Source organism: Lithobates pipiens, unplaced genomic scaffold (assembly GCF_037356315.1).
Source record: "Lithobates pipiens isolate NorthernLeopardFrog02 unplaced genomic scaffold, aLitPip1_a1.2 Scaffold_56, whole genome shotgun sequence".
Taxonomy (NCBI): Eukaryota; Metazoa; Chordata; class Amphibia; order Anura; family Ranidae; genus Lithobates; species Lithobates pipiens.
The window spans coordinates 1,916,946-1,989,034 of NW_027507878.1; the positions used below are offsets into that span (position 1 = coordinate 1,916,946).

General features: G+C 46.8%; 2 protein-coding genes across 2 annotated transcripts; one reads left to right on the plus strand and one right to left on the minus strand.

The window, feature by feature from the left end:
* The first annotated feature begins 9,805 nt into the window (after positions 1–9,805).
* LOC143958027 (troponin C, slow skeletal and cardiac muscles) lies at positions 9,806–32,860 on the plus strand. The gene is made up of 6 exons (XM_077467473.1): positions 9,806–10,006; positions 21,760–21,790; positions 23,652–23,798; positions 24,630–24,744; positions 30,957–31,093; positions 32,470–32,860. Exons 1-6 carry the CDS (start codon positions 9,983–9,985, stop codon positions 32,499–32,501), a joined length of 486 nt encoding a protein of 161 aa, XP_077323599.1. The 5' UTR covers positions 9,806–9,982; the 3' UTR covers positions 32,502–32,860.
* A 12,931-nt stretch (positions 32,861–45,791) lies between these two features.
* Positions 45,792–46,843, minus strand: LOC143958070 (olfactory receptor 1G1-like). Its single transcript, XM_077467522.1, has one exon. The coding sequence runs from the start codon at positions 46,736–46,738 to the stop codon at positions 45,803–45,805; it is 936 nt and encodes a 311-aa protein (XP_077323648.1). The 5' UTR covers positions 46,739–46,843; the 3' UTR covers positions 45,792–45,802.
* Positions 46,844–72,089: the final 25,246 nt, after the last annotated feature.

A 72,089-nucleotide genomic window follows, 5' to 3' on the forward strand; every position in this document is an offset into this window, starting at 1 on the left:
CCGGGTCTCCCCTGACATGTTTCGCCCCCTGCACACCGGGTCTCCTCTGACATGTTTCGCCCCCTGCACACCGGGTCTCCTCTGATGTATTTCGCCTCATACACTGGGAATTGATCAAAGAGATTATTAGACAATTGACTGTTTTAACAAATATAATCCTTATTGTCAATGTTTTTACATCCTTTGCCAAGTGCTGCTGATCTCCTGCAACCTCATTGCAGCCACTTTCTGTCTGCTGCCTGATGGTGACAACAGTGGAGCACGGCTGCGTCATGTGAGCTGAATCAGCCACTCAAAATCTCCACTGGACAGTCATGTGACATGGGGGGAGGGGGGGGGGGGGCAACACAGGATTGGGGGACAGAGCGTTTGTTTGCAGGATTCTGAGAAGTGAATGGTTTGATTAAAAAGGTGTTAGCGCCCAGTCACCTACAGATTTCACTCTCAGTCATTGACTGTTTGTCATCCTTATTCTGCTTGTATTAGTAAATAGATAGGAAGGTGGATCATATTTACTTGTTTTATATTTGTTTGTTTTTTGTTTTTTTACATTGTCAGTCTGGGGGGGAGGGGAGTGTTAGATAAACTAGCAGATTTAGATACACTAACAGATTGAAGCCAAACTCCACCTTATGCTAGGTTCACACCTATGTGTTTTTGCGTGCCGCGTTCGCGCGGGGACGCCAACCCATTGAAATGACGGGGCTGTTGTGTCTGCGTTTTCGCAAAACAAAAAAAGGGGGGCATCCACCTTTTCAAAAACATGGCCGCAGGGAAAATCGCATTGGTCGCTTTGACTACGTCATTTCCCTGCGGTTTTTGCACCCGCGCTGTGATGTGTGGGGGGTGATCATCACAATGAATGGCAAACCCCCTCCCCCGTGCGTTTCCGCAGAGCAGAGCGTTTTCACTGCAGGTGGTTGCAGGTGCGGCAGTGGCGGCCGGTGGAATTTTTTGGGGGGGGCTGCGGCAAACACTATTGTACGGCCCCCTCCCCGGTCGGTAGCACTTACCCCATCACCAGCGCCGTGGCTGTGCCTGCTCAGGGGCGGCGATGGCTCCTCCTGCTCTCCACAGGCATTGGCGGCTTCTGTTTCCTCCCTCCTCCTCTGCCGCCAATCGGGAGTCTTCTCTTTTCGGCCAATCGGAAAATGGGTCTCACACCCGCTTCCGGATCGAGGATCGGTGTTTCAACAGCAGATAGTCATTCGCTGGTGTAACACACCTGGGCGGGGTCCGAGCGCACGCTCTGCATCCCGAGACCACCCGATTTTGAAGCCTATGAGAGCCTCTGGATCCAATCAGTTGCTTAAAAAAAAAAAAACACCTCTGTAATTCATGCACCCGATGCCCCGAAAGGGGCCAGACGCCTGAACCGACTTAGGTGGGCACACATACCGTACGGCAGTGAGACTAACGCGCTTCGGACTCCTTAGTGGTGTGGCATTGGGTGCGATGGTAGGCAACTCCAAGGTGCGGGACCAGACAGGATCAATGACCAGCGGCGGGCAGCCAAGGTACATCCACGTGGTGTAGATGGTGAGAAGATGGTCAGGAGTGGAAAAATTTAAAACATGGAGGGAAGGAAAAACAGGCGCACCACATGGTGCAAATCAACCAATTACGGTTTATTGGTCATAAAACATCGGCTTGCAAGATAATAATAAAAAAGGTTATCACAAATACAAAAATATGATTAAAATGATGTAAAAAGCAATGTGAGTGGCATAAATGTGCAGCTGATGCCCCAGATGAAGAGCCTTTGTGTCGAAACGCGTCGGACTTGCAGTGGTAAACGCTTTGTCTTAACGCTCTTGATACATTTGTTGGAGAGGTTGTACTGTGTAAAACAACAGACTTACTGGAAGGATTTCCAGGTGAAAATAAAGGAATGAAAGGCTAAAAAAAAATCGGATTGTGATCGGCTCTCTATGGGGCCGGTTCACACATCTCCGGGGCGGCTCCGGTGTGAATGGCACAGGAGTCTGGTGTGTCTTTTGGTCTGTTTCAGGTCCGAATTCTGCCAAAAATGTAGGCTGAAATCGGACCGGAAACGGTGAATGGGGACGCACCTGACCGCCGCTGGGAGCCGATCCACGTTCATATGTGAACCCTGCCTCGTACACACGATCGGACTTTGTACAAATTTCCTGTGGATTTCTGTACAGAGGGCGTTGGCGGTAAACTTGTATTGCATACACACGATCGGTCTTTGTACAAACTTTCCCATGGATTTCAGTACAGAGGGCGTTGGCCGTGAACTTGTATTGCATACACATGATCGGACTTTGTGCAAACTTTCCTGTGGATTTCTGTACAGAGGGCATTGGCCGTGAACTTGTATTGCATACACACGATCGAACTTTGTACAAACGTTCCCGTGGATTTCTGTACAGAGGGTGTTGGCCGTGAACTTGTATTGCATACACACGATCGGACTTTGTGCAAACTTTCCTGTGGATTTCTGTACAGAGGGCGTTGGCGGTGAACTTGTATTGCATACACACGATCGGTCTTTGTACAAACTTTCCCGTGGATTTCTGTACAGAGGGCGTTGGCCGTGAACTTTTATTGCATACACACGATCGGACTTTGTACAAACTTTCCTGTGGATTTCTGTACAGAGGGGCGTTGGCCGTGAACTTGTATTGCATACACACGATCGGACTTTGTACAAACGTTCCCGTGGATTTCTGTACAGAGGGTGTTGGCCGTGAACTTGTATTGCATACACATGATCGGACTTTGTTCAAACGTTCCCGTGGATTTCTGTACAGAGGGCGTTGGCGGTGAACTTGTATTGCATACACACGATCGGACCTTGTACAAACGTTCCCGTGGATTTCTGTACAGAGGGCGTTGGCCGTGAACTTGTATTGCATACACACGATCGGACCTTGTACAAACGTTCCCGTGGATTTCTGTACAGAGGGTGTTGGCCGTGAACTTGTATTGCATACACACGATCGGACTTTGTTCAAACGTTCCCGTGGATTTCTGTACAGAGGGGCGTTGGCCGTGAACTTGTATTGCATACACATGATCGGACTTTGTTCAAACGTTCCCGTGGATTTCTGTACAGAGGGCGTTGGCGGTGAACTTGTATTGCATACACACGATCGGACTTTGTACAAACGTTCCCGTGGATTTCTGTACAGAGGGCGTTGGCGGTGAACTTGTATTGCATACACACGATCGGACTTTGTACAAACTTTCCCGTGGATTTCTGTACAGAGGGCGTTGGCGGTGAACTTGTATTGCATACACACGATCGGTCTTTGCACAAACTTTCCTGTGGATTTCTGTACAGAGGGCGTTGGCCGTGAACTTGTATTGCATACACACGATCGGACTTTGTACAAACTTTCCCGTGGATTTCTGTACAGAGGGCGTTGGCGGTGAACTTGTATTGCATACACACGATCGGTCTTTGTACAAACTTTCCCGTGGATTTCTGTACAGAGGGCGTTGGCCGTGAACTTTTATTGCATACACATGATCGGACTTTGTACAAACTTTCCCGTGGATTTCTGTACAGAGGGCGTTGGCCGTGAACTTTTATTGCATACACACGATCGGACCTTGTACAAACGTTCCCGTGGATTTCTGTACAGAGGGTGTTGGCCTTGAACTTGTATTGCATACACACGATCGGACTTTGTTCAAACGTTCCCGTGGATTTCTGTACAGAGGGGCGTTGGCCGTGAACTTGTATTGCATACACACGATCGGACTTTTTCAGCCAACTTTCACCAAATCACGTGTTTTTTTCTGCTCTTTACCACCACCTTTGGTCAAAATCTGTATTGCTGTCTGATCTTTTGTATTGGTTCTGAGCATGGCGTGTTTGTAAAGTCCGATGGGTTTTGCGTACACACGATCGGACTTTGCTCCATCGGACTTATGCTGTCGAAAAGTTTGTCCATTCGCACAGCCAATAAAAGTCCGATTAGAAGTGAAAAAGTTTGTCCGATGGAGAGCACACACGCGGTCGGATGTTGCCTTAAAACAGCTAATTTGCATGTTTGTTGAAAAAAGTCCGATGGTGTGTACGCGGTATAAGAATTGATAAGCTGCACTACAATAAATGTTTGCTTTTTGGGGTTAGTACCGCTTTAAGAAGTAACACCCCACGTGTTCGTCTTTGGGATTTGATTATCACATCAGTGAGAAGATGCAGAATAATTAAAATGTTGCAATTTTCAGTAATAAAAAACCCAATTGCAACATTTGTTCCAGTTTATCTTCCTGTAGACTTTCGGTGAGATGCTGCCATCTAGTGGTCACTTTACATATAGCGATAAATTACATATGTAAATCCTTCCTCACCGTGTAGAACTGGGGTAATGAATTAAAATTCACGGAGGTCCAGCCAGTAACATTTTCTTCCAGCAGAGGTCCGAATCACATGTTTGATAATCGCTCTTCTGTGCATGGACTGGGACAAGGATTTGGCCCTGGACTTCACCCAGAACGGCCCACTTCAATTTTTCAAACACGGACAAAAACAGCATATAAACTACCCTGTTTCCCCGAAAATAAGACCTAGAGTGATTTCCGGTGATGGCTGCAATATAAGCCCTACCCCCAAATAAGCCCTACCCCATTTCCCCGAAAATAAGCCCTACCCTGAAAATAAGACCTACAAGGACTTTAACTAGGGCTTATTTGGGGGGTAGGGCTTATATTGCAGCCATTACCGACAATCACGCTAGGTCTTATTTTCGGGGAAACAGGGTATACGCAAGTGCGCAAAAGGCATAAGTAAGAACATTCCACTATTGGGCATAGGGCAGAACATATATCGGCCCTCCAAGGTTTACAACATTTATTCTTCCATATAAAAATGTGCGAAAATATATTCTAACTCCGTCCTCATCTCTTTTATTATTTCACTTATTCTCCTTTGTATTTTTCTCTTCCTTCTCACATCACGGCGTGATGTGGGAGGGGCCAACGTCATGCAGGAACATTGCTACAGCCCCATTGGCTGGAATTTCAGAAAATGGCATTGCTGCACAGCCATTGGCTGCCTTTCAGCAATGCGGCGGCGCCGAGGCTGAGCCGGGTTGCACTATGAAGGGAGGTGATGAGCTGTGCAGATGTCAGGTCTCTCCCATACCAGCCGGACAGACAAAGCCGCAGCGGCGTACCTAGAGCACTTGGCACCCAAGGCCTATCCCATATCTGGCACCCCCCCCCACCCTCCTGGCACCCCCCTGAAAAAGAAACGCAGTTGCAGCGGGAAGGTGCAGGTTAAAAATCAGATGGTGAGGAGGTGATATAATACTTCCTTGCCACCTCCTAAACACCCTCTGAAGAGTGATCCACTGTAGTTCACTCTTCAGAGGGTAACTCCAGCGTATCCATATCTACAGCAATGCCCCTCACAGGGCCGATCCTACGGTCACAGGCACTTGGGTGCAGAAATATTTCTGGTGCCCCCATATGGGTGGGGTCATCTTATTAACTATTCCCTTTTACAAATGTTTCTATGGCAATGGCTGCAACCTCATCCATGCCCAATTAGCACAGCCACACCAGTGTCCATTAATGCAGCCAAACCAGTGCACATTTATACAGCTACACCAGTGCCCATTAATGCAGACTCACCAGTACCCATCAGCACAGCCACACCAGTGCCCATTAATGCAGCCAAACCAGTGCCCATTAATGCAGACTCACCAGTGCCCATCAGCACAGCCAAACCAGTGCCCATTAATGCAGCCACACCAGTGCCCATTAATGCAGCCACACCAGTGCCCATTAATGCAGCCACACCAGTGCACATTAATGCAGACTCACCAGTGCCTATTAATGCAGACTCACCAGTGCCCATTAATGCAGCCACACCAGTGCATATTAATGCAGACTCACCAGTGCCCATTAATGCAGGCTCACCAGTGCCCATTAATGCAAGCTCACCAGTGCCCATTAATGCAGGCTCACCAGTGCCCATTAATGCAGACTCACCAGTGCCTATTAATGCAGACTCACCAGTGCCCATTAATGCAGGCTCACCAGTGCCCATTAATGCAGGCTCACCAGTGCCCATTAATGCAGGCTCACCAGTGCCCATTAATGCAGACTCACCAGTGTTCATCAGTGCAGCCTCATTAGTGTCCATTAATGCAACCTCATTAGTGCCCATCAGCGCAGCCTCCCTCACCAGTGTTCATTAATGCAGCCAAACCAATACCCATTAATGCAGCCACACCAGTGCCCATTATAGGTACTCATCCATGTTAATACCCCCAGTACCTAGTCTGCACATCTTCTTCTAGCTAGGTCCCGAGTCCAGTGCTTGTCCTGCAGGTGGTTCCTTTGGAAGGGGGGAGCCCGAGACCAGCTGTGCACTTGTGGGGACTCCCAAACCCCGTCCACCAATAAGCTGATCTCCCGCTGTGCAGCTGCAACCGGAGTGTATACGCTTGCCGGTGTTGTGTCAAAACAGTCATCTAAATCTCCAATTAATGATGGTTTACAGTAACCAGAAGTGACGTGATTGGAGGTCTTGATGAATTGGCAATTTTGACAGAACACCGGCTTGAGTGACAGTGAAGGTAGAGTGGGCGGGGACTCTCAAACCCTGTCCACCAATAAGCTGATCTCCCGCTGTGCAGCTGTTTAGAAAAAAAACTTAGGAGATATTTCTTGGACCTACAGGTAAGCCTTAATCTAGGCCTTAATCTAGGCTTACCTGTAGGTCAAAAGTGTGTTGTAAGGGTTTACAACCACTTTAATGTGAATGGGCGGCCTCAATACATGAAATAACGCAAAAAGCACTGGAACGGACAGACCTGAACGGGTCCTTATTTTGCTGCAAAATCAAGTTTGACAAAAACGCCCGTTTGTCCCCAGCTAAGCGTAGTCCCCATCGCCCCATCGCCCCATCACCCCATCGCCCCATCACCCCATCGCCCATAATAAATATGGATTTCGCACTCAGCGCAGTCATTCCAATGAGGTGATACGTTGTTACTGGAAGTCACAACAGGAATTCTGTTCCATTTCTCATCAACCAGGTCTGTGGTGTCACGGCGATAACTTCTGCCCCAGATATGACGCCCGCTCTGTCATCACAGCGATAGATTCCCTTCAGTGATTCCGGCTCTCCACCCACCCGAGATTTCCCCGACCCGAGGGACCGGATCGCCAAGTCTTTTTTCCATTTCCTGAGAAGTTCCAATGTTTATTCATTTACTTTGTTTATCTGAGGTCGGGTTCACACCTCTGCAGGTTGCTGTTTTGCATATTCCGGGTGCATTTTGCATTTTTTTCAATACACATTTTTGATCCTTTGAGTCTATGGAGCCCAAAAAAAAAAAAAAAAAACAGAAGAAGTCCCGGACCCTTTCCATGCAATGCACAGATGTGAACATGACCCACAGGAAACCGTGTTACATGGACTGTAGTGCGTTTCTGCAAAACTGAAAACACACAAAAAAAAAATGCATATGTGTGAACCATGCGCCTGCGCCGTAGCCAGCGGCGCGCAGGCGCACTGAGCGCGGCATTTTCAACGACGCAGCTGCCGTGTGTGTTGGCTCCCGCGCGCATGCGCGGGAGTGACGTCATCGCGGCTTCGCCAAATGACAGCGGCGGAGCTGCGAGACCCACCGAGAAGATGGATGCATCGGACTACAGGGGACAGCGGTGACTTCGCTGGCTCCTGTGTCAGGTAAGTGACACATAATGGACTACTATGCGATGCGATGCGATGCGATGTGATGCATAGTAGTCCATTATGCTTTGCCTTTGCAGGGAATGAAAGAGGAAGTAACACCCATCAGGGTTTACTTCCTCTTTAAGGCCAGATTCACACCGAATACATTTTTAGTGCTTTTTGAACTTTGCAGATTTGCACTGCAGTCCATATAACATGGTTTACTATGAAACACGTTCTGTAGAGCAAATCTGCAAAATGCAAAAAGCACTAAAAATGCCATAGATGTGAATCCAGTCTAATGGGTCATCAATCCCCCCAAATGTACAAGAAATCAGACATGCACCATTTTTTTTATAACGCAGCACAACACAATGCATGGCAGTGCGTTACTGGGCATGGTGATGCACTACAACACATATGCATTGGCTTGATGCACTGGGTGGCATTGACAATACTTGGCACCACAATGTGCCGGGGAGGAAAAAAGCAGCATTAAAAATGCTTGTAAAGCCACGTTTTGCACGCATCTGGGCGTTCTATTGTGAGTCCAAAGTTTATGTGGTGAGAATGCCCTCAGCAGGGCCGGATCTAGCCTATCTTATCTAGGGGTGCAGTAAAAAAGTCAGGGGGTATAATTTAAACATTGTGTGGGAGTGATTGGCAGTCTCTACACAGTGTGACAGAGATGCAGAGAACCAGAATTCCCTGTTCACTCGGTGCGCTTCTGTATATTGGATGCCTCTATTAGAGTCCCAGTTTACATCAGGGTCCCCATCACAGTGCCCCCTTACATGGGATATCCCCATTAGTGTGCTCCCTTACATCAACAGCCCCATCAGCGTGCCCCCTAAATCAACTGCCCCATCAGAGTGCCCCCTTACATCAGCTGCCTCAAACAGAGTGCCCCTTACATCAACAGCCTCAAAATAGTGCCATCTTATATCAACTTTCACATTAGAGTGCCCCCATACATCAACTGCCCCCATCAGAGTGCCCTTTTACATCCATTGCCCCATCAGAGTGCTCCTGTCCCAGTAGAGTTTCCCTTTACATCGAATATCTCATCAGAGTACCCCCTTACATCTACTACCCTGTCAGTGTGCCCCCTTACATCAACTGCCACAATTGGAGTATCCTTTTACATCAACTGCACCATCAGAGTGCCCCTTAGATCAACTGCACCATCAGAGTGCCTCCTTACATCAACTACCCCCATCAGAGAGCCCCTTAGATAAACTGCCCCATCAGAATCCCCCCTTATATCAACTGCCCCATCAGACTGCCCCGGCAGAGTGCCCCCTTACATCAACTGCCCCGGCAGAGTGCCCCCTTACATCAACTGCCCCGGCAGAGTGCCCCCTTACATCAACTGCCCTGACAGAGTGCCCCCTTACATCAACTGCCCCATCAGAGTGCCCCCTTACATCAACTGCCTCAAACAGAGTGCCCCTTACATCAATTGCCCCAATAAAGTGCCCCCATACAGCAACTGCCCCCATCCGAGTGTCTTTTTACATCCATTGCCCCATCAGAGTGCTCCATTACATCAACTGTCCCAATAGAGTTTCCCTTTACATCAAATATCTCATCAGAGTGCCCCCATACATCAACTGCCACAATTGGAGTGACCCCTTACACCAACTGCACCATCAGTGTACCCCCTTGCATCAGCTGCCCCATCAGAGTACCCCCTTACATCAACTGCTCCATCAGAGTGCCCCCTTACATCAATTGCCCTATCACAGTGCACACTTACATCAACTACCCCTTACATCAAATGCCCCATCAGAGTACAAATTGTACCTGACCCATTATATTTGCACGTTGTCGTGCGTTGCGGCGCGCTACAACACAAGTGCCTTACCTTGGTATGTTGGGGTGTCTAATGAGTGACCCCGCTATGCAAAAACACGTGTTACCAAGTTCTCAAGAGATTGTACAATCAGATTGTAACGTGTGTGGCCAGATTGGACCTCTATATTCTATAATGACATTATTACATTGTCTCCATTCTTTATTCAGGTTCTGGGCCTTTCCCATCGCAGAAAAAGGAAACTCCCCGCCGAGTATAAATAGCTGAGCCGAGGCTTTAGGGTTTAGTCGTCTGTTCTTCCCAATAAGGAGTCAGTGTGCGGAGATGTCACTGATGAGCCCGGTGACATGTGAACAGGCTTTGTCACACATATAAGCTCAGCCCTTCTATTGTCATCCCACTGCCTGTCCTGGGATCTCCGCACTCCTCCTCACTCCTCCACACTCCTCCTCACTCCTCCAGACTCCTCCACACTCCTCCACACTCCTCCAGACTCCACCATGGATGACATCTACAAAGCAGCGGTGAGTCCCTATTATAACTCCAACAGGGGGGTCCCCATGCTGAAGAGCACGCCTAACATTCAATTTATTGATTTATGTATTTATTTATATAGTTATCAATTTATTTATAAAGTTAATTAAGTTATTTATTTAGTTGTGTATTTATTTTTAAAGTTATCAATTTATTTAGAAAGTTAATTAAGGTATTTATTTTTTTATACCTTTTATTTATATTGTTATCAATTTATTTATTATGTTAATTAAGTTGTTTATTTCGTTATGTATTTATTTATATAGTTATCAATTTATTTATAAAGTTAATTAAGGTATTTATTTCATTATACCTTTTATTTATATTGTTATCAATTTATTTATAACGTTAATTATGTTATTTATTTGGTTATGTATTTATTTTTAAAGTTATCAATTTATTTATAAAGTTAACTAAGCTAATTAGTTATGTATTTATTTATATAGTTATCAATTTATTTAGAAAGTTAATTAAGTTATTTATTTAGTTATGTATTTATTTATATTGTTATCAATTTATTTATAATGTTAATTAAGTTGTTTATTTAGTTATGTATTTATTTATATAGTTATCAATTTAATTAAAACGTTAATTATGTTATTTGTTTGGTCATGTATTTATTTTTAAAGTTATCAATTTATTTATAAAGTTAATTAAGCTAATTAGTTATGTATTTATTTATATCGTTATCAATTTATTAAGAAAGTTAATTAAGCTATATATTTAGTTAGGTATTTATTTATATAGTTATCAATTTATTTATTACGTTAATGAAGTTATTTATTTAGTTATGTATTTATTTATATAGTTATCAATTTAATTAAAACGTTAATTATGTTATTTATTTGGTTATGTATTTATTTTTAAAGTTATCAATTTTTTTTTTATAAAGTTAATTAAGCTAATTAGTTATGTATTTATTTATTTATTTATATCGTTATCAATTTATTAAGAAAGTTAATTAAGCTATATATTTATATTTATTTATATAGTTGTCAATTTATTTAAAAAGTCAGTTACATTATTTATTTGGTATGTATTTATTTATATAGTCATCAGTTTATTTATAAAGTTATTTAAGTTGTTTATTTAGTTCTGCATTTATTTATAAAGTTGTCTAAGTAACTTTTATAGTTATTTATTTATTGATTTATTTGTATAGTTATTATATTTATTTATAGAGTGCCGACAATTTCCCGCAGCGCTTTACACATTGTACATTCACTTCTCTTATAAATGATTTTACATTATTTATGTTTTTTACTTTAGAACTTTTTGTAACACTTTGTATCTCGTAAGAAGAGACACAAAGTATCCGAGACGTAACAGACACGGCCTATTGAACAATGTATCAGTTCAGGTTTCCTCCAATAACAAGAGATATGAAGCAATATTTCATACCTCCAGTCCTCAAGTACCCCCAACAGGTCATGTTTTCCGACTTCCCATTATTTTGCACAGGTGATTTATAGTGCCCCATCATTGGTATCAGTGGGGGGAATAGTGCCCCATCATTGGTGTCAGTGGGGGGAATAGTGCCCCATCATTGGTGTCAGTGGGGGGAATAGTGCCCCATCATTGGTGTCAGTGGGAGGAATAGTGCCCCATCATTGGTGTCAGTGGGAGGAATAGTGCCCCATCATTGGTGTCAGTGGGGGGAATAGTGCCCCATCATTGGTGTCAGTGGGAGGAATAGTGCCCCATCATTGGTGTCAGTGGGAGGAATAGTGCCCCATCATTGGTATCAGTGGGAGGAATAGTGCCCCATCATTGGTATCAGTGGGAGGAATAGTGCCCCATCATTGGTGTCAGTGGGAGGAATAGTGCCCCATCATTGGTGTCAGTGGGAGGAATAGTGCCCCATCATTGGTGTCAGTGGGAGGAATAGTGCCCCATCATTGGTGTCAGTTGGAGGAATATTGTCCCATGATTGGTGTCAGTGGGAGGAATAGTGCCCCATCATTGGTATCAATGGGAGGAATAGTGCCCCATCATTGGTGTCAGTGGGAGGAATAGTGCCCCATCATTGGTGTCAGTGGGAGGAATAGTTCCCCATCATTGGTATCAGTTCGAGGAATAGTGCCCCATCATTGGTGTCAGTGGGAGGAATAGTGCCCCATCATTGGTGTCAGTGGGAGGAATAGTGCCCCATCATTGGTGTCAGTGGGAAGAATAGTACCCCATCATTAGTATCAGTGGGAGGAATAGTGTCCCATCATTGGTGTCAGTGGGAGGAATAGTGCCCCATCATTGGTGTCAGTGGGAAGAATAGTACCCCATCATTAGTATCAGTGGGAGGAATAGTGTCCCATCATTAGTATCAGTGGGAGGAATAGTGTCCCATCATTGGTGTCAGTGGGAGGAATAGTGCCCCATCATTTGTATCAGTGGGAGGAATAGTGCCCCATCATTGGAGTCAGTGGGAAGAATTGGCCCTTTTGGTGGTGTCAGCAGCTGGAATTATGCCCCATTGTTGGTGTCAGTGAATGGAATAGTACCCCATGGGCCGGATAAAGGCAAGCAAAGGGCCGCATCCGGCTCCCAGACCACAATTTGAAGACCACTGCTCTACGAGACAAAACCTGTAAGTGCTGGGCATCGGGGGCTGGGGAAAGCGGGACAGGGGTGGTCCAGCACGATATTCAAAAAAGGATTGGGGACTTCATTCCCAGCGTTTCTCGTGGGTAAGGCAGTCCATTGAAATAATTGGGTTGCCCTTCACATGACATGTGGGAATCACGCGTGTAATGCACATGCTCCCCAGTGCCCGCGGTAGTGTGCGCCAAGCCTTACGCATGTGATGTGAACACGCCCTAAAAGTCTTTTCTGGTCCCGAGTCCACCTGTACCTGGAGAGTCCCTGTCTATAGGCTTCCAGACACTTTATTGTCCATCAGGTCTGCCCTGTACAAAACCCGGACCCTACCATCTGAGCCAATGGGGGGAGGGGGATATAAGTCACAAGAGTCCTCCCCAAATTGACTTTTAGTTACATAGAGGCGGCCGGTGACTGGGTGACAAAGCACGTGGCCTCTACAATGTCATGAAGGTGGCTCTCCAGCTTTGTCCAGAGGGACTCCAGCCAGCTTATTATCTACTTGTCTTTGATGTGGGGGGAGGACATTCCCAGGGACAGGTTTATGGTGATGGATGGACTAAGAAGTCTCAACTTAAACAAATTTGTGTGTAAAATGTTGATATAACTGAAAATAACTGGAGACCAATCAGATGGCAGCTCATGGTTGGGCCTTATTGGCCATTTCCGGCTCAACCAAAGGGCTGCCCACCTGAGACCTGCAATGGCTGAAGATCAGGAAGACAAATACGGGATCAGGACTGTATACCATAAGCCAATGAAACCCTTCCGTATACCATTGTGAGCATCATGGCTTTTATAGAAGTCAGCTTTTATTTAGGTTTACCCTTTGAAGTGATGCTAAATTGTGATCACTTCTTGGACCGGTTACCACCTGGACCCCCCATGACAATGACACAGGGTGAGGATACTTAAAGGTCAACATCACCCAACATGAAAAATTCAGTTTGAGGTGGAGTTTAGTGTAGTAACACAGGTATCCCGATTGTATTAACTTTTGGGGTTCTGGTGGATAAATTCATCAGCTGGAGGTCCAGTGCAATATATCAACTACAGTCACCATTGGGGAATTTGTGGGCGGAGCTTGACCAGTTTGAACACACCCTCAATTCTATTTTTGGAGCTCTGGTATTATTCTGAGCTCAGTCACATCGATCTCCAGCAATGCGGGTTTATTATGAAGCTTCTACCAATCAGCAATTCTGGACTCTACACAGAAGAATAAAGACTTACAATTATTGTCCAGGGATAAAAAAATCGATCAATCAATCAATCACTGAGCCGGACAGGCTGAGCAAAGGATCCTCTGATATTTTATTATATTCGATATGTGAATAATTCATCATCAATGTACATTCCCCAGAGATGGAGGTCATGTCTGCCTCCTATATATAGAATGTGGCCGGAGTCTGGACAATAGAACAATGGCTTATCCTCCACCTGTCCGATGACACAAGTACCGCCATCGACAGCTCAGCCCGGCTTAAAATAGTTCACAAGCTTCAGATGATTTGTTGGTGGTCCCATTCCAGAACTGACGTCTGATGAGTGACCTTTACTGGACTGTCCACCATTGTCCTTCTTCCCACCATCCTTCCATCATTATATCTCTTCTCTCTATAACACCCCCCCCCCCCCCCCACCCGACTCTCTACCCCATCAACTGCCCCTCGTCCTTCTCCTCTCTTCCCTGTGTTATCTCCATCACTCTCTCCCTTCTCTATGTCCTGTCTTTCTTTTTTCTTTTGTTCTATTTTCTCTCTGCTTCCTTCATTCCCCTCTCATTTCTCTCTCTACCTTTCTTTCTCTCTCTTCTCTCTCTTTTTGCTCCCTCCTCTTTCTACCTCCCCCTTCTCTCCCTCCTCTTTCTACCTCCCCCTTCTCCTTCTCTCCGTCCTTCTCCTCTATCTCTCTCTCTCCTCTCTTTCTCCTCTTTCTCTCTCTCTCCTCTCTCTCTCCTCTCTTTCTTGTTCTCTCCTCTCTTTCTCTCTCTCTTCTCTCCCTCTCTCATTATCGTCTCTCTCCCTCTCCTCTCTCTCGTCTCTCTCTCTCTCTCTTTTTCTCTCGTCTCTCTTGCTGTCTCTCCTCTGTGTTCTCTCACTGTGTCTCTCCTATCTCTCTTTCTCATCTCTCTCTTTGTCTCTCTCTCCCCCTCTCTCTCCTCTCTCTGTCTGTCTCTCTCTCTTCTCTCTGTCTCTCCTCTCTCTGTGTTTCTGCTCTCTTGTCTCTCTCCTCTCTCTGTCTCTCCTCTCTTGTCTCTCTCATCTTTCTGTCTTTCTCTCTCTGTGTCTCTCCTCTCTCTGTGTCTATCCTCTCTCTTCTCTCTGTGTCTCTCCTCTCTCATCTTTCTCTCTCATCTCTCCCCTCTCTATCTCCTCTCTCTGTGTCTCTCTTCTCTCATCTCTCTCTTCTCTGTCTCCTCTCTCTCTCCTCTCTCTGTGTCTCTCCTCTCTCATCTTTCTCTCTCATCTCTCCTCTCTCTGTGTCTCTCCTCTCTCCACTCTCTGTCTGTCTCTCCTCTCTCTGTCTCTCTCTCCTCTCTCTGTCTCTCTCCTCCCTTTCCTCTCCCTCTCCTCTGTGTCCTCTTTCTCTTCTCTCTCTCTGTCTCTCCTCTCTCTTCTCTCTGTGTCTCTCGTCTCTCGTCTTTCTCTCTCCCCTCTCCCCTCACTGTCTCCTCTCTAGTCTCTCTCTCCTCTCTCTGTCTCTCTCTCCTCTGTCTCCTGTCTCCTCTCCCTATCTCTCTCTTTTGTCTCTCTCTCTCTCATCTCTTTCTCTCTCTATCTTTCTCTCTCTAGTATCTCTCTCTCGTCTCTCTCTCTTGTTTCTTGTTCCTCTCCCTCTCTCTTGTTTCTCTCTCTCATCTCTCTTTCTTGTCTTTCTCTCCTTTGTCTTCTCTCGCTGTGTCTCTCCTCTCTCTCTCTCCCCCTCTCTCTCTCTGTCTCTCTTCTCTCTCTCTGTGTCTCTCCCCTCTCTGTCTCTGTCTCATCTCTCTGTGTCTCTCAGGCAGTCTTCAAGGGATCCCACATCCATAGAAAATTCAATCAGTTACATCATCATCAGGTGCTTGATAGCTGCTGATCCAAGACTGATTCATTTTTATGAATGTGAGCCTATCAACTGAGTCTGTGGACAGTCGCACTCTATGACCTGTTACAACGCCTCCAGCAGCAATGAATGTGTGTTCAGAAAGAACGCTGGGTGTAGGACAGGCCAGTAGCTCAATTGAATATTGAGCAAGTTCTGGCTAGTGGTCCATCCTCAAGACCCAGTAACCCAATGGATGCTCTGTTGGAAAGGTCTCCAAATCTGCTCTTGCCCCTAGATATTCCTGCACCATGTAATGCAGACACTGGTGATGGTTGCTCGAACTGATCAGACCTTGTCTGAGGACTGAAAAATTGTTTAAAGGTATCGGTCAGCCAGCCACCTTTTCCACTGCTCTTCCTCTGACTGAACGAAGCCTCAGAAACACATTGTCCAGCAACAGGAAACTGTAACCTCCCAGGGTCTGGAAATGCATTGCACAAAGCTTTCTTCAAGGCCTCTTGAAGATGTTTCATCCTCATCCTCTGCTCCCTCTGCGAAGGCAGGATGAGTTCTGCAACCTTACCCTTGTAACGTGGATCAAGAAGGGTTGCCAGCCAGCAATGATCCCTCTCCTTGATACCACGAATCCAAGGGTCCTTTTGCAGGCATTGCAGAATCAGGGAGGCCATGCAGCGTAAGTTTGCAGAGGCATTCGATCCTGAGTCCTCTGAGTCACTAAGGATCACATGATCCGTAACAACTTCCTCCCAGCCACGTACAACTCCTTGGGTTTCTGGGGACTGAAAACCATCCCTTGAAGACTGCTGCTGAGTGTTATCCTCCACGTCCATGCTGACACAATCCTCCTCCCCCTCTTCTTCCCATTAATGGCACCTCATTATTGTCACCCCAATATTGTGATCCCATTATTGTCACCCCAATATAGTCAGAGCCAATTTATACTTTTCGGGTAGTTGTATCATTGTCTGGTGGAAAGTTATACACAATTATTATCTATTTATCGTTTTAGCCTCTTTTATATATATATATATATATATATATATACAGTATATATATATATAAGAAATGAGCACTGATTGGTTGGAATACATGCTGTGATGTGGTGATTGGTGAAGGTGTCACAGAATATATTCTGTCTGGTTACATTGTTGGTCTCTCTTTCCTGGAAGTGGTGAAGGATACAAAGTCCTGCCCTGATATTTACCAAACCAGCTTTGTTAGTGACTTTTCTGTATGATGACAGATCCATAGGAAGTGAGAATACGGAGTATACTGTGGATGCATTCATGTGACAACAGGACACAAATATTCTTTAGGATGTCAGACAGGTTTTGTAGCTGTGGTGTCCAGCCTGTGGCTCAGGAGCCACATGTGGCCCTTTGGTACTTTTTGTGCAGCACTCGGGGCCCCTGCAGACACCATTCTGTGTTTCCTTATTGCTCTGTTACAACATTCATCTCTAGCAGTCTTGCATCACATGTCTCCAGTCTATGACTCTCTTGAAGCATGTTCATAGCGATCTCTGACTATCTCTTGTGTGATACTCGCAATCTCTGACCATCTCTTGTGCCATACCTGCAATCTCTGACCATCTCTTGTGTCATACCCGCAATCTCTGACCATCTCTTGTGCCATACCACAATCTCTGACCATCTCTTGTGCCATACCTGCAATCTCTGACCATCTCTTGTGTCATACCCGCAATCTCTGACCATCTCTTGTGTCATACCCGCAATCTCTGACCATCTCTTGTGCCATACCCGCAATCTCTGACCATATATTGTGTGATATCCGCAATCTCTGACCATCTCTTGTGCCATACCTGCAATCTCTGACCATCTCTTGTGCCATACCCGCAATCTCTGACCATCTCTTGTGCCATACCCCGCAATCTCTGACCATCTCTTGTGCCATACCGCAATCTCTAACCATCTCTTGTGCCATACCCGCAATCTCTAACCATCTCTTGTGTCATACCCGCAATCTCTGACCATCTATTGTGTGATACCCGCAATCTCTGACCATCTCTTGTGCCATACCCGCAATCTCTGACCATCTATTGTGTGATATCCGCAATCTCTGACCATCTCTTGTGCCATACCCGCAATCTCTGACCATCTATTGTGTGATACCCGCAATCTCTGACCATCTCTTGTGTCATACCTGCAATCTCTGACCATCTCTTGTGTTATACCCGCAATCTCTGACCATCTCTTGTGCCATACCGCAATCTCTGACCATCTCGTGTGCCATACCAGCAATCTCTGACCATCTCTTGTGTTATACCCGCAATCTCTGACCATCTCTTGTGTCATACCCGCAATCTCTGACCATCTCTTGTGCCATACCTGCAATCTCTGACCATCTCTTGTGTTATACCCGCAATCTCTGACCATCTCTTGTGCCATACCGCAATCTCTGACCATCTCGTGTGCCATACCAGCAATCTCTGACCATCTCTTGTGTCATACCCGCAATCTCTGACCATCTCTTGTGCCATACCCGCAATCTCTGACCATCTCTTGTGCCATACCTGCAATCTCTGACCATCTCTTGTGTCATACCCGCAATCTCTGACCATCTCTTGTGTCATACCCACAATCTCTGACCATCTCTTGTGTCATACCCGCAATCTCTGACCATCTCTTATGTTATACCCGCAATCTCTGACCATCTCTTGTGCCATACCTGCAATCTCTGACCATCTCTTGTGTCATACCTGCAATCTCTGACCATCTCTTGTGTTATACCCGCAATCTCTGACCATCTCTTGTGCCATACCACAATCTCTGACCATCTCGTGTGCCATACCAGCAATCTCTGACCATCTCTTGTGTTATACCCGCAATCTCTGACCATCTCTTCTGTCATACCCGCAATCTCTGACCATCTCTTGTGCCATACCCGCAATCTCTGACCATCTCTTGTGCCATACCTGCAATCTCTGACCATCTCTTGTGTCATACCCACAATCTCTGACCATCTCTTGTGTCATACCCGCAATCTCTGACCATCTCTTGTGTGACACCCACAATCTCTGACCATCTCTTGTGCCATACCCGCAATCTCTGACCATCTCTTGTGTCATACCCGCAATCTCTGACCATCTCTTGTGCCATACCTGCAATCTCTGACCATCTCTTGTGTCATACCCACAATCTCTGACCATCTCTTGTGTCATACCCGCAATCTCTGACCATCTCTTGTGTGACACCCACAATCTCTGACCATCTCTTGTGCCATACCCGCAATCTCTGACCATCTCTTGTGCCATACCCGCAATCTCTGACCATCTCTTGTGTCATATCTGCAATCTCTGACCATCTCTTGTGCCATACCCGCAATCTCTGACCATCTCTTGTGTCATACCCGCAATCTCTGACTATCTCTTGTGTCATAAACGCAATCTCTGACCATCTCTTGTGCCATACCTGCAATCTCTGACCATCTCTTGTGTGATACCTGCAATCTCTGACCATCTCTTGTGCCATACCCACAATCTCTGACCATCTCTTGTGCCATACCCCCAATCTTTGACCATGTCTTGTGCCATACCAGCAATCTCTGACCATCTCTTGTGCCATACCCGCAATCTCTGACCATCTCTTGTGCCATACCCGCAATCTCTGACCCTCTCTTGTGCCATTCCCCTAATCTTTGACCCTCTCTTGTGCCATACCAGCAATCTCTGACCATCTCTTGTGCCATACCCCCAATCTCTGACCCTCTCTTGTGCCATACCCCCAATCTTTGACCCTCTCTTGTGCCATACCCGCAATCTCTGACCATCTCTTGTGCCATACCCACAATCTCTGACCATCTCTTGTGCCATACCCGCAATCTTTGACCATCTCTTGTGTTATACCCGCAATCTCTGACCATCTCTTGTGTCATACCCACAATCTCTGACCATCTCTTGTGCCATACCCCCAATCTCTGACACTCTCTTGTGTCATACCCACAATCTCTGACCATCTCTTGTGTCATAACCACAATCTCTGACCATCTCTTTTGCCATACCCGCAATCTCTGACCATTTCTTGTGTCATAACCACAATCTCTGACACTCTCTTGTGTCATACCCGCAATCTCTGACCATCTCTTTTGCCATACCCGCAATCTCCGACCATCTCTTGTGCCATACCCGCAATCTCTGACCATCTCTTGTGCCAAACCCGCAATCTCTGTTAATTGCTTGTATCACTAACACTGGATATTCACTGAATTCTATGTGCGACCTTATGATGAGGTCAGATGCCCCCCATATCATGTAAGGTGACCACCACTGCTCAGGGGTCCCTGCTGTTTTGTCAATAAGAAGCATATGGTCGCTGCTGCGAGTTGTGATGTGGTTGATGTGGCCCTTGGTAGATCAGGTGACAGATTTCTCGCAGTACTGGGGCCCCCATGTCTGATGTGGCCCTTAGTAAATCAGGGTACAGATTTCTTGCAGTAGTGGGGCCCCCATGTCTGATGTGGCCCTTAGTAAATCAGGGTACAGATTTCTCGGAATAGTGGGGCCCCCATGTCTGATGTGGCCCTTAGTAAATCAGGGTACAGATTTCTCGGAATAGTGGGGCCCCCATGTCTGATGTGGCCCTTAGTAAATCAGGGTACAGATTTCTCGGAATAGTGGGGCCCCCACGTCTGATGTGGCCCTTAGTAAATCAGGGTACAGATTTCTCGGAATAGTGGGGCCCCCACGTCTGATGTGGCCCTTAGTAAATCAGGGTACAGATTTCTCGGAATAGTGGGGCCCCCATGTCTGATGTGGCCCTTAGTAAATCAGGGTACAGATTTCTCGGAATAGAGGGGCCCCCATGTCTGATGTGGCCCTTAGTAAATCAGGGTACAGATTTCTCGGAATAGAGGGGCCCCCATGTCTGATGTGGCCCTTAGTAAATCAGGGTACAGATTTCTCGGAATAGCGGGACCCCCATGTCTACATAAGGCAATGCAGTGGCAGGTCTATATATATATATGCCAGATTGGCGGCTTCTATCACAATGCTGATATCGGTGCCAGAGACCAGAGCGCAGTGCGGAGATAAAAGGAGGAAGGTCACATGCCAGCGCCGTTATCTGCCGGCACACAATACATTATCTCCACTTTCCGAGCGCCAGGAATAGAACCCGAGTGCCCGGGATTAGCGTGTTTGGACTCTGCGGATTAATGGCGGACAAACATATCCTGAATTCATCGCGGAGCGCTCACCATGCCGGCATTCAGGACATGACAATGGATGGGGCACAGCTGTGCGGATTAGACACGGGCAACGCGGACAGTTCACGTTTCATCACTGTATTGTTAGCGGTCTATTGTCTAATGCGAGTCGTATCTATTTATAAAGGATGGGGAGGCAGATTCACCCGCAATTCACCGCAAACCAGTCACCAGTGACTCTAAAATTAAAACTTTTTAACCACTTCAGCTCAGGAAGGTTTTACCCCCCCCCCCCCCCCCCATGACCAGACCATTTTTTGTGATACGGCACTGCGTTGCTTTAACTGACAATTGCGCGGTCGTGCGACGCTCTACCCAAATACAGTTGAGGTCCTTTTTTCCACACAAATAGAGCTTTCTTTTGGTGGTATTAGATCACCTCTGCGGTATTTATTTTTTGCGCTATAAACAAACAAACAAACAAAAAAAAAAAACTATTATGAAAAATGAAAAACAATATTTTTTTTGTCCTACTATAAAACATCCAATATTTTTTTTTTTTTTTTTAAATCGAATTTCTTCAAAAATTTAGACCAATTTGTATCCTGCTACATGTTTTTGGTAAAAAAATTAAAAATAAAAAATCCCAATAAAATGTATTATTTATATATTATATATTTTATTAGAATTGTTTTTGAATGTTTTTCATTTATTTTTTTCATTTATTTTTACTTGATTGCCATCACAAGGGGTTAATAAACCTCAATGTGATAGCATTGGGCAGGTGACGGGTAACTCTTTATGGAGGCATTAGGGGTCTGATAGCCCCCCCAATGTTTCTGCTGCCCTTCACACTATCTAACCAATCACATGAGATTTTAGTGAATGGGTTGATTGTACGTTTGAGATTGTATGACCTTTGTTTTGTGTTTTGCAGGTTGAACAACTGACAGATGAACAGAAAAACGGTAATTGATGATTCTTCTTCTCGGATACAAAGACTGTCAGCCAATGGGAAAAGCTACATAAAAAAAAAAAAAAAAAAGAATTCAGGGACCAGTTACATTGGATTGCTTTGCAACTCACCGATCGATATACTTTATATATAAATATAAAATAAATAATAACTTCGCACTTAACAACAACTGCAAAGTTAACCTATAAAAAAACAAAACAAAAGAAAAAAAACATCAGCTGCAAACGCACAAAAAAGTTAAATATTAACCCCTTCCCTCCTAAGGGTAAAACAAATGTTAATGCCTAAAAATAATTTTGCAACTTTGACATGCGTTAGTAAAACCGTACATATCATCACTTTGTGCATCCAGGTGGATTATACCGTGCGTTTTTCATAATACGAGGCGACACTGATAGGCATGGATAGGTGGCACTGATGGACACTGGTGAGATGCCACTGATGAGGTGGCACTGATGGGCACAGATAGGGGCACTGATGGGCACGAATAGGTGACACTGAGACATAGCACTGATGAGGAGGCACTGATGAGGCTGCACTGATGGGCACTGATAGGTGGCACTGATGGGCTCTGATAGGTGACAATGAAGTGCACTGATGGGCACTGATAGGTGACACTGTTAAGGAGGCACTGATTGGCAGCACTGATGGGCACTGATAGGTGGCACTGGTGGGCTCTGATAGGTGACAATGAAGTGCACTGATGGGCACTGGTAGGTGACACTGTTAAGGAGGCACTGATTGGCAGCACTGATGGGCACTGATAGGTGGCACTGGTGGGCTCTGATAGGTGACAATGGAGTGCACTGATGGGCACTGATAGGTGACACTGTTAAGGAGGCACTGATTGGCAGCACTGATGGGCACTGATAGGTGGCACTGGTGGGCTCTGATAGGTGACAATGAAGTGCACTGATGGGCACTGATAGGTGACACTGTTAAGGAGGCACTGATTGGCAGCACTGATGGGCACTGATAGGTGGCACTGGTGGGCTCTGATAGGTGACAATGAAGTGCACTGATGGGCACTGATAGGTGACACTGTTAAGGAGGCACTGATTGGCAGCACTGATGGGCACTGATAGGTGGCACTGGTGGGCTCTGATAGGTGACAATGAAGTGCACTGATGGGCACTGATAGGTGACACTGTTAAGGAGGCACTGATTGGCAGCACTGATGGGCACTGATAGGTGGCACTGGTGGGCTCTGATAGGTGACAATGAAGTGCACTGATGGGCACTGATAGGTGACACTGTTAAGGAGGCACTGATTGGCAGCACTGATGGGCACTGATAGGTGGCACTGGTGGGCACTGATAGGTGACAATGAAGTGCACTGATGGGCACTGATAGGGGACACTGTTAAGGAGGCACTGATTGGCAGCACTGATGGGCACTGATAGGTGGCACTGATGGGCACTGATAGGTGACACTGTTAAGGAGGCACAGATTGGCAGCACTGATTGTCAGTGTAGATGTACCTTAAACACAAGCTGGTTCTCGGTTCTCTTCTCCTTTCCTCGTGCTGCCAGTATGAGGAAAGGAATGCCTATAACCGACTTTTGTTTACTTTCATGGTCAGCTGTCATTGGACACAGCCGATCACATGGTAAAGGGCTACTGTGATTGGCCCTTTACCCCAATCTGTGATCAGTGATCACAGAACGCACCGCCTGCATGCTGCAGGGGGCACATGTGCAGTGCAATCATGGGAAATGACGTCCATGAAGTCATCACGAGGCTCCGCCCAATGCGTTTTGTCATCAACAGACGTCTTTCGGAGCTAAAGTTGTATATAAGTTGTATGAATTTCATTTTGAAGAATAAATAATAATTTTTCTCTTACTTCCCAGAATTCAGGGCGGCGTTTGACATTTTCGTACAAGATGCGGAGGACGGCTGCATCAGTACAAAGGAGCTGGGGAAAGTCATGAGGATGCTGGGCCAGAACCCCACCCCCGAGGAGCTGCAGGAGATGATCGATGAGGTGGATGAGGACGGTCAGTTCTTTTACGTATCCCTTTACCTCATTTCATCTTTCTTTCTCCATCTCTAATTCTCTCTCTTCTTCTTCTTCACTTCTCTGTTTAACTTTCACTGTCCTTCAGATTTAAGTGAAAAGAAAAGTGAAGCTGAGGTTTAATCTGCTTATACCTGGTTCCTCCCCTCCCCCTTCATCAATATGTTAATGACATTATAAAATATAACCTTTCAATACTATTTTTTATGACATCATCACCGGGTCTCTGTACTTCTCTATGCAATGCAGGCAGATCATGGCTGGTGGGAGGAGACGGCAGGGGGCGGTACATAGATTCCTGAACACATCCCAACACCCGACCTCAGCACTCCTCTCAGTCCTCATGCAAGCAGTGGGAGGAGTTATGCAAATATCAAAATGCCTTGATTGGAGGGTGTTAGTCTGGAGGAGTGGCTGTGAACCGTTAGGGTCAATCTGGTTTGTTGCAGGCTGGCTGGTAAGTGGGCTGGGAATGTTTTTTGGTATTTTGACACGCGCCGCCCTCCACATGCTCCTTACTGCAAAGGCCAGTTATAGGTTGTGGGTGGTTGCCATTTGTTTGTACTGGAGGAGTAGGCGTTCCTAGTGTGCCGGCCCCTCCCACCAGCCACGATCTGCCTGAATTGCATAGAGAAGCACAGAGACCCAGTGATGACACCACCGGGTATAGAATAATGAATGCAATGAACATGAAAACTTTTCGTTACAATTTTTATTAGCACATTGATGGGGGGGGGAGGGGAAGGGTAAATATTGGTGTTATTCTGGGATGGTTTCAGTCCATTACCCGTCCTCCTTCCTCTCTGCTCAGGGAGCGGCACGGTGGACTTCGATGAGTTCCTGGTGATGATGGTGCGATGTATGAAGGACGACAGTAAAGGAAAAACCGAGGAAGAATTATCCGATCTCTTCCGGATGTTTGACAAGTGAGTGGTGGGGGAAGGGAAACGGGACCGATGGCCGGGTCTGGCGGAGCGCAGCGAAGACATCTCCGAAATCTGAGGCCAACTTTCCTGAGTTTTGGTGTTCAACCCCTTTGAGGAGTCTGACCGTAAAAGATACGTCCGTAAAAACTCCACCAAAGTAAAGAGGACACACCTCCCACGTCCAGCTCCTCCCCTCTGCTATCAGCACCAATTATCGGCTGTCAGAATGACATCCTCACATTGCTTTGTATTACACTTTCAGAATGGCGCTGTACAGGGCTTTTTTCTCAGAGAATAGGTGCAGGAATTCCCCCCTTCTGACTCCCACCTTGTCTCCGACCCCACCCACCTCCAAGCAACATCTCTTGGTTCCACCCCTACCCACCTCCAAGCACCGCCCCATGGTTCCACCTACTGCCCACCTCCAAGCACCGCCCCACGGTTCCACCTACTACTCACCTCCAAGCACCGCCCCATGGTTCCACCTACTACTCACCTCCAAGCACCGCCCCATGGTTCCACCTACTACTCACCTCCAAGCACCGCCCAATGGTTCCAACTCCTACCCACCTCCAAGCACTGCCCCATGGTTCCACCTCCTACCCACCTCCAAGCAACATCCCTTGGTTCTACCCTTACCAAACCCCAAGCACCACCTCATGGTTCCACCCCCTACCCACTTCCAAGCACCACCCCTTGGTTCCAGCCCCTGCCCACCTCCAAGCACCCTTCATGGTTCCACCTACTACCCACCTCCAAGCACCGCCCCATGGTTTCACCTACTACCCACCTCCAAGCACCGCCCCATGGTTCCAACTCCTACCCACCTCCAAGCACTGCCCCATGGTTCCACCCCTACCCACCTCCAAGCACCACCCCTTAGTTCCACCTCCTACCCACCTCCAAGCAACATCAGTTGGTTCCACCCCTACCCACCTCCAAGCACCACCCCATGGTTCCACCCTTACCCACCCCCAAGGACCACCCCATGGTTCCACCCCCTACCCACTTCCAAGCACCACTCCTTGGTTCCACCCCCTGCCCACCTCCAAGCACCCCTTCATGGTTCCACCTACTACCCACCTCCTAGCACCGCCCCATGGTTCCACCTCCTACGCACCTCCAAGCACCGCCCCATGGTTCCACCTCCTACCCACCTTCAAGTAATGTCCCTCATCTCCGCCCCTAAGCACCTCCAAGCAACGTCCCTTGGTTCCACCCCTACCTACCTCCATACACCACCCCATGGTTCCACCTACTACCCACCTCCAAGCACCGGCCCATGGTTCCACCTCCTGCCCACCTCCAAGCAACGTCCCTTGGTTCCACCCCTACCCACCTCCAAGCACCACCCCATGGTTCCATCCCCTACCCACTTCCAAGCAGCACCCCTTGGTTCCACCCCCTAGCCACCTCCAAGCACCCCCCCCCCATGGTTCCACCTCCCATCCACCTCCAAGCACTACTCCATGGTTCCACCCTTACCCACCTCCAAGCATCCCACCCATGGTTCCACCCCTACCCACCTCCAAGCACCACCCCATGGTTCCACCCTTACCCACCTCCAAGCACCACCCCATGGTTCCACCCCTACCCACTTCTAAGCACCACCCCTTGGTTGCACCTCCTTGCCACCTCTAAAATCTTGTATATAGTCCCTTATCATCCCCTCAACATACTATTGATGTTGGGTTAACTGGCCTGTAATTCCCAGGGATGTATTTTGGGCCCTTTTTCAATATTGGTGCTACATTGGCTTTTCTCCAATCAGCTGGTACCATTCCAGTCAGTAGACTGTCAGTAAAAATTAGTTCCCTAAGTACCCTCGGGTGCAAGCCATCCGGTCCCGGGGATTTATTAGTATTAAGTTTCCCAAGTTTAATTTTAATTCTGTCCTCTGATAACCATGGAGGGTCTTCCTGTGATGTGTCATGAGGATAAACACTGCAGTTTTGGTTACTGAAGCCCCCCGATTCCCCCCGTCAGGACTGAGGAGAAGAATAAATTCTATGGCCTTCAAGTTGCATGAAAGTCGGACCAAAGTAGAGTAAGAACTGCTTTGAAGTTCCTGCAACTTTAAGTCATACATACAGTATATGAATGGTTATCATTGGAAAACATGTGGTAGGCTCCTCATGCGACTTTGATGTCCAAAGTCGCATGACAAGTCCTACAAGTGTGAATGGACACTTAGGGTCCCTTGACACTCGTGTGACTTGTCATGCGACTTTGATGTCCAAGCCTACCACATGTTTTGCAGTGATAACCATTCAGATACGTGCGTCTTAAAGCCACAGCGACTTCAAAGTAGTTCATATACTGTATATTACTTTGATACAACGTGAGGGCCATAGACTTCAATGCCAACCCTCAAAAGTTGCATGAAAGTCGCACCTGAATGTTTTCTATGCAGCAGTGATGCAACAGCGGGTCCGACTTTGCATAGGGACAGGTCACATCCAAGTAGCACGTATCCAATGCCGCATGAAAGTTGCACAACGTTGGAATCATACAAGTGTGAATGGAGCCTTAGACCCGATTTACACTTGTGCAACTTGTCATGCAACTTTGGACATCAAAGGCGCACGACAAGCCTACCACATATTTTCCAATGATAACCAATCAGATCCGTGCATCTTAAAGTCGCAGCGACTACAAAGTAGTTCATGCACTACTTTGGTATTACTTTCATGTTAACCCTCAAAAGTTGCATGAAAGTCGCAGCTGAATGTTTCACATGCAGCAGTGGGGTCCGACTTTGCAGAGGGACAAGTCACGTCCGAGTCGCACCCATCCAAAGTCGCACAACTTTGGAATCTACAAGTGTGAATGGAGCCTTGCAGAGAGTCTCCAGAGTGACATTAAATACAATGTAACAATGTTTTGTTTCATTGTATTTTTTATTTTAATCATCTGTAGATCAAAGCTGTGACCAATGAGGAAGCCGGTGTCCTGGCATATAGTGTCCTGCCATCATATACTGTCCGCCCTGTACTGCGCATGCGCAGCGCTTGTGCAGTACGGAGCAGAAGAAGCTTCAGAAAATCTCAGAAGATGAACGGTGCCTGCGCCAGTAGCCCCACCATCCAAGCGGACATAGGGCTGGGAAAATTAGAGGGCCCCCCCCCGCGGGCGAACTTCGCTCGCCACCCTTCGCTCGCCGCGCTTCGGGCTCGGCCTCGCTGCACTCGGCTCTTTTATATTCCAACTCTATGTCCACTTGGATGGTGGGGATAGAACCTGGACTCACGGCACAGGCGCTGTTCATCTTCGGGGTATTTTTCGGAATCTGTGTGTGCTGTGTACTGCGCATGCGTAGTACACAGCGGACACTATCCGATGGGGGACTCTATATGATAGGACACCGGACAAGAGGATTTTGTGCGGATTTCTAGTCTCGGTTGCGTTGGCCAATCCTCTGCCCCTCCCCTTTTATGTCATTTTTTTTAATCTCTTGTATTGAACTGTATCAGGTTTTGTTTTTTTTCCATAGTACGCTGACATCTAGTGGAGGTTTTGGGTCACTGCAACTTCTTCACTAATGTGATTTTTTCATCTTCTTCCGTCTTTCCCTCAAGTTCTGTGGTAGTCAAATCGCCCCCCACAAAGGAACAGGGTGGGACTTTTAAGGTGCCAATATTTAAATAAAACCGGATAACATAAAAGTCAATATTTATTTTAAAGTTTGTGAGGTCAGGCACTGATGTTGGACGAGAAGGCCTGGCCTGCAGTCTCCGCTCTAATTCATCCCAAAGGTGTTCTATCGGGGTTGAGGTCAGGACTCTGTGCAGGCCAGTCAAGTTCCTCCACCTCAAACTCGCTCATCCACGTCTTTATGGACCTTGCTTTGTGCACTGGTCCAAATCATTTGCTGGAGGGGGGATTATGGCGGAGGGTTGTTTTTCAGGGGTTGGGTTTGGCCCCTCAGACGTTGGGCTTGGCCCCTCAGACGTTGGGCTTGGCCCCTCAGGGGTTGGGATTGGCCCCTCAGGGGTTGGGATTGGCCCCTCAGACGTTGGGCTTGGCCCCTCAGGGGTTGAGATTGGCCCCTCGGGGGTTGGGATTGGCCCCTCAGACGTTGGGCTTGGCCCCTCAGGGGTTGGGATTGGCCCCTCAGACGTTGGGCTTGGCCCCTCAGGGGTTGGGTTTGGCCCCTCAGACGTTGGGCTTGGCCCCTCAGGGGTTGGGATTGGCCCCTCAGACGTTGGGCTTGGCCCCTCAGGGGTTGAGATTGGCCCCTCAGACGTTGGGCTTGGCCCCTCAGGGGTTGAGTTTGGCCCCTCAGGGGTTGGGATTGGCCCCCTTAGTTCCAGTGAAGGGAACGCTTAAGGCATCGGCATAACAAGACATTTTGGACAATTTCCTTCTCCCAACTTTGCGGGAAGAGTTTGGGGACGGCCCCTTCCTCCAACAAGAAGTACAGCCAGCCCTCCTGTACAGGGCCCGGACCCCATCAGTTCAAAAGGGGAGCCCGGGCATCTGCTGGGCAGGAAGTCTGGCTGAACTGTCTTATTGCAGACACCGATCCTCTTCTGCCTCCCCTTGCAGCTCTGCCAGCTTCTCCTCTTCTTTCTCCATCTGGCTTGCACTGCAGGGGGATTGGTTGTAGCACTCTCACCCCTTCCGTCTTCTGTCCGGGCCCCCCCCCCCCGTGTGCCCCCTTTCCCCCCGCAGTGCTTCCAGCTTCCCTCCTCTCCTGCCACACAGGGTGATGTTTCACGATGAAGAGTGGGGGAAGATGATGATAAGTACAGTGGAGCCTTGGATCTGTTCCAGGAGAATGCTTGTAATCCAAATCACTCGCATATCAAAGCGATTTTCTCCATAGAAGTCAATGGAAATGAAGATAATTTGTTCCAAATTGACTTCTATTGAATGCAATACTGCATGTGGCCAGAGGTGGGGGGGGCGCCAGAGAGACTCGGAAAGACTCGGAGTCCGCTCAGATGCACTCAGGAACAGAGTATTTCTGAACAGCTCCGAATAGCTCTGAGTGTCACCGGCGCCCCCGCACCTCTGGCCAAATGCGGTACTGCAAACCGCAGAGACTTGAATCCTGCTCATATTGGGAGACAACACTCGCAAACCGAGTCAGGATTAAAAAAAAAAATTCCTTGTATTGCGAAACGCTCCTTAACCGCGTCACTCGCAATCTGAGATTCTGCTGAATGTAATTTACCGGCCCCTTCCATTCCTGAATGAGCACATTGAGCGATTGGTGCCAATCACCCACTGTGTCCATTTGTCAATGAAGCATAGTAAACCGTGTTTACTATGCTTCAGTCTGTGAATTATCAGGAAGCCTCAGAGTGCTTCCCATTCATTCATCTGTGCAGCTAAAAGTACAGATAAAGGGACTGATCAATCAATGTCCTCAGTCACTTTCGGCTGGGGGAAGAGGGTCCTATCAGATAGGCTGTATGGGGCCCCGTGAGTTCTAACAGCAACCCTGCACCAGTGCACAAAGCAAGGTCCATTATTTGATTAATGACACCTTAAAAGTCCCATTATGTTCCTTTTTTGGTTTCCACTATGATTGTCTCCTCCTTCTACAAAGTTAAAATGTACAGTCTGATCAGTGGGGGAGGGGAGACTGAGGAAATTACTCCTCCTCCTTCTACAAAGTTACAATGTACAGTCTGATCACCGGGGGAGGGGAGACTGAGGAAATGACTCCTCACCCTTCTACAAAGTTACAATGTACAGTCTGATCACTGGGGGAGGAGACTGAGGAAATGACTCCTCACCCTTCTACAAAGTTACAATGTACAGTCTGATCACTGGGGGAGGGGAGACTGAGGAAATTACTCCTCCTCCTTCTACAAAGTTACAATGTACAGTCTGATCACCGGGGGAGGAGACTGAGGAAATGACTCCTCCTCCTTCTACAAAGTTACAATGTACAGTCTGATCACTGGGGGAGGAGACTGAGGAAATGACTCCTCCCCCTTCTACAAAGTTACATTGTACAGTCTGATCACTGGGGGAGGAGACTGAGGAAATGATCCCTCCTCCTTCTACAAGGTTACAATGTACAGTCTGATCACTGGGGGAGGAGACTAAGGAAATGACTCCTCCTCCTTCTACAAGGTTACAATGTACAGTCTGATCACTGGGGGAGGGGACTGAGGAAATGACTCCTCCTCCTTCTACAGAAATAAAGGTGTGGGTATTCTTCTACAATGGATATTCCCCATTTCTCCGTATTGCAGGAACGCGGACGGGTACATCGATCTGGAGGAGCTGAAGATGATGTTGGAGGCCACGGGGGAAACCATCACTGAGGATGACATTGAAGAACTGATGAGAGACGGCGACAAAAACAATGATGGCAGAATTGATTACGATGGTAATTTCCGATCTTTTGTTGCTTAGTGTAGCCGGAAACCTCAGAGAAGAGAAGCGGCCTATGAAACTCCACCACTGGACGGGGAGAAGGCTGGCACTGGAGGATGGAGCCTCAGTTGGTGGGGGGGGAGAAGGCTGGCACTGGAGGACAGAGCCTCAGTTGGTGGGGGGGGGGAGAAGGCTGGCACTGGAGGACGGAGCCTCAGTTGGTGGGGGGGGGAGAAGGCTGGCACTGGAGGACAGAGCCTCAGTTGGTGGGGGGGGGAGAAGGCTGGCACTGGAGGACGGAGCCTCAGTTGGTGGGGGGGGGGGGAGAAGGCTGGCACTGGAGGACGGAGCCTCAGTTGGTGGGGGGGAAGGCTGGCACTGGAGGATGGAGCCTCAGTTGGTGGGGGGGGGGAGAAGGCTGGCACTGGAGGACGGAGCCTCAGTTGGTGGGGGGGGGAGAAGGCTGGCACTGGAGGACGGAACCTCAGTTGGTGGGGGGGAAGGCTGGCACTGGAGGATGGAGCCTCAGTTGGTGGGGGGGAGAAGGCTGGCACTGGAGGATGGAGCCTCAGTTGGTGGGGGGGAGAAGGCTGGCACTGGAGGACAGTGCCTCAGTTGGTGGGGGGCGGAGAAGGCTGGCACTGGAGGACAGTGCCTCAGTTGGTGGGGGGAAGGCTGGCACTGGAGGACAGTGCCTCAGTTGGTGGGGGGGAGAAGGCTGGCACTGGAGGACGGAGCCTCAGTTGGTGGGGGGGGGAGAAGGCTGGCACTGGAGGACGGAGCCTCAGTTAGTGGGGGGGCTGGACCTGGAGGACGGAGCCTTAGTTGGTGGCAGAGCTGGGGGTATTATTGAGTAGGGGATCAGCAGAGCTGGGGATATTATTGAGTAGGGGATCAGCAGAGCTGGGGGTATTATTGAGTAGGGGATCAGCAGAGCTGGGGGTATTACTGAGTTGGGGATCAGCAGAGCTGGGGGTATTACTGAGTTGGGGATCAGCAGAGCTGGGGGTATTACTGAGTTGGGGATCAGCAGAGCTGGGGGTATTATTGAGTAGGGGATCAGCAGAGCTGGGGGTATTATTGAGTAGGGGATCAGCAGAGCTGGGGGTATTATTGAGTAGGGGATCAGCAGAGCTGGGGTTATTATTGAGTAGGGGATCAGCAGAGCTGGGGGTATTACTGAGTTGGGGATCAGCAGAGCTGGGGGTATTACTGAGCATAACTGAAGCATCAAAAACACATCAGAAAAGCATGTTGAAGCGGGGGGCTCTTTGGGGTGTGTTGAAGTGTAAAGGGGCCCTCAGAGGGAGGACAAGGATATATTTTCTTTTTTCTTTTATAGATCTCAAATAATTTTGAAGAATTTTTGTTATTTTGATGTTTTTGCAGAATTCTTGGAGTTCATGAAGGGAGTGGAATAGAAGAAATCGCTCCGAGTCCATAAACTAAATCCTACAGATCCTGATATCTAGTTGACTGAAGTAAAACTCATGAAGAACATCCCCCCCAACTCAGCTGCCCCATGTGACCCCCCCAACTCAGCTGCCCCATGTGACCCCCCCAACTCAGCTGCCCCATGTGACCCCCCCAACTCAGCTGCCCCATGTGACCCCCCCAACTCAGCTGCCCCATGTGACCCCCCCAACTCAGCTGCCCCATGTGACCCCCCCAACTCAGCTGCCCCTTGTGACCCCTCCCCCAACTCCTCCTGTGAATGTCTCTGTCTCTGTAAAATATTGATGTTTGATTGTGCAATAAAGTTATTTACTATTGATTGTTACTCTGGGTTACACCCCTTCGGTGTTATCCGATTCCTTTGCACGGCTTGATTTAAACATTTTCAGGAATAAAATGTTTTTGTTTTTTTAGATAATCTTTGTTATAAAACAAGGTTCAGATGACATCATATAGGGGGGTGGGCAGGGCCTGGACAAGGGGTGGGCAGAAGGGACAGCTGCCCTGGGCGCATTGCATTTTGCATATTGCAGGGAATTCCTTCTACAATAAGGCTGACAGGAGTAGCATCAGCGGCATAACTACCGGCCCGACACTGGAAGCGGAGGAGAGAGGCGGGAGGAGGCGCGGGCTGTGCTCTCTCTCCCCCGCCTTTGCCCCGTCTCACCTACGACACACATCATCAGATACACCATGTTGGAGGTCCTGCAGGAAGACTTTCCCCTCGTTCTCGGTACCTGCTGAGGTTGTGAAATACTTGAAGTGAAGAAGAAATTGAGCTTCAAAAAAGAAGAATCGATGAAATAGTTGGGTGCAAATTATTGTCCTTAATGTTTAATGAAAGCCGACGCATTTCGGGAGTAACAGAATCCTCCTTATTCACAGCTTGGACATGCATGACCAGGCCTTATTGGAGACAGAAGTCCACTGAACAGCATCTTCATTGAGTGCCTCATCATTGGTATCAGTGGGAGGAATAGTGCCCCATCATTGGTGTCAGTGGGGGGAATAGTGCCCCATCATTGGTGTCAGTGGGAGGACTAGTGCCCCATGATTGGTATCAGTGGGAGGAATAGTGCTCCATCATTGGTGTTAGTGGGAGGAATAGTGCCCCATCATTGGTGTCAGTGGGAGGAATAGTGCCCCATCATTGGTATCAGTGGGAGGAATAGTGCCCCATCATTGGTGTCAGTGGGGGGAATAGTACCCCATCATTGGTGTCAGTGGGAGGAATAGTGTCCCATCATTGGTGTCAGTGGGAGGAATAGTGCCCCATCATTGGTATCAGTGGGAGGAATAGTGCCCCATCATTGGTGTCAGTGGGAGGAATAGTGCCCCATCATTGGTGTCAGTGGGAAGAATAGTGCCCCATCATTGGTGTCAGTGGGAGGAATAGTGCCCCATCATTGGTGTCAGTGGGAGGAATAGTGCCCCATCATTGGTGTCAGTGGGAAGAATAGTGCCCCATCATTGGTGTCAGTGGGAGGAATAGTGCTCCATCATTGGTGTCAGTGGGAGGAATAGTGTCCCATCATTGGTGTCAGTGGGAGGACTAGTGCCCCATGATTGGTATCAGTGGGAGGAATAGTGCTCCATCATTGGTGTCAGTGGGAGGAATAGTGCCCCATCATTGGTATCAATGGGAGGAATAGTGCCCCATCATTGGTGTCAGTGGGAGGAATAGTGTCCCATCATTGGTATCAGTGGGAGGAATAGTGCCCCATCATTGGTGTCAGTGGGGGGAATAGTGCCCCATCATTGGTGTCAGTGGGAGGAATAATGCCCCATCATTGGTATCAGTGGGAGGAATAGTGCCCCATCATTGGTATCAGTGGGAGGAATAGTGCTCCATCATTGGTGTCAGTGGGAGGACTAGTGCCCCATCATTGGTATCAGTGGGAGGAATAGTGCCCCATCATTGGTTTCAATGGGAGGAATAGTGCCCCATCATTGGTGTCAGTGGGAGGAATAGTGCCCCATCATTGGTGTCAGTGGGAGGAATAGTGCCCCATCATTGGTGTCAGTGGGAGGAATAGTGCCCCATCATTGGTGTCAGTGGGAGGAATAGTGCCCCATAATTGGTGTCAGTGGGAGGAATAGTGCCCCATCATTGGTATCAGTGGGAGGAATAGTGCCCCATCATTGGTATCAGTGGGAGGAATAGTGCTCCATCATTGGTGTCAGTGGGAGGAATAGTGCCCCATCATTGGTGTCAGTGGGAGGAATAGTGCCCCATCATTGGTGTCAGTGGGAGGAATAGTACCCCATCATTGGTGTCAGTGAGAGGAATGGTGCCCCATCATTGGAAGGAATAGTGCCCCATCATTGGTATCAGTGGAAGGAAAGTGCCCCATCATTGGTATCAATGGGAGGAATAGTGCCCCATAATTGGTGTCAGTGGGAGGAATAGTGCCCCATCATTGATGTCGGTGGGAGGGATAGTGCCCCATCATTGGTATCTGTGGGAGGGATAGTGTCCGATCATTGGTATCTGTGGGAGGGATAGTGCCCCATCATTGGTATCTGTGGGAGGAATAGTGCCCCATCATTGGTGTCAGTGGGAAGAATAGTGCCCCATCATTGGTGTCAGTGGGAGGAATAGTGCCCCATCATTGGTATCAGTGGGAGGAATAGTGTCCCATCATTGGTATCTGTGGGAGGGATAGTGCCCCATCATTGGTATCTGTGGGAGGAATAGTGCCCCATCATTGGTGTCAGTGGGAAGAATAGTGCCCCATCATTGGTGTCAGTGGGAGGAATAGTGCCCCATCATTGGTATCTGTGGGAGGAATAGTGCCCCATCATTGGTGTCAGTGGGAAGAATAGTGCCCCATCATTGGTGTCAGTGGGAGGAATAGTGCCCCATCATTGGTGTCAGTGGGAGGAATAGTGCCCCATCATTGGTATCAGTGGGAGGAATAGTGTCCCATCATTGGTATCTGTGGGAGGGATAGTGCCCCATCATTGGTATCTGTGGGAGGAATAGTGCCCCATCATTGGTGTCAGTGGGAAGAATAGTGCCCCATCATTGGTGTCAGTGGGAGGAATAGTGCCCCATCATTGGTATCTGTGGGAGGAATAGTGCCCCATCATTGGTGTCAGTGGGAAGAATAGTGCCCCATCATTGGTGTCAGTGGGAGGAATAGTGCCCCATCATTGGTATCAGTGGGAGGGATAGTGCCCCATCATTGATGTCAGTGGGAGGAATTGTGCCCCATCATTGGTGTCAGTGGGAGGGATAGTGTCCCAAGGGTCAAGGCACACAAAGGGTGGCATGTGACCTCCGGGGTGAAGTTCGGAGATCACTGTTCTGAGACATAACTACATTCACCAAATGACTTTAGCTAAAGTTCTCCTTATTGGTGGAGTCGTTGCGCTGTGATAGTCATTGGTTGAAGGAAGAAAGAGGGTTAATAATGTATTTCTTATTGGCTGAGGCCGCGTACACACGGGCGGACTGTTCGCCCAACTTTGTCCGCTGAACCGTGTTTGGGCGGACAGTCCGCTCGTGTGTGGGCTTTCAGCGGACAGTTTGACGGACAAGGTTTTTCGGAAATTCCGAAAAACTGTCTGCTGAAACCTTGTTTCAGCGAACAGTCCGCTCATGTGTAGGCTTGTTCGTCAAACTAAGTTGCGCGCATGCTCAGAAAGGATTTACACACCGAAAGCTATAATGCAATGTATAGGACGTCGTATTTTTCGTCCCGTCGTACGTGCCGTTCACGTCATCGCGCACGGTTTCAGCAAACTGTTCGTTCGTCGTGTGTGGCCATGTCCGTCCATGCTAAGTTTGAGCGGACTGTTTGCCGAAACTGTTGGACGGACAAAGTTGGGCGAACAGTCCGCCCGTGTGTACGTGGCCTGAGAAGGTGATAATGGTGAACATCTGGAGAGCAGAATGCTGACCAGTAGCGGCTGGTGCTCCAAATTTTTTTGGGGGGCGCAAACAAACTGAAAAATACTAACAAAAAGCCCCCAATAAATGCAGCCATTGTGCCCATCATATGCAGCCATTGTGCTCATCGTATGCAGCCACTTGTGCCCAGCGTTTTATGGGCACAGTGGCAGCATTTGATGGACACAGTGGTGGAAAATGATCGGCACAGTGGCCATGTTTGAGGGCACAGTGGCTGCATATGATGGGCACAAGTGCCTGCATTTGATGGTACAGTGGCGGCATATGTTGGGCACAGTGGCTGTGTTTAATGGGCCCAGTGGCGGCGTTTGATGGGCACAGTGGCGGCGTTTGATGGGCACAGTGGTGGCAATTGATGGGCCCAGTGGCGGCGTTTGATGGGCACAGTGGTGGCAAATGATTGGCACAGTGGCCATGTTTGAGGACACATTGGCTGCATATGATGGGCACAAGTGCCTGCATTTGATGGTACAGTGGCGGCGTTTGATGGGCGCAGTGGCTGCGTTTGATGGGCACAGTGGTGGCAATTGATGGGCACAGTGGCGGCGTTTGATGGGCACAGTGGTGGCAATTGATGGGCACAGTGGCGGCGTTTGATGGGCACAGTGGTGGCAATTGATGGGCACAGTGGCTGCGTTTGATGGGCACAGTGGTGGCAATTGATGGGCACAGTGGCGGCGTTTGATGGGCACAGTGGTGGCAATTGATGGGCACAGTGGCGGCGTTTGATGGGCACAGTGGTGGCAATTGATGGGCACAGTGGCTGCGTTTGATGGGCACAGTGGTGGCAATTGATGGGCACAGTGGTGGCAATTGATGGGCACAGTGGCGGTGTTTGATGGGCACAAGTGGCTGCATTTGATGGCACAGTGAGGTTGCAATTGAATTTTTTTTATTTGTTTGCACCCCCCAAAAAGTTTGACGACTTCGGTAGACATTTGTGCAAGGAACCCAGACAAATGTCTTCACCCCTCCCCCCCCCCCCCCGAGGTCAGACTCAACTGCAGCTGTGAAAATTGTGAGAGTTCAGATGAAGTCGCACGATTTCAAACCCGAGTTCAATGTGAACGAGGACTTAAGGTGTAAAGCCCTTGTACACACGGTCGGAAAATGTCCGATCGGACCGCGTTGTCGGATAATCCGACCGTGTGTGTGGGCGCTCCATCGGACTGTTTCAGTCTGAAATATCCAACCGACAAAGTTTGAGAGCTGGGCTATAAAATTTTCCGACAACATGATCTGATCGGATAAAGTCCGATCATGTGTAGAGAATTCCGATCGGACAAAGTGCCACGCATGCTCAGATCAAATTCCTACACCAAAGCTATTGGCTACTAGCCTGAACGTAGTCCCGTCGCAACGAAATAACGTCACCACAATCTGAAAGATCGGATTTTCCGACAACTTCGTCCGACCGTGTGTATGCAACACAAGTTTCGGACAAAATCCAACGGATTTTGTTGTCGGGAATGTCCGACCCGCGTGTACGGGGGCTTAGACCAGCTTCAGCCTCAAATGTTGGCCTCATTGTAAAAGTAAAAAAAAAATAAATAAAAAAAAATTCAAAAAAAAAAGTCATCAATGTCCATTAAATGCAAATAAAATGTAACATAATAAATATAAATGATATAATGTATCGGGAATTAGAATACATTGAGAATGTTGCAATAAAAGGCAATCCTGGCAACGGAGAGCCGCAGTTTGTAGCTGTGGGGCAGCGATGATCACTTCGGGGAGAATCGGATGTTTAGAAAAGCCTCCGACTTCCCTGGAGAAACGATTATAAGAGGTAATAATCAGCGGGGACCAATCATCTGTGCCGAGAGCATTATTCAGTAATTATGTTCTAAATTGATTTACATCCTAACACAAATTTAAAGGAGTCGCGTACCTTCAAGATTTACATTCTATGCATTTAACCACTTCCCGACCAGCGCACGACGATGTACGTCGACAGAATGGCACGGGCAGGCATATTGGCGTACATGTACGTCCAATATTCGTTGCCGCCGTGCCATCGGGAGCGCGCCGCCAGCGGCGCGCTCCCGCGCTGCTCAGGACCCCCCGTGAGTCCGGTCGCGGGACCCGCGGACTCGATCGCCGCGGGCATCCCCGCGATCGTCTCACGAGGAAATACTGTATAAACAACATTTTTCCATTCTGCCTAGCAACTAGTGACGCTGATCTCTGCTCCATGTGATTGGAGCAGAGATCAGTGTACACTAAATGAAAGCCCAACCCCCCCCCCCACAGTTAGTAACACACCCCTAGGAACACTTAACCCCTACACTGCCACCCACTGGTTAACCCTTTCACTGCCAGTGTCATTTACACAGGAATCACTGCATTTATATAGCAGTGATTACTGTATAAATGACAATGGTCCCAAAAAATGTGTCAAAAATGTCCGATGGGTCCCCGACAATGTCGCAGTCACAATAAAAATCGCTGATCGCCGCCATTACTAGTAAAAAAAATAATAATAAAAAATTATTAATAAAAATGCTATAAAACTATCCCCTATTTTGTAAACGCTATAACTTTTGCGCAAACCAATCAATAATCGCTTATTGCCTTTTTTTTTACCAAAAATATGTAGAAGAATACGTATCGGCCTAAATTGAGGGAAAAAAATTTTTTTTATATATTTTTGGGGGATATTTATTCTAACAAAAGGTAAAAAATAATGCGTTTTTTTCAAAATTGTCGCTCTATTTTTGTTTATGGCGCAAAAAATAAAAACCGCAGGGGTGATCAAATACCACCAAGAGAAAGCTCTATTTGTGGGGAAAAAAGGACGTTAATTTTGTTTGGGAGCCACGTCGCACGACCGCGCAATTGTCAGTTAAAGCGACGCAGTGCCGAATCGCAAAAAGTGGTCTGGTCTTTGACCAGCAAATTGGTCCAGTCTGAAAGTGGTTAAAGAGGAAGTAAACCCTGATGGGTGTTACTTCCTCTTTGATTCCCTGCAAAGGTAGAGCATAATGGACTACTATGCATCGCATCGCATCGCATCGCATCGCATCGCATCGCATAGTAGTCCATTATGTGTCACTTACCTGACACAGGAGCCAGCGAAATCACTGCTGTCCCCTGTAGTCCGGCGCATCCATCTTCTCGGTGGGGTCTCGCTGCTCCGCCGCTGTCATTCAGCGAAGCCGCGATGACGTCACTCCCGCGCATGCGCACGGGAGCCGCCACGTGCTCAGTGCGCCTGCGTGCCGCTGTCTACGTCACTTTCCCTCGACGCAGTCAGTCATCTGGGACACGTGCTTTAAGGCTCCGTTCACACAGGGGGCGATGCGAGGAGACACGACTTGCCTCGCCGCGACCTGCCGCGACCTCAGCGGCGACTTGCAAATGACTTCTGTATAGAAGTCAATGCAAGTCGCCCCGAGGTCGCCCAAAAGTAGTACAGGAACCTTTTTTCTAAGTCGGAGCGACTCGAGTCGCTCCTCTTAGAACGGTTCCGTAGTACAGAACGGGGGCGACTTGTCAGGTCGCGGCATGGCAAGTCGTGTCGCCTCGCGTCGCCCGCTGTGTGAACGGAACCTAAGAACATGGCATATTTACTGCCAATATTACAAATACATATGTTCAGCAAATAATCTCAATGTGAACTGGTGCACACACCATGCAAAATACTATTTGCTATATACAATTATACAGCTAAAAAAAATCAAAATCAAAAAAAGTGGGTAAAAAATAAAGACGTGAAAATAGAAAAAGTCTCTTAAATGTCCGTGTATGATTCACAAATCTGTGAAAAAGATCCTACACCTCCTCCGTAGAAAGACCGTGCAGTCACCACGTCAGATCCCTCCACCAAACGAAATGGGCGCTTACCGGATTTAGTGGATCCTACTCAAATTTATATTTGGAGGATCACATAAGCTTGTACGTATGTGTAGACTCCTTCGATATTGCACTTTCTAGAGGGATTTCAAATGTGGCTATTCCATTCAGAAAGATGACATATCTCCAGCCATATGGATCCACATGGATAATAGAGCACATATAAAGAGAAGCAGGGACCACAATAGTGTAATTCCGTTTTCGTATAAATAATTTAATAAAAGGTTATTAAACTCACATGTACACAGAAGATTTAAGCGCTTTTCAATGTAAAATCAGGCTGCAGTGACGCGTTTCGTCATAAAAAAGACGTCATCTTTTATACGAAAACGGAATTTCTCGGGTCCTCATTGGATAGAAAACAAAACGACCGAAAATTTTGGGAAAATGTAACATTATTTGTAAATAAGTAATTTTTCTCCTTCACTAGTGGGCACTGATGGGCACTAATAGGCAACACTAGTGGGCACTGATAGGCAGCACGGTTAGGCAGCACTGATGGGCGGCACTGATAGGCACTGATGGGCATTGATGGGTGGCACCAATGGGCATGGATGGACAGCAATGATGGGCATTGATAGGCAGCACTGATAGGTGGCATTGATACGCAGCGCTGACTGGCATCACTAATGGGCACTGATTGGTTACCAGTTTAGAGTTACCAGTGGCAGTCAGTGAAATTTCTTTTTTTGGGTGGGGGGGCGGCAAACAGTATGCCCCCCCCGGTCGGTAGCACTTACCCCATCACCGGAGGCTTCCCCTGCTCTCCACGGATCAGCTTCTGTTTCCTCCCTCCTCCTTGGCAGCCAATCAGGAGTCTTCTCTTTTCGGCCAATCTGAAAATGTGTCTCACACCCGCTTCTGATTGGCCAGATTGAGGATCGGTGTTTCATTTGCTGTTCATTCGCTGTTGTAACACACCTGGGTGGAATCAGAGCGCATTCTCGTCTGGTGCCCTGAAAGGGGCCGGACGCATGAATAGGGGGCTATGCATGAATCTATCCATTGCATATAGGGGGTGGTGCGGCAAGAGGGGGCGGGGCCTGGGCGCCCCTAATGGACGCACCGCCACTGAGAGTTAGTTTGTTTTTTGGTTTTAACTTTATTGCTATCGCAACAGATAAACAACATTTCTTGTGATAGCATGGTGGGCTGCAACCTCTTTATGGAGATATCATATGATGGTGGCAGGTGGTTAACCCCTTCACGCCGACCATACGCAAATATGCGCCCCCCCACTGGACTGGGCTTTTTGCGGTGGGGCTGTACATTTGCGTATCTCCCTTTTGCGCTGGGAGCGCGCTTCTTGGTGCGCTCCCAGCACAGAGACTGAAGTCTCACCGAGAGCCTCGGGTCCCATTCCAATGATCAGGACCCCGGAACCACCATTTCCTGGTCACCTGATGGTTGTGATAGCCTCTGATTGGCTATCACATTGACCTGTCACTGTGGAGCCCACCCCCCGTGTTTTCTGTCTCTGTGGATGGACGAAAGCGATACATTGTATAGTTCTCTGTCTTTGCAGAAACAGGAAAAAAAAGTAAGTGTAGAAAAAACAAAACAAACAAACAAAAAAAAAAGCAAAACTTGAAATCCAAAAATTTCAAATGAATAAAATAAAATAAAAAATAAAATAATAAAAAGCAGAACTAAAATAATAATAAAAATAAATAAATAAATAAAATAAAATAGAAAATACCCAGGTCAAGGCTTGATCTAGGTCTGTGCCAGGGTTAGTGTTCGGGTCAAAGGTCGGGGTCAGTATTTTTTTTTAACAGGATTTTTAATTTTTTTTTGGTATTAGTGTTTTTCAGGATAAAAAAAAAAAGAAAGGAAAATGCCCCCTATTGTTTCTGGGCAGTACTACGGGTACAAACAACAAATAACATGCACATAGGTGGTATCACTGCGATCGTCAGGAGCAGGAGATTTTATTTTGGGTTCTTTTTTGGTGGAAGGTTATGGTAGTAAAAAGAACTATACAGTTACATTTAGACCCCTTTCACACCACACCGCCCTTTGTGTCGGTGGTAAAACGCCGCTATTTTTAGCGGCGTTTTACCGCCGGATTTGCGGCGCATTTTGCCCGCTAGCGCACCGCTCCAGTGTGAAAGCCCTCGGGGGGGATCACACTACACACAATGGTGCAGCTTCTTAAGGGCGGATTGCAGGCGCTATTTCTAACGCTATAGAGCCTGCAAAACGCCCTGGTGTGAAAGGCGTCTTTTTTTTTTACTATTTCAAGCCAGTTTTCCTTTGATAATAAAAATCAGGAAATATCCATTACCAAATGAAAGCCCAATTTGTTCTGGAAAAAAATGCGGTGACACCCCCCCTTGTGTCTGCCACCACCTTATGTCAGTAGTGAGAAGGACAGAACTGCTGCACCAGGTCCTGCGCTTCTCCATGCAGCCGAAGACAGGCTTGTCTCTGTCCCCCCCCTCCTCCCCCCAGATCAGCGGTCAGCAGAAGAGAGGAGGACAGAACTCCTTTGCCAGATCCTGCACTTCTCCATGAGGCCGAGGAGAGGCTTGTCTCTGTCCCCCATCTACGCAGCCAGTAGCAGAGAGGAGGACAGAACTCATTTGCCAGATCCTGCACTTCTCCATGATGCCGAGGAGAGGCTTTTCTCTGCCCCCCATCTCAGCGGCCAGCAGCAGAGAGGAGGACAGAACTCCTTTGCCGGATTTTGCACTTCTCCATGAGGCCAAGGAGGGGCTTTTCTCTGCCCCCCCCAGCTCAGCGGTCGGCAGCAGAGAGGAGGACAGAACTCCTTTGCCAGATCCTGCATTTCTCCATGAGGCCGAGGAGAGGCTTGTCTCTGTCCCCCATCTAAGCAGCCAGTAGCAGAGAGGAGGACAGAACTCATTTGCCAGATCCTGCACTTCTCCATGAGGCCGAGGAGAGGCTTTTCTCTGCCCCCCATCTCAGCGGCCAGCAGCAGAGAGGAGGACAGAACTCCTTTGCCGGATTCTGCACTTCTCCATGAGGCCAAGGAGGGGCTTTTCTCTGCCCCCCCCAGCTCAGCGGTCGGCAGCAGAGAGGAGGACAGAACTCCTTTGCCAGATTCTGCATTTCTCCATGAGGCCGAGGAGAGGCTTGTCTCTGTCCCCCATCTAAGCAGCCAGTAGCAGAGAGGAGGACAGAACTCATTTGCCAGATCCTGCACTTCTCCATGAGGCCGAGGAGAGGCTTTTCTCTGCCCCCCATCTCAGCGGCCAGCAGCAGAGAGGAGGACAGAACTCCTTTGCCAGATCCTGCATTTCTCCATGAGGCCGAGGAGAGGCTTGTCTCGGCCCCCCCCCATCTCAACAGTTGGCAGCAGGGAGGAGGACAGAACCCCTCTGCCAGATCCTTTGCCTCTCTTTCCCCCTCATCTCCGCCTCTCCTGGTCTCAGCATTCAGCAGACTCCCGTAAACTGACTCCAGGCATCTTCTGGTCCTCCCCCAGACCCTGCAACTGCTTCCCGGCTCCACCTCCAGCTTCTTCCCAGCAGCAGCACAAAGAAAAGGGGGTGCACTGTGATGTAATGGAGGAAGGGGGACTTTTGACGTCTGCGCATAATTATAATGGAGATGTCATACGATGGTGGCAAGTGGTTAAATTCAGTGACTAACGAAATTAAAAATAAAATAAAATGTCAGCCGATCGATGGGAAGGAAAGTGGAAAAGAGAGCCAAGATCGTCGCTGGATGGTGGGACAGACCAAGGAAGATATAATTATTATAAAAATCATTATAATAAAAATAATACGACTCTGTGATAGTTGAATGGAGGGTCAAACACGGCTGGAATCATCAACAAAAAACTTTATTGGAAAGTGCTGAGACAGAACACCATGGAAGATACAACCGGCCCTCCGAGGGCCACCATAATGCCGATGTGGCCAACAATGAAATTGGGTTTGTCACCCCTGGACTTCAATACCCCTGGACTTCAATACCCCTGGACTTCAATACCCCTGGACTTCAATACCGGGTCTATTCTGACATTTCTCTCCTACATGTAAAAATCAGCATTTTTTTTGCTAGAAAATTACTCAGAACCCCCAAAAATTATATATATGTTTTTTTTTTAGCAGACACCCTAAGGAATAAAATGGCGGTCATTGCAATCTCGCACGGTATTTGCGCAATCATTTTTCTAATTTTTTGGAAAAATAAAACGGTTTCATGAATTAAAAAATAACAAAACAGTAAAGTTAGCCCAATTTTTTTGTATAATGTGAAGGATGATGTAAATAGATACCCAACATGTCACGCTTTAAAATTGCGCCCGCTCGTGGAATGGCGCCAAACTTCGGTACATAAAAATCTCCATAGGCGACACTTTAAATTTTTTTACAGAGGAGGTCTAGTGCTAGAATTGTTGCTCGCGCTCTAACGCACACAGCGATACCCCACATGTGTGGTTTGAACGCCATTTACATATGTGGGCGGGACTTGCACGTGCGTTCGCTTCTGAGCGCAAGCTACCGGGGACAGGGGCATTTTAAAAGTGTATTTATTTTTAATTTTTTTTATTTTACTTAATTTTTTTATTTTTACACTTTTTTTTATTTTATTTTTAAAAATTTTTTTTTGACCACTTTTATTCCTATTACAATGTAAACATCCTTTGTAATAGGAATCGATTGTGACAGGTCCTCTTTATGGAGAGATGCGGGGGTCAATAAGACATCTCTCCTCCAGGCTGGAAAGCATGAGATCGCGAAAAAAAAAAATTCACCGATCTCATGCTGACAGCCGCGATTGCGGCTTTGTCTACATCCGGGAACCCGGGAGTGACGTCATAACGTCGCGCCCCGGGCCTCCGACGGTCATAGAGATGACTGGTGGACCATCTAGTCACCGGAAATCTCTATCGTCGTCATCCAGCGCCGGACGATTCTTTCAGCACCGGATGGCACAGGAGAGCCTGGAGAAGGAACCCGGGAGTGACGTCATAACGTCACGCCCAGGCCTCCGACGGTCATAGAGATGACTGGTGACCATCTGGTCATCGGAAATCTCTATTGTCGTCATCCGGGCGCCAGACGATTCTTTCAGCACCGGATGGCACGGGAGAGCACGGAGAAGGAACCCGGGAGTGACGTCATAACGTCACGCCCAGGCCTCCGACGGTCATAGAGATGACTGGTGACCATCTGGTCACCGGAAATCTCTATTGTCGTCATCCGGCGCCGGACGATTCTTTCAGCACCGGATGGCACGGGAGAGCCTGGAGAAGCACTGGATGGCACGGGAGAGCCCGGAGAAGCACCGGATGGTGGCGGGAGGGGGGGACACATCCCCTCCCGATGCCTATAAGAACCATCAAGCGCCGGAACTGCCACTATGATCATTCTTATGGTGCATAGAATCGCCCGGCTGGAAAGAAGGATATCTGAATGATGCCTGCAGCTGCAGCCATCATTCAGATATCCCCCCCACAAAGTCAAGGACGTCATTTGACTATGTATTGAAAGGGTCAATTTTCAAAAAAAAAAACAGACGTCATCGATTTAGCTTGTTGAGGAGGTGCAAAGCTTTGAGAAGGGCTCTCTTAAGGTCTTTGTTCCTTATACTGTAGATCAAGGGGTTAAGTAAGGGGTTAATGAGGGCATACAGCACAGACACCACCCTGTTAACAGTAAACAGATTACTGGTTGTGGGGATGAAGTAAATGAAAATAATTGACCCGTAAAAGATGAAGACCACGGCAAGGTGAGACGTGCAGGTGGAGAAAGCCTTCATCTTTCCAAATTTGGTTTGAATTCTGAGAACCGTGTTGAAGATATGGACATATGGAAGAAAGGTGATGGCAAAGGCTCCCAACCCTAGACCGCCACCAACCATCAGTATGACTAGTATGTTGATGTAAGTGTCAGTGCAGGAGATCTGGAACAAGTGCGGGAGGTCACAGAAGAAGTTGTGGATGGTGTTTGGACCACAGAAGGTCAACCTGAGGGAAAACAACGTATGGACCAATGAATAGAAAAAACTAAGAACCCAAACCACGGAGGCCATGTAAGCGCAGAACCTCTTGGACATAATTTGTACATAACGTAGAGGGTGGCAGACGGCTACAAACCGGTCGTAGGACATAGCCGAGAGCAAGAAGAGCTCCGCACAGGCAAAGTAGATAAAGAAAAAGATTTGGGCAGTACAGGCGGGAATGGTTATCGATCGGTTTTGGGTGACCAAGTCATAGAGCATCTTCGGTGCCGTCACTGACGAGTAGGACGTGTCTAAAAAAGCCAAGTTTCCGAGAAAGAAATACATGGGGTTGTGAAGCTGAGAATCTGTGAAGACCAAGTAGATAATTAGAAGGTTAATGAGGAGAGTCATCAGGTAGATGAGAAGGAAGGCCACAAAGAAGACACTGATGGTCGATGGATGGTCAGATAGGCCAATAAGAAGAAAACTGGTGACCTCTGTGAGGTTTTTCATTGTATTACCAATCCAGTCCCACTAACTCAAGGCAAAAGCTGTGCATTGGTCATGTCAAGGATCTGTACAATGTAAACGTTTGTGTATAGCTGCACCACATTTTCTGCATCTATCTGCTACAAATTGACTCTCCAGCCATAAAGATATATAAAATCTCACAGTCCCTATGGGGGAGGGGGGGAGGGGGACCCCTCTGATACTCAGATCCACATCTATATGTCTGCCGAATCACAAATCTCCAGATATTAATTATAATAAAACAAATACAATTGTCTTTAGAGTCATTAATAATCTCTAAAGTATTTGCTTCTAAAGTTTGCTGCAAATAAATTTTCTTGCCAGACTTATTTGTGGTTCGATCCAAGGTCCGGTCATTGGACTCAACATTTTATTTAACCACTTGCTTTCTGGGCACTTAAACCCCCCTCCTGCCCAGACCAATTCTCAGCTTTCAGCTCTGTTGCACTTTGAATGACAATTGCGCGGTCATGCTACATTGTACCCAATGACACTTTTATCATTTTTTTCCCCACAAATAGAGCTTTCCTTTGATGGTATTTGATCACCTCTGTAGTTTTTATTGTTTGTTAAATTTTTTTAAAAAGACCAAATTAAAAAAGAAAAAATTATATTTTTTTATATTTTGTTATAAAATTTTGCAAACAGGTAATTTTTCTCCTTCATTGATGTACGCTGATGAGGCGGCACTGATGGGCACCGATAGGCGGCACCTATAGGCTGCACTGATGGGCACTGATAGGTGGAACTGGTGGGCACTGATAGGCTGCACTGATGGGCATGAATGGGCTGCCCTGATGGGCACTGATTGGCACCGATAAGGCAGCACTGGTGGGCACTGAGAGGTGGCACTGATGGGTGGCACTGAAGGGCATTGATAGGTGGCACTGGTGAGCACTGAGAAGTGCCACTAATAGGTGGCACTGATAGCTGGCAGTGATGGGCACTGATAGCTGGCAGTGATGGCCACTGATGGGTGGAAATAATGGGCACTGATCGGCACTGGTAGGTTACACTGATAGGCAGCACTGCTGGGTGGCACTGATGAGGCACTGATTGGCACCACTGGTAGGCATTGATAGGTGGCACTTGTGGGCATTTATAGGTGGTACTCATGGGCATTGATAGGTGGCACTGGTGGGCACTGTGGGTACTGGCAGATGGCACTGGCAGGGGGTACTGATTGGCACAGATGAGGCAGAATTGCCTCCTTCCTCTTAAGGACTGATGTCCCTAGCACATAAGCTGGTGATCGTCTTTTTTTTCTCCTCGCGTGTGAGGAGAAAAAAAGATTACCGAACTTTTGCTTACACACGTGATCAGCTGTCATTGGCTGACAGCTGATTACCTCGTAAGGGGCCGCGATCAGCCCCTTACTCGGATCTGTGATCACCCGAGTCTCGTGACTCGGTGATCACAGCGCGTGCCACGTGCACCCTAAAGGGGGCACGTGGGGAGTATGCAAAGGGGAGGCTGTGGATGTGGTATACAGAGATGTTGCTGTTGATCTGGTATACTTGGACTGAGGGGTGGCTGTGGACGTGGTATACTTGGACAGAGGGATGTCTGTGGACGTGGTATACTTGGACTGAGGGGTGGCTGTGGACGTGGTATACTTGGACAGAGGGGTGGCTGTGGACGTGGTATACGTGGACAGAGGGGTGGCTGTGGACGTGGTATACGTGGACAGTGGGGTGGCTGTGGACATGGCATACTTGGACAGAGGGGTGTCTGTGGACGTGGTATACTTGGACTGAGGGGTGGCTGTGGACGTGGTATACTTGGACAGAGGGGTGGCTGTGGACGTGGTATACGTGGACAGAGGGGTGGCTGTGGACGTGGTATATGTGGACAGAGGGGTGGCTGTGGACGTGGTATATGTGGACAGAGGGGTGGATGTGGAAGTGGTATACTTGGACAGAGGGGTGGATGTGGAAGTGGTATACTTGGACAGAGGGGTGGCTGTGGACGTGGTATACTTGGACAGAGGGGTGGATGTGGAAGTGGTATACTTGGACAGAGGGGTGGATGTTGAAGTGGTATACTTGGACAGAGGTGCTTGTGGATGTGGTATACTTGGACAGAGGGGTGGCTGTGGACGTGGTATACTTGGACAGAGATGTGGCTGTTGATGTGGTATACTTGGACAGAGGGGTGGCTGTGGACGTGGTATACTTGGACAGAGGGGTGGCTGTGGATGTGGAATACTTGGACAGAAGGGTGGCTGTGGATGTGGTATACTTGGACAGATGGATAGATGTGGACGTGGTATACTTGGACAGAGGGGTGGATGTGGATGTGGTATATTTGGACAGAGGGGTGGCTGTGGACGTGGTATACTTGGACAGAGGGGTGGATGTGGATGTGGTATACTTGGACAGAGATGTGGCTGTTGATGTGGTATACTTGGACAGAAGGGTGGCTGTGGATGTGATATACTTGGACAGAGGGGTGGATGTGGATGGTGTTATTAGTGGTGTACCCCAAGGTTTGATGTTGGGACCCTTATTTTCTAAATGTTTATAAATGATATAAATAAGGGGTCTTCAACTCCCGGGCCGCGGCCCACTACCGGGCCGTGGCCCTTCTGCAGCCGGGCCGCGGGTGCGGGCAGCCAGCAAGAGACATATTCGGTTGCCGCCATGAGAGAGCTGGGTGGATAGAAGAAGCGAGTGGGGGGGCAAGCAGAGATGATATCATCTCTCTCCGCCCCCCGCATCACCGCTCTTCCGCCCTCACAGCCAGTGTTCTATCTCAGTGTCGGAGGTGCGGTGGGGAGCAGAGAGATGACATCATCTCTCACTGCCCGCCCTGCATCACCGCTCTCCTGTGGCTTCTCACTGTGAGAAAACGTAGATTGCTTGTTCAGCGGCGCAGATTTCCCACTTTCCGGACAGCTAATCAGGAATGGCCGAGTGCCAGAGAGGGACAGCCGAAGCAGTCCCTGACCCTCTCTCTGCAATCCCACAGAGATGTGACGTCATCAGTGACAGGTGGGCTGTGTGTGGGAGTACAGGTGAGGTGTGCTGGGACTTATAGTTCACCCCCTCAGCTGTCTGCCTGACATACCACAAGGGCACTCCACTCACTCCGCATCTGGTGACAGTCAACGTGGCAGGTGGCGTAGCAAGGGACATACCACATCTGGTGACAGGCAATGTGGCATGGCAAGTGACAATCCACATGTCGTGGCAGGTAGCATGGCAGGTGATGTGGCAGGAGACGGTGGCAGGAGACGGTGGCAGGAGACAGTGGCAAGTAACACTCGGGCTCCCACTGATTCTACATTATGGTGAGTTCAACTATTTCATTTATTACTACAATGTAATCATAGAAACAATGCGCTTCAATCACCCCGACACCATATCAAGCATGGTGCCGGGATGATTGAAGCGATAACACCAGCCATTGCCCACGAAAAATCGTGACTCCAAAGCCCCCCCCCCCCCCCCAGTCCTTGGCACAATTTTCTTCCACGTAACCGGTCCCCAGTGCCAAAAAGGTTGGGGACCACTGATATAAAACACTAAGCTATGCAGTGGAATGATGTTTTTATAGGATGTCTCCAACTTACAAGCCAAGCTCAATGCACTTGTTTGATTGGACAACTATGCTGTTAAAGAGGTTCAATCACATCTAAGCTCCTTTATCCTCGATGCTTCAACTAACTGCGTCTGTGGGTGCGAACCGGAATCCACAACTTACCACATAAATGTCAGAACCAGGATGTGAACACCTGACCTCTGCTGTGTCCGGCAGTAGCTCTTCTTGCTGAACCACCTGAGAAACCTGGACAGCTGATCCCTTAGGACAACCTTGCCTGTCTCTTGTTTCTGGTGAACCTTGAACTCCTCCCATGAACTTCCTGATTTAAGACATGTCTCTGAACTTCCTGTTTGCTAGATTAATGTGCTCTCTCCAGTCGATATCTGGCTCCTTTGCGTACCTGCAGCTGTCCTTATCTCCACTATCACTTGTTACCAGGGCAGGACTTACCATTGGGCTTGACTGGGCTCAAGCCCATGGGCCCCGCCCAATAGGGGGCCCCGTAGGGATACATAGCCAAGTGTACTCGGCTCGGCTCCGCTCACAGTCCCGCCCTATGATGGATATAACACGGGGACTGGGCGTGACTGTGAGCCAAGTCGAGTACTCTCAGCTACTCTCGGCTCCGCTCGGGACTGCGAGAGGACCCGAGAGCCGTCAAGAGAACCGAAGAGCCGCCAAGAGGACCCCCGAGAGCCCCTGAGAGCCACCAAGATGCACAGGACTCTGTATCTCGGTGGCGCCATTTTTAAACTTCAAGACTGCAATGACAAGGCTGCAAATGACACTGACAAGGCTACAGATGGACACTGATAAGGCTGCATTGATGGGCATTTAAATGTAAGTTTTTTTCTCTTAAACTTCCCTCCTAAAAGTTTTTTTCCTTAAAATTCCCTCTTGAACTTGCGGTGCATGTTATACGTCGGCGCGTGTTGTACGCTGATAAATACGGTAATGTATAGACTGTAGGGCCCCAAAGTGACTCAAGCCCAGGGCCCCCCCCCACCCTAAGTCCTGCCCTGCTTGTTACTGACCTTTGTCTTATTCCTTCACTACCCTTCCATTTGATCCCAACCTGCAAGAATTTGTTACTGGCCTTTGGCTTGTTTACTGACTATGCTCCTGCTTGATCCCCAACTGCTATATCTGCTACTGGACTCAGCTTGTTCATCTCCTGGTGGGGACGATCCCAAGGACCGATACCTGGTACTAACACGCAACAAAAACCCATCTCCACCATCAGGAGCTCTGGTAAATACTGGTTAGGGCTTAGAAAACCTGAAGGCTTTAGGACCACTTCAATGAGAGCTTCGAGCTTCATACTTCCTGTGAACCGCAATGTATCTTCACCTTGGAAGTTTTGCTTTCCTTCAGCCTGGTCCCATCCCCCCACTCCCCCCCCCATACCCACACTTGTCATTTTGTTTTGACAGTTCATTATATAATCTCCATGGGTATTAGGGTGTGCACCCCAATGCTCAAACACACATGCGTGTGTGTGTATGTATATATATATATATATATATATATATATATATATATATATATATATATATATATATATATATAACTTAGCAGTAGGGCGGTGGACGGTGTCTGTAGAGCAGAGATCGGTGTCGGTAGTCTACCGTTATCATTTTTTCATTTGAACTTTTTTTGCAATTTTCTGTTTCTATTATTTTTTACAATATTTTTTTTATTTTTTAAAATAATAATTTTTTATTTAAATTTTTTAGGAGCCCCATTGGGGGGGGGGGGGGGCTTTGGTCAAATATCAGGGGTCTAAAAAAGACCCCTGATGTATCACTTTTGTGACAGTGAAAGGTACTGAGGACAGAGATTCCCAACCCGGTCCCTTTATCTGCAGCCAAGCAGCAAGGGGGAATCTGCGCAGGGTGATTAGGGTGTGCCCAGGCTCACCTGGCACACCCTGTGTGCACACCTATGGTTAGCTCATGTGTGCTGTATATCGTTCAAATATGGTTTATTTCATCTTCACCCATTCAATCTTGGTGGTGTAATAGTTAATTTTTCTTCTTTTTCCCCCTCTCTGGACGTTTTCACAAATTTATTATTAATCTTAAATTTTTTTTTTTCAATTTATTCGATACATTTATGTTTAATTATTTATTTTTATCTTTGTTTTGATCATTTATACCCCCACCTCCCTTCTCATTACAAACATTATTATTATTTCTGTTTATAAACCACAGTTTATACTTTTACTGTTATGTTTGTTGCCACTATAATTGATTGTTTCCTTTTATTTGTTACTACTAAAAGTTCCATGTATCCTTTTTGGTACTCTTACTCCCTCTGCTGGTTTCCTTTGAATAATACCTCTCCATTTAATGTTATGCTGTATTAAAAAAAAAACAAAAAAAACAAATGTGTTACGCTTAGAAAACACAATAAATGAAAATGCAATCTTTAATTTATTTTATTTTATTTAATTTATTTTGTTTTCTTTAATTTATTTTATTTTATTTTATTTATTTAGTTTTACATATTTAAGTGCAACACATTTGCTTTTTTATTTACTTTTTTTATTTTATTCTATATTTTATTTTTTCAACAATTTTTATACATATAAACAAACAAATTTATTGCGCTTAGAAAACACAATAAATGAAAATGCAATCTTTAATTTATTTTATTTATTTTGTTTTCTTTAATTTATTTTATTTTATTTTATTTATTTTGTTTTACATATTTAAGCGCAACACATTTGTTTTTTATTTACTTTTTTTTATTTACTTTTTTTTATTTTATTCTATATTTTATTTTTTCAACAATTTTTATACATATAAACAAACAAATGTGTTGCGCTTAGAAAACACAATAAATGAAAATGCAATCTTTAATTTATTTTATTTTATTTAATTTATTTTGTTTTCTTTAATTTATTTTATTTTATTTTATTTATTTTGTTTTACATATTTAAGCGCAACACATTTGTTTTTTTTTTTTAATTTTATTCTATATTTAATTTTTTCAACAATTTTTATACATATAAACAAACACATTTTAATTGCATGCGTACCACAGAGTATGTCTTATCACAAATCAAGTTTATATTTTAATCAAATATATATAAGGCTACTATATAAATAATAATTAAACGTTTTTTTTTATTTACTTGTTTATGTGATTTTATCTCACGTCAGTGGTGCTGCTATTTACACGTTTAGTCATTCACGTTTTTTTCTTGCTTTTCATTGTATACTGTATATGTATAGAAAAAGATTCAGCATACAAACTTGCTTTAAAAAATAAAAATAAAAATAAAAATAACTACAATTATTAATTACACTTTATTTTAGCCCTTTTTTTCCCTTAAATCTATTATAATTGTTTTTTTTTTTTTAAACAAAATACTGGTTTTCCCCCTTTTTTTAAAAAAAAGCCTCCAACATAAAAACAACATAAAAAAATGGGGAAAAATAATTGTTGTTTTTTTTTTAAACAAAATACTGGTTTTCCCCCCTTTTTTTAAAAAAAAGCCTCCAACATAAAAACAACATAAAAAAATGGGGAAAAATAATTGTTGTTTTTTTTTTAAACAAAATACTGGTTTTCCCCCCTTTTTTTAAAAAAAAGCCTCCAACATAAAAACAACATAAAAAAATGGGGAAAAATAATTGTTGTTTTTTTTTAAACAAAATACTGGTTTTCCCCCCTTTTTTTAAAAAAAAGCCTCCAACATAAAAACAACATAAAAAAATGGGGAAAAATAATTGTTGTTTTTTTTTTAAACAAAATACTGGTTTTCCCCCCTTTTTAAAAAAAAAAGCCTCCAACATAAAAACAACATAAAAAAGGGGGAAAACCAGTATTTTGTTAAAAAAAAAAAAAAAAAAATAATTATTTTTCCCCCTTTTTTATGTTGTTTTTATGTTGGAGGCTTTTTTTTAAATGTTTTTATGTTGGCAGCTCCCCACCGCTCTCCAAATGTCTTTTCAGTTTTCTTCTTCTCCAAAGTTCTCCAGGCTTGATAAAGGGGCATATCAGCCCAGAAACGCGTTGTCTATCCCATCCCCCCCAAGTCCCCCCCTTTATCACAAGGTGGATTTGCCGACTGGTCCCATGGAAGCGTTGCATGCGTGTGCCGTTCTGCGCTTGCCGCTCTGGCTTGCGCTCTCTCTGGCCCCGCCCGCTGCCGGTCACCCCCCCGACCCTTGTTGTTATAAGCATTGGGCGGCGTGCGGATCCAGAATCCTTTCCTTCACCCCACTGGTGCTGCTGTAATTACCGTGGGCTGATGTTCAACCACCAGGCACATTATTGCGGTATTTTTTTTCCCCCGCCATACCCCATTAAGAAAAAAATACCACATTATGGCCACTAGATGGAGCTGACAGTTGTAGGAAATCGCTGAATTAAGAAAAATTCGACCCGAATTCATAAAGAATGGGCGAATGTTTGCCACATTCATCCAGCAAATGTTTTTTCCTGGTGCCTCCATGGCAGCATACCTGTGACAAGCTCCGCCTTGGCTCCTCCCTCAGGACTAGTGAATATTATAAAAGAAAAGGTTAGTACAGCCCCCGCATTCTCCTTTTTTTCCTCATACCTCATGGGAGACAGGTCGTCCTGGCATGGGGATTATAGAAGTGGCAGAAAGCATCGGCCAAAAAGGCACCATCACTCATGCTCCCCGAGACCTAGATCTCCAAGATGTCAGACATGTGGAGCTGCCCCACTTTCAGACAAACTGATCTGTTTGAGATTGCCTCAGGGACGATGCAGCTGAAGGTCTGCAAATGGCGGACCTACTTAAGAAAGCAGTAAAGGACTCCCTTGCGGAATTGGTAGCCACAATGACGACGCAACAACCAGCGTCTCCTCCTCAGGAGCAAACGGCTGAGGCTGAGGCTTCCATCCCGGGGATGTCCACAAGTGGAATTTTTCGTCTGTCGCCGGCATCCTCCTCTAAACATCAGGAAGAGAATGCCATCTCAGAGGAATCATCTGATGACCTAGATGCCTCTGGCTTTGCTTTCGCTATGGTCCAGCCTTATGTACAGGCAGCTAAACAAGCGATCGGCTGGGAGAGACCAACACAAAGGTTTAAGAAGTCTAAATCGTACTTCCCCTTTCTCAAACGTCAGATCTCCGTTTTTTCCTCTCATGGACGAGATCAGGGATGTGATTGAGGAAGAGTGGGAAAAGACAGAGAAAATGTTCTCTATTAATCGGTTGGGAAAGTTATTCCCTCTCTCATAGCCTGATTCCGCAATGCTGGAGGGTTCTCCAGTGGTCGATGCAGCAGTGGTAAGGTTGGCAAAGAATGTCACATTGCCCCCGGAAGACTCAACTTCTTTTAAGACTCCAGATGGCAGACAACGCCTGTAAACCTGTCATAGCCCTGACATCAGTGTCCAATGCGCTACGCGTCTGGACAGATAATATAGAGTCAGCAGTCCAACAGGACATCCCAGAGGAGGATATAATCAAGGCCTTGGATGAGCTGAAGTTCTCAGCAGACTTTATTGGTGAAGCCGTCATCGATTCAATTCGTTGCTCCGCAAGGGCAATGCTCCACACAGTTATGGCCAAATGGGCTTTGTGGCTGAAACCGTGGGCAGCAGATATCGCCTCCAAACAGAACTGGTGCAAGATACCATTTGATGGTGAAGCCTTGTTTGGGGGAAAAAAACTGGACAAGGACATCTCTCGAGTCACTGGTGGAAAATCAGGCCTGCTACCCCAAGACAGGTGATCTAGGCGCTCCAGGACAATCGCACCTATATTTCAATACTCCAAGAATAAGGATTACCGATAGTCCAGGCAGGGAAAAGGCTTCAGGCATAATTGGGAAAGCACACAGTCCACGTTCCTCAAAACCCGAAGACAGAGACCAATGCCTAACCCACAGGATTCTACTATATCCTTTCGACGCCTGGCCAGCCCAAGCGATTCCTGTGTGGGCCAAGCTAAAACACTTCTCAAAGATCTGGGAGCAAAAGTGCAGGGATTCTTGGGTAGTCTCCACAGTCAAATATGGCCATTTTGGGCCGTTCCTAGACAAACCTCCCAAGGTCCTCTTCTCCCTGACAAGGGTGTCAAGGTTCCCCCCTAAAAAACGGAAGTGCTACAGCAATCTCTTCTCTCCTTGCAGTAACAGCAAGCGGTAGTTCCAGTGCCTCCATCAGAGAGATTTTCGGGTTTTTACTCAACCCTGTTTCCAGTCCCCAAGAGAAATGGAGGGTGGAGACCCGTGATAGACCTAAAAAGTCTAAATCGTTATTTCTTCCTAGTAAGATTCAAAATGGAGTCACTACGAACGATTATTTGTGTAGACCAATCAGGGGGCTGGATGTTGTCAATAGACTTGCAGGACGCTTACCTGCATATACCCAAACTCCCTCCTTTCCAGAAGTATCTGAGATTGGCGGTGGGGCAGGTACATCTCTAATTCCAGAGTCTTCCATTGGGCCTCTGCGCATCGCCAAGAGTCTTCACAAAGACCCCAATTGCCATCATAGCCCCTCTGAGAGAATTGGGGCTTCGGGTATGCCACTACTTGGACGACCTTCTACTGCTGGCAAAAGACTGTGGAACAGGTGGTATCTATCCCAACCCATACACTTGACGACCTTGATGCTCAGGAGTCTGCATTGGTAGATGAAGAAACAGACACTTCTGAAATCACGCCGTTAGGGCATGTCGACTGGATCACAGTTAATACCAATGCCAGTGCAGCAGGTTGGGGAGCACACTGCAACCGGATCTCAGTGCAGCGTAGATGGTCCTTCCATACAACAGGCCTGGTGTCGAATGTCCTGCAGGTCAGAGCGGCCTACCTTGCGTTACTAGCCCTAAGGTTCGAGATTACAGGGAAACCTGTTCTCCTCCGAATGGACAACAGGGCTGCGGTATCCTATGTACACCGGCAAGGGGGGACACGCAGCAGGTCCCTCCTGAAGGAGGTGGAACCCATAATACTCTGGGCAGAAAGGAATCTAAAGGACCTGAGGGCAGTTTATCTGCCCGGCCATCTCAACTTGAGGGCCGACCGCCTTTCCCGCAAGTTTGCGGATGCCAACGAATGGTCTCTACACCCGGAGATTTTCGACTGGATAGTGAACCAGTGGGGTCCCCTCGAGATAGACCTATTTGCAACAGCACTCAATACCAAGCTTCCAAGGTGCATCTCAAGGCTTCCTCAACCCCAAGCGGAGGTATTAGATGCCCTCTCAGCCCCCTGGGCATGCAATCGGGCCTATGCCTTCCCTCCACGGCCTTTCATTCCAAGATTCCTGTCAAGGCTTATGATTATGAAACCTCGACAGTGATAACGGTCCTACTGTACTGGCCAACACGCCCTTGGTTCCCCACAGCAATGTATCTAAGTACCCGACTTCCAGTCAAGGTTCCAATAATACCTCTTCGCCTCTCGCAAGGATGTCACACCCTTCCAGATCCCCACAGGCTGGATCTTCACATCTGACAGCTGAAAGGGAAAGGTTCCAATCTCTAGGGTGTTCCAACAAAGTGATCGCAACCCCGCTCAAGGCAAGAAAACCATCCACAAACAAAAGTTCAGGGCCTTCATGATTGGCAGAAGCTGTGATCCAGATTCCCCATCATCCTCTCAAATTCTTGAGTTTTTGCAGGCAGGCCTAGACCTAGGTCTTGCACTAGGTACACTAAAAGTACAGGTATCAGCATTTTCATTGGCAAACCAGTAGAAGATGGGCCGAGGACTCATTAATAATACAATTCTTCAAAGCTGTCAAAAAGATCCGACCGCCAACTAAACAATCTTTTCCCACTTGGGACCTTGCTATTATCCTAGAGTCCTTAGCCAGTCCACCTTTTTGCCCCTTCGGAGTCAGCATCGCTTTGGAATCTAGCCTAGAAGCTAGCCTTCCTGATAGCTATAACCTCTGGCAGACGGATTTCAGAGCTCCAAGCTTTAGGAGCAGATCATAATCATATCATATTCTATCCGGACAGAGTAGAACCCAGAACAGTGCGAGGATTTATTCCCAAAGTCGCATCATCCTTAAACATGTCAGAACCTTGGGCACTCCCAACATTTTCAGAACAGGACTCTGGTTCTCTTCATGAGCTAGACATTGCCTCCACTTTGAAATGCTATCTGCAGGCCACAGCATCATTCAGGGATTCCATCAGGCTGTTTATAATTCCCTGGGGCAAACACCAAGGCAAGGAAGCGTCAGCAAGAACGATTGCCTCATGGATCGTTAGACTCATTCACAAGGTGTACAGGACAAAGGGGCTGGAACCCCCTTTGGCGGTCAGGGCGCACTCCACCAGAGCAGTTTCTGCCTTTTGGGCGGCAAGAGCGAATGTGTTAATTGAAACTATTTGTGGGGCAGCGACTTGGTCGTCCCGACATACGTTTCTGAAACATTGCAGGGGGGACCCAGGAGCTCTTGCATCGGTGGAGTTTGGCAGACAGGCAGTCACATCAGCCCTCGCTTCTTCTAAATAATAATTTCTTTAAAATAGACTTCTAAGCATCCCACCCATCTCAGCTAGTTATTTGTCACAGGTATGCTGCCATGGAGGCACCAGGAAAACAGAAAATTGTACCATACTTACCGTAATTTTCTTTTCCTGGTGCCTATCCATGGCAGCATACAATCCCACCCTCGGTATTCTATATTACGGAGAATGCGGGGGCTGTACTAACCTTTTCTTTTATAATATTCACTAGTCCTGAGGGAGGAGCCAAGGCGGAGCTTGTCACAGGTATGCTGCCATGGATAGGCACCAGGAAAAGAAAATTACGGTAAGTATGGTACAATTTTCTGTTTTTTTGTGTGAAGAGACTCCATCATATTGTTTGTTTAACCTCTTGCTGACCACCCCGCCCCGTACATTTACTGCACGGCTTCTCTGCGCAGAATCACGTACAGGGGCGTGATTCTGCACTTCCGGATCCGGGGGGCGCACTGCTGTGATTGGACACAGCTGGAGGCCAATCAGTGGGTCCGGCCGGACCCGGTGATCATTTGAGAGAGGCGCAGGACGGCGGTCTGCCTATGTAAACAAGGCAGATCGCCGTTCTGCCAGCGGGGAAGGTAGTGATCTTGGGTTTCTGCTAAGCATGAACGCAGGATCTCTGCCTTCCCACAGTACAAGCAACCTCCCCCCCCCCTACACAGTTAGTAATCACTTCCTAGGGACACTTTTAACCCTTTGATCGCCCCCCTGATGTTAACTCCTTCCCTGCCAGTGTCATTAGTACAGTGACAGTGCATATTTTTAGCACTGATCACTGTATTGATGTCACTGGTCCCCGAAAAAAGTGTTACTTAGGGTCCCATTTCCGAGTAAACAAGGCAGATCGCCGTTCTGCCAGCGGGGAAGGTAGTGATCTTGGGTTTCTGCTAAGCATGAACGCAGGATCTCTGCCTTCCCACAGTACAAGCAATCTCCCCCCCCCCACACAGTTAGTAATCACTTCCTAGGGACACTTTTAACCCTTTGATCGCCCCCCTGATGTTAACTCTTTCCCAGCCAGTGTCATTAGTACAGTGACAGTGCATATTTTTAGCACTGATCACTGTATTGATGTCACTGGTTCCCAAAAAAACTGTTACTTAGGGTTCAATTTCTTCGCCGCAATGTCGTAGTCCCACTATAAGTCGCTATAAGCTGCAATTGCTAGTAAAAAATAAATAAAAAAAAAATAAAAAATAATATAATATATATTATATATATATATTATATTTATACTATATTATATATATTATTATATTATAATATATATTATATATGTATATTATATATAATAATAATAAAAAATAATAAAAAATAGACACTATAACTTTTGCACAAACCAATCAGTAAACATTTAATGGGATTTTTTATTTTATTTTTTTACCCCAAAAAAATGTATCAGAATACATATTGGCCTAAATTGATGAATAAATTTGATTTTTTTCAATTTATTTTTTTTATTGGATGTTTTATAGCGAAAGTAAGATATATTGTTTTTTTTCTTTTTAGCAAAAAGTATCACTTATGCCTCGTACACACGATCAGAAATTCCCGCCAGCAAAAGACCGATGAGAGCCGGAAATCGCGGCCCGTGTGTATCGCTCCATCTGACTTTTGCTGGCCGAATTCCCGCCAGCAAAAGATTGAGAGCGGGTTCTCTATTTTTCGGTGGGAAAAAGTTCCGATCGGAAATTCCGATCGTCTGTAGCAATTCCGACGCGCAAAATTTCCTACGCACGCTCGGAAACAATTGGACGCACGCTCGGAAGCATTAAACTTAATTTTCTCGGGCTCGTCGCGTTCTTGAAGGCCGAAAGTTCCGAGAACCTTTGTGTGACCCGTGTGTGTGTGCGAGCCAAGCTGGAGCGGAATTCCGCACGTGGCAAAAAAAAAACATCCAAGATTTTTCCGACAGAAACCCCAATCGTGTGTATGGGGAGTAAGTGTCCGATTTGCCTGCTAAAATATCGCTATAAATTTTGCACAAATATGCGCTTATTGGGATTTTTTTTATCAAACATATGTAGCAGAATACATATTGGCCAAAATTGATGAAGGAATTCGATTTTTTTTTTTTTACATTTTTTTTATTGGATGTTTTATAACAGAAAATAAAAAATATTGTTTAACCATTTGCAGACCGGACCATTTTGCTGGTGAAAGACCAGACCACTTTTTGCGATTCGGCACTGCGTCGCTTTAACTGACAATTGCGCGGTCGTGCGACGTGGCTCCAAAACAAAATTGACGTCCTTTTTTTCCCCACAAATAGGGATTTCCTTTGGTGGTATTTGATCACCTCTGCGGTTTTTATTTTTTGCGCTATAAACAAAAATATAGCGTCAATTTTGAAAAAAACGCATTATTTTTTACTTTTTGTTATAATAAATATCCCCCAAAAATATATAAAAAAAACATTTTTTTTCCCTCAGTTTAGGCCGATACGTATTCTTCTATATATTTTTGTTAAAAAAAATCGCAATAAGCGATTATTGATTGGTTTGCGCAAAAGTTATAACGTTTACAAAATAGGGGATAGTTTTATGGCATTTTTATTAATAATTTTTTATTATTTTTTTTTTTACTAGTAATGGCGGCGATCAGCGATTTTTATTGTGACTGCGACATTGTGGCGGACACATCGGACATTTTTGACACATTTTTGGGACCATTGTCATTTATACAGCAATCAGTGCTATACAAATGCAGTGATTCCTGTGTAAATGACACTGGCAGTGAAAGGGTTAACCAGTGGGTGGCAGTGTAGGGGTTAAGTGTTCCTAGGGGTGTGTTACTAACTGTTGGGGGGGTTGGGCTTTCATTTAGTGAACACTGATCTCTGCTCCAATCACATGGAGCAGAGATCAGCGTCACTAGTTGCTAGGCAGAACGGGGAGATTCTGTTTACACGGCATTTCCTCCATTCAGCCGTCCCGTGAGACGATCGCGGGTATGCCCGCGGCGATCGAGTCTGGACTCACGGGGGTCCCGACCAGCACGGGAGCGTGCTGCCGGCGGCGTGCTCTCGATGGCAGGGCGGCATTGAATATTGGACGTACATGTACGCCAATATGCCTGCCCGTGCCATTCTGTCGACGTACATCGTCGTGCGCTGGTCGGGAAGTGGTTAAATTTAAGGTTTTTTTTTTTGCTTTGTTTATAGCGCAAACAATAAAAACCGCAGAGGTGATCAAATACCACCAAAGGAAATCCCTATTTGTGGGGAAAAAAAAAAAAAAGGACGTACATTTTATTTGGGCGCCGCGTCGCACGGCCGCGCAATTGTCAACTGAAGTATCGCAGTGCCGTATTGCAATAAAATGGCCTGGGTAAATTTTCAGGAGCTGAAGTGGTTAAAAAAAGACACATGGAAATGTTGTAATATGAAGAATATTGCTGCACCTTGTACAATTCCCATTCAATAAATCCCCGACATATAGAAATCGCAGGAAATTCGAATAGATCTTCCTGGACACGCTTGGGGGTCTTCCTGGACACGCTCGGGGGTCTTCCTGGACACGCTTGGGGGTCTTCCTGGACAGGCTCAGGGGTCTTCCTGGACACGCTCGGGGGTCTTCCTGGACAGGCTCGGGGGTCTTCCTGGACAGGCTCGGGGGTCTTCCTGGACAGGCTCGGGGGTCTTCCTGGACACGCTCGGGGGTCTTCCTGGACATGCTCGGGGGTCTTCCTGGACACGCTCGGGGGTCTTCCTGCACACGCTCGGGGGTCTTCCTGGACATGCTCGGGGGTCTTCCTGGACACGCTCGGGGGTCTTCCTGGACACGCTCGGGGGTCTTCCTGGACACGCTCGGGGGTCTTCCTGGACACGCTCGGGGGTCTTCCTGCACACGCTCGGGGGTCTTCCTGGACACGCTCGGGGGTCTTCCTGGACACGCTCGGGGGTCTTCCTGGACATGCTCGGGGGGTATCTGCTAATTTTATAACAATAGCCGGTCATAGATAATTGTGTTGGCTGCCCATTCTGTACCAGTCTGTGTGCATGCGTCATTTAATTTTATTATCTATTATTATTATTATTCATTTTATTAACCCCTTCCTCCCCAGCCTATTATAGAATGACGGCCGTGTGGGAGCTCTGCCACCCTGGGTGGATGTCATATGACGTCCTCCCTGGTTTACACCTCGCTTTTACCCCGCAGGCCACACTGCAGCACGATCTGTCACCCAAATCAGCATATCGGGCCGCTGCTGGTACCATGTGATCGCTGTGACCAATCAATTGTTTACAATGAATCGTTTCCCTTCATAGCCTTTCATTGTGTACTTCAGGGGTGGCCCGTCCATTAAGGGCGTACGGGTTACAGAGCCTCCCCCCCTTCCATCGCCACCTCCCCTATCCGTGCGTCCAGCTCCTTTTAGAACATCGGCGCATGACTTCCAATGTGAGGGGATGTATTTCTGAAGTACCTATTAGAGCCAGAGGCTCTTATAGGCTTCAATGTCGGGTGGGCTCGGGTCGCAGAGAGTGTGCGCTCCGATCCCACCCAGGTGTGTTATGAATATTCGCTGTTATAACACTGATCCTCCTCCCGGCCAATCAGGAAGCAGGTTTTGTCACCGGTCACCCAATTGGCTGAAAGGACAGGCGATCCTATTGGAGGCCTAGGAGGAGGAGGAGGGGAGGAGCTGGAGGCTGCCATGGAGGAGAGAACATTTGAAGCCGAGCAACTGCACCACGCTGCCTGCCACCCGCCAGGATGGGGTAAGTGCCAAACCGACTGGTAAACAGCGGAGGGTTTGCTGTTCCGGAGGGGACACTGTATGCTGCACTCGGGGTGGGGGAGAATACCCCCCCCCCCAAAAAAAAGCACCAGCTGCCACTTTTGTACTCCTGTGTTGATCTCTGTGATTGGTCACAGTTATCACATGGTACAGACAGGGACAGTCACAGTGCAACTGTACCATGTGAAAGCCAATCACAGCTTCACAATAGTACACACTGGATGAATGAATGGCATTCATAAAAAAAAAAGATTGCTTAAAACAGTTATTATCACTGTTATGAGCAATCATAGTGTGTACAAAAACAAAAGATTTCTGATCACCTCCCCAGAGTAGTACAGCGAACACGGCATTGCTCTAACAAAACAACAAAAACACTGCATTGCTCTGGTCACTTTATGTAAAAAAAATAAAATAAAAAAAAAGTAAGAGAATAACACACAGTATACAATCACACAGTATACACAGACATGTTTCTATTGGCTGAGAAGGTACTGGAGAGGTGGGGCAGCTATAACCTCGGGATTTTTAGACCAATTGATGTCGGTAAGGGACATTTCAGAGACAGATATAAAAAAAAAAAAAAGATTTTTACATACTGTCCCTGGTTTTACTGAGGCTGGCAACCTTGATGGGGCCCCCTAGTGGTCTGGGGCCCTCGGGCAGTGCCCGGGTGGCCGAATGGTCAGTCCGCCCCTGCAGTCCGCAATATTCTGACCAGAAATTTTAGGAATACACTTTTTATATGTTTTTGGGCCTGTTTCTGGGCCTGTTTCAGGCTTTTTTTTGTTTTTTCAGGCTTTTATGCCATGTAAATTTCTTGAGATACTGAATCAACTTCTGTGTATGTAATGAGATGGCTATGTGCTGAACTTTACTGTTCTTGTTTGAATTACTCTGTTTATTCGATCTACTTCTTTTTTTTTTTTTTTTTGCTATATCATAGGATTGTGACGTTCAAGACAATTGTTGAATGTTCTAGGCCTGAGGAAGCGAAATATATATGAAACGCGTTAACAATATGAATACGGTTCGCCAGGGGCGGACTGACAACTCATGGGCCCCCCCCGGGCAATAGGAGATTATGGGGCCCACAGGCAATCAGAGATTATGGGGCCACACAGTTTTCAGAAACACAGTATATAATCACACAGTATACACAATCACACAGTATACACAGACATGTTTCTATTGGCTGAGAAGGTACTGGAGAGGCGGGGCAGCTATAATCTCAGGATTTTTAGACCAAAAGGATGTCGGTAAGGGACATTTCAGAGACAGATAAAACAAAACAGATTTTTACATACTGTCCCTGGTTTAACTGAGGCTGGCAGCCTTGATGGGGCCCCCTAGTGGCATGGGGCCCTCTGGCAGTGCCCGAGTGGCCGAATGGTCAGTCTGCCCCCTGCAGTCTGCAATATTCTGACCAGAAATTTTAGGAATGCACTTTTTATATGTTTTTTGGGCCTGTTTCAGGCTTTTTTTTTTGTTGTTTTTTTAGCTCTATGTATATAATAAAAATTTAACTTTTATTGTATTCAATTTTGTTATATTTTCCTGGTGGTACGTCCTTTAATTTCCTTACTTTTTTTTTTTTTTTACTCGTTAGCATTGATTGGATGGCGCCCTCAGGAAAAAATGTTGTGAACATTTATAGGACGGTTTGAGGACTTCACTGACCACATTTTAGCTGTTGAATCTCATTTCTTTTAAGGGCTCTTATTATTTATAAGAAATAACAAAATGTTGAGCCAGGAAGTATCCAATCTCCTTCAGGGATCAGGAAGAACATTTCTGTTTGTTTGGAGCAAATTTCCTTTTCTGGCCTTCATCTCTATCAACTGCATGTTTAAAGCGGAGCTCCACCCTAAAGTGGACCTTCCGCTCATTGGAACCCTCCCCCCCTCCGGCGCCACAATTGGCACCTTTCAGGGGGGAGGGGGGTGCAGGTACCTGTACAGTACAGGTATCTGCACCCACTTCCGGGATAGCTCTCTGCGGAAAGGGGCGTAGATTACGCCCCTTTCCGAAAGTCCCCCGCTGCCTGCTGGGAAACACACAGATCCCAGAGGCAGCGGGGGCCATCCTTATTGCGCGACTCGCGCATGCGCAGTAGGGAACCGGGAAATGAAGCCGAAAGGCTCCACTTCCTGATTCCCATACCCAAGATGGCGGCGACAGCACCCGAGAGACGAGCGAGAGATCGGCTTCGGGTGCCGACATCGCGGGCGCGCTGGGTGGGTAAGTGTCACTATTTTAAAAGTCAGCAGCTGCAGTATTTGTAGCTGCTGGCTTTAAAAAAAAAAAAAAACGCGGAGTCCCGCTTTAAAGTTCTCAGGTTCTGAATTGTTTTTTTATTTTATTTATGTAGCTATTTATGTATTTCTTTATTTGTGGGTGAGCCTGATGGGTTCTTTTTTTTTTTCAACCCAATTATGTAACATTAGGCTGCACATTTTTTTTTTTTCTGTAGCATTTTTGTAGCTGGTTCTCTTAGCCCTTGTACACACGGTCGGAAATTCCAAATGGAAAATGTCCGTCTGGACCGTTTTGTCGGATAATCCGACCGTGTGTGGGGCTCCATCTGACTTTTTCCGTCGGAATATCCGACCAACAAAGTTTGAGAGCTGGATATAAAAATTTTCCGACAACATGATCCGATCGGACTTTGTCTGATCGTTTGTAGAGAATTCCGATCGGACAAAGTGCCACACATGCTCAGATCAAATTACGAGACCAAAGGTATTGGCTACTAGCCTGAACGTAGTCCCGTCGTAACGAAATAACGTCATCACGTTCCGAACGATCGGATTTTCCGACAACTTTGTCCGACCGTGTGTATGCAACACCAGTTTCGGACAAAATCCGACGGAAAAAATCCAAATGGATTTTGTGGTCGGAATGTCCGACCGTGTGCAGGGCCGCTTTTAAGGCAGGGTAAAAGGGGCAGCTGCCCTGGGCCCTGTCATTGTTGTGGGGCCCAAAGCAGCTGCCTCATACTTGTCAACTATTCCAGTTTAAATTTCCTTGTCTTTTGCTGTGTCCTGATATCTCAGTGTGAAGTGCTGCTACTAATTGTTGTGTACAGATGACTCACCTGCAGAAACTGTGTTTACATGTAAATAACCAGCATTCATATGTAAATAGCTGCATAGATATGTAAATAAAGGCGGCATCCATATGTATAGCATGACCCCTGGAGTGAGGAGATGATGTGCTGTAACCTCTAGCAACGAATCAGTGAGCAGTATTATCTCAGCAAACAGAAATCATGTGCTGTAACCTCTAGCAACTAATCAGTGAGCTGTAGTGTGTTCTGCAACCTCTAGCAACCAGTCAGTGAGCGGTAATGATACACTGTAACCTCTGGCAACCAATCACAATAGCTGCCTGATCTGATTCAGTAAACTGATTTTGAGTCTAGCTGCTATTTATTGTATGTCTCAGAGCAGGTGGAGAGCAAAACTATATATATATATATATATATATATATATATATATATATATATATATTTTTTTTTTTTTTTTTTTCTGACAGGGATGGAAGAAGCGAAGGGGTAGAATTTTGTTCAGGGGTTTTTTGTATAAACATATGGATTGATATGAATATTGGGCCAAAATGTATTCTTATGTTTATTTTATATCATTATAATTTATAATTATAATTTTCTGATCACACTATCACAATAGCATTCATATGTATGTGTATATATGTATACCCTTATATGGAATGTACAATGCATTTGCATAAGATTCTTTAATGAATATGTAATGTGTTAAAGAATATTTTCAATTAGAAAATTAATTCACTTTATACAATGCCAATACCATTAATATTAACCACTTTCAGCCCCGGACCAATTTGCTGGTCAAAGACCAGACCACTTTTTGCGATTCGGCGCTGCGTCGCTTTAACTGACAATTGCGCAGTCGTGCAACGTGGATTCCCAAACAAAATTGACGTCCTTTTTTTCCCACAAATAGAGCTTTCTTTTGGTGGTATTTGATCCCCTCTGCGGTTTTTATTTTTTGCGCTATAAACAAAAATAGAGCGACAATTTTGAAAAAAACGCATTATTTTTTTACTTTTTGTTATAATAAATATCCTCCAAAAATATATATAAAAAACATTTTTTTTCCCCCAGTTTAGGCCGATACGTATTCTTCTACATATTTTTGGTAAAAAAATCGCAATAAGTGATTATTGATTGGTTTGCGCAAAAGTTATAGCGTTTACAAAATAGGGATAGTTTTATAGCATTTTAATTAATAATTTTTTATTATTTTTTTTTTACTAGTAATTGGGGTGATCAGCGATTTTTATTGTGACTGCGACATTGTGGGGGACCCATCGGACATTTTTGACACATTTTTTGGACCATTGTCATTTATACAGTAATCACTGCTATATAAATGCAGTGATTCCTGTGTAAATGACACTGGCAGTGAAGGAGTTAACCAGTGAGTGGCAGTGTAGGGGTTAAGTGTTCCTAGGGGCGTGTTACTAACTGTGGGGGCTGGGCTTTGTGTTAGTGAACACTGATCTCTGCTCCAATCACATGGAGCAGAGATCAGCGTCACTAGTTGCTAGGCAGAATGGAGAAATGTTGTTTACAACGGCACTTCTCCATTCGGCCGCTCCGTGACACGATCGCGGGGATGCCCCCGGCGATCGAGTCCGCGGGTCCCGCGACCGGACTCACAGGGGTGCCGACCAGCGCGGGAGCGCGCCGCCGGCGGCGCGCTCCCGATGGCAGGGCGGCAAATTTAAAGGGACGTACATGTACGCCCATTTGCCTGCCCGTGCCATTCTGTCGACGTACATCGTCGTGCGCTGGTCGGCAAGTGGTTAATTTACATATTTTCACTTTTTTTTCACTTATGAATTTTTCACATTAGATAAGAATGTAAAAATATATATGACTTGGGTTCAATGAAGTCATATCAAGAGCACAACCTTTATAGGTCCACGGGAAATGATATAGATAAATATGAAAATTTTGTATTGACATAGATCAATATAGATTCCTTTTTTGAGGTTAGGGGTTATTTTTGTATTATTATTTCAGGCTCCTTTTAAACTATATTTTATTTTTTGACATTTGTCAATTAGTATAAGGGATAATACGTCCGTTTAGGATGTTTCTTGGTTTGCCCTCATAGTACGCTATGATAGATAGACATATAGATGTTTTGCCCATATTCAAGATGGCTTCTTCGGCCGGACCTCTACGTTTCAGAACAAGGTCTGGCTCTATATAATGGTGGTGCGTTACGGTGTGCCCGTTCCCCCATTGATAACGTCACGTCTGACGAAACGTGTCTGGGAGGGCACGCTGTGACGTCACCACGTTGTACGAGAGGAGGACAGGCTCCCGATTTGCCGGCCGGCTTGTTACCTATGCGATCTAACTGTGTTTTTATGTAAGTGCATTTTCATTATAACTAAAAGAGTATTGAAGATTTTTTACACTATGGGAAGCTTCTCTCTCTTTGTATTCTGAGCATATTCATTGGGTGTGAGTGAAAGTGTGAGCATCCTAAGGATCTACAGCATATGGAGCGTTTGTCCCCGAATTACAAGGCATCTGGTGTAGGCGAGGGGTTGCGATTGGCTTGTTACCATAACACTCCTTACGCTCTACCATCTGGTAAGCGCATCTTTTTGTCGGTGGCTGGGCACAGTAGCGATAAGGAAGTGTGTAATCCCTGTGGTATGTTCAGTTTGAAGCTAAGTGATTTTCCTTCAACACCAGGATCCTCTTGTTATGGACTTTTATTAATTTAATAAGTCTGGGACTTTACACTAAATATAGTTCTGTTTTTTATTGGCGCAGCTCTTTTTCTTTTATTTTCATTGTTATTGTGTACGTATCCCACAGTGGAGCAGCAGACTTACAATTTTCAACATTCACTGTAATTTTTAATATCATTTTTTAATATCATTTTTTAATATCACTATTTTATTTATTTTGAATGTGTCCGATTGTAGCAGGCAAATTTCCCTGCTCCAGCTGCTGGACCGTCGAAAGAAGTTCACTCCCAGCCATCCACATGCCCAGCGGTTGAATGCTAGCTTGGCTAAATTGCTAGCACTTCAACTGCTGCCTTTTCAGTTGGTAGACTCGGCCCCCTTCCGTGAGTTTGTACAATGTGCGGTTCCTCAGTGGCAGGTCCCCAAACGCCACTTTTTCTCACGGAAGGCGATTCCGGCTCTCTACCGGCATGTGGATGGCAATGTCCTTGCCTCACTGGACAGGGCGGTCAGCGGTAAGGTGCATATTACCGCTGACTCATGGTCCAGCAGGCATGGACAGGGACGTTACCTGTCTTTCACGGCCCATTGGGTCACTCTTCTGGCAGCTGGGAAGGATGCAGGACAAGGTGCAGTAGTGTTGGAGGTTGTTCCGCCACCACGACTCCAAAATGCTACTATTGGTTGTGACACACCTCTCTCCTCCACCCCCTCCTCTTCTTCTTCCTCCATGGCCTCTTCCAGTGCTCTGTCCTCAGAACCAGCGGTGCTCCGTAGGCGTTCAAGGGGCTATGCAAGTACGCAGGCAAAACGATGCCATGCCGTGCTTGCGCTGGTTTGTTTGGGGGACAGGAGCCACACTGGGGCAGATATTTTGTCAGCTCTGCAGGGGCAGGTCGAGAGGTGGTTGATGCCACGCCAGCTTAAGCCAGGAATGGTGGTTTGCGACAATGGCACCAACCTCCTCTCCGCCCTCCGACAGGGACAACTGACCCATGTGCCCTGTGTGGCTCACGTCCTTAACCTGGTGATGCAGAGGTTCTTGGGCAGGTACCCGGGCTTACAGGATGTCCTGAGGCAGGCCAGGAAAGTCTGTGTGCATTTCCGACGATCATTTAATGTCTGTGCTCGGCTGGCTGAGCTCCAAAAGGAGTTGAACCTGCCCAAGAACCGCCTTATATGTAACATGCCCACCAGGTGGAACTCAACGTTGGCCATGCTGCAGCGGCTGCACACGCAGCAGAGGGCCATCAATGAGTACCTCTGCGACTACGGCACCAGGACAGGGTCAGGGTCAGGGGAGCTTGGTTTTTTCTCACCATGCCAGTGGGGCATGATCAGGGATGCATGCACTGTCCTGTCACCGTTTGAGTAGGCCACAAGGATGGTGAGCAGTGACAGTGCATGCATCAGTGACACTGTACCTCTTGTCCACCTCTTGGAGCATACGCTGCGTGGAATAATGGACAGGGCACTTGAGGCAGAACAGAGGCAAGAAGAGGAGGACTTCCTTGCCTCTCAAGGCCCCCTTTATCCAGACAGTGTTCCTGCTGTCCCACCCATCACACAGGAAGAAGGCGAGGAGGAGGATGATTGTGTCAGCATGGAGGTGGAGGCTGGCACTCAGCATCAGCAGCAGCAGACTTTTAGTGATGATTTACAGTCCCAAGAAACCCGTGGACTTCTACGTGGCTGGGAGGAGGTGGCTGCGGATCATGTTGTCCTTAGGGACCCAGAGGACTCCGGACCGAATGCCTCAGCTAACCTACGCTGCATGGCCTCCCTGATCCTGCAAAGCCCACGCAAGGATCCTCGTATTCTTCAGATCAAGGAGAGGGACCATTACTGGCTGGCCACTTTCCTTGATCCACGGTACAAGGGTAAGGTTGCCGACCTTATCTTGCAGAGGGAGCAGAGGATGAGACATCTCCGGGAGGCCTTGCAGAAAGGTCTGTGCAACGCGTTCCCAGGGACTGGGAGGTTACAAACTCCTGGTCCTGGACAACGTGTTGCTGAGGCTTCGGTCAGTCACAGAAGGAGCGGTGGAGAAGGTGGCCAATGCTTTGTAGCAGGGCTCATTCCTGCACTCCAACTACATTATCTAGGAGAGGCTGCAGTGTCGTGGCACCAGCAAGCAGTGCCTAAGGCCCAATTTTTGCATGTAATTGTAATTCTTGATATAATTTTTCACAGCAGGGCCCGTTCCTGCGCCCACCGAGAGTAACTGTGAGGACTTATAGTGCTGTGGCACCACCACAACCACCAAAGGCCCAGTTTTTCTACCACTGTTCAACAATGGCATGTAATTACAATTCTTGATATAATCGTTCACAGCAGGGCGCTCCAGCGCCAACCAAGAGTGACTTTGAGGGCTTACAATGTTGTGGCAAAACCAACACCTTGTTCCGCCATTTCTGCAGAGCATATAGGGCAGGCCCCTACTTTCGACATCCAACTTACAAACATCTCCTACTTGCAAACGGAAGGAGACAACAGGAAGTGAGATGAAAAAAGACGGACGGCAAAAAAATTATACAGGGGTGATAACCCTTCCCTATGTTTTCCAAAAAGCTTAAAAATAGATTTTTTGACTGGAGCTACACTTTAAAAATGTACCAGTTCAAAATTACAAACAGATTCTACTTAACACAACAAACCTACACAGTCCCTATCTTGTTTGCACCGCCTGTATACTGCTGTTCTGAATATATAGGGCCTGGGGGCCCCACGCCTTTCCTTTTTTTAATATGGGTACAGGGTTCCCCTTGATATCCGTACAAGACCCAAAGGGGCTGGTAATGGGCAGGGGGG

Bases quoted from the DNA above. Each gene is read 5' to 3' on its own strand.
- LOC143958070 (XM_077467522.1), bottom strand. From the start codon at position 46,738: ATGAAAAACCTCACAGAGGTCACCAGTTTTCTTCTTATTGGCCTATCT.
- LOC143958027 (XM_077467473.1), top strand. From the start codon at position 9,983: ATGGATGACATCTACAAAGCAGCG. The intron at 21,791-23,651 runs GTAATTGATGAT...CTTACTTCCCAG, and splicing joins GACAGATGAACAGAAAAACG to AATTCAGGGCGGCGTTTGAC. The intron at 31,094-32,469 runs GTAATTTCCGAT...ATGTTTTTGCAG, and splicing joins TGGCAGAATTGATTACGATG to AATTCTTGGAGTTCATGAAG.